General features: G+C 46.5%; 1 protein-coding gene across 1 annotated transcript; it reads right to left on the bottom strand.

Moving 5' to 3' along the window:
- Positions 1-35181: 35181 nt before the first annotated feature.
- LOC149523250 (maestro heat-like repeat-containing protein family member 2B) lies at positions 35182-46549 on the bottom strand. Its single transcript, XM_089770407.1, has 5 exons — positions 46534-46549; positions 39884-39997; positions 38566-38639; positions 37725-37847; positions 35182-35361 (listed from the first exon to the last, which is right to left on the bottom strand). Exons 1-5 carry the CDS (start codon positions 46547-46549, stop codon positions 35182-35184), a joined length of 507 nt encoding a protein of 168 aa, XP_089626533.1.
- Between the last annotated feature and the right edge of the window lie 25540 nt (positions 46550-72089).

Here is a 72089-nt window from a genome sequence, read left to right as displayed (position 1 = left end):
AAGCAGTGGCAGAGCATTGCCACTGCACTCTAAAAGGAAAGAGAAGCAGTCCTCACAAAAGTTGATAGCTCTGCAAATACAGCATTATTCAGGGCAGGGCAGACAGTACTGGGAACGGGGAGGGTACCAAGAATGGGGATAAGGTCGGAGAAGGGGTTGTGGCACCGGGTTTTTGGGATTTAGAGGTTTCAGCTCCGGTCATATCCACCCTGTGGGAACAAGGCATTATTGTCCCCTATTCCAGCCCCTGTAACACCCCTATCCTCCTCCCAGTTCGAAAAGCTGATGGTAAATCATGGTGGTTTGTTCAGGATCTTCAAGCTATTAACTGCATTGTTGTACCCACCTTTCCTGTAATCCCTAACCCAGCAACTAATCTGGCTTCTATCCTGCCAGATGCAACTCATTTTACTGATGTTGATCTGTGTTCTGCTTTCTTTTCTGTCCCGGTTCACCCTAAGTCCCAGTATCTTTTTGCCTTTTCTTACAAGGAGCAGCAGTATGCTTCCCAAGGGGTACACAGAAAGCCCGTCTTACTTTTCCCAAGCATTAGCCAAAGACCTTGTTGACCTGGTCTTCCCCTCTGGGTCCACATTGGTCCAATGTGTAAATGATCTACTCCTCTGTTCCCCTTCATTATCTGCCTCAGAAACTGACTCTTTAGTGCTTCTCACTGCCCCCCCCAGCCACCTTAGGGTTACCTGACTACTGTAAGCCTTTACCCTTTTCTGCCACGAGCAATCTGGTTGTGCACTTGGGGTTCTTACTCAGGAGCATGGTGGCAAAAATCGTCCAGTAGCTTATTTCTCTGCCACCTTGGATCCTGTTGCCCAAGGTCTACCCCCCTGTCTGCGTGCTGTGGCTGCCGCGGCACGCCTAATTGAAATGTCTGAGTCCCTTGTCCTCCGCTCTCCTGTTTCTCTCATGGTCCCTCACTCTATAGATACTCTCCTGCTACAATGTAATACAGCTCACCTTTCCTCCGCCCGCCTCACTTTTACTGCTTTCGGCTTCGCATATCACCATAAAGTGCTGTTCTCAGTTGAACCCTGCCACTCTCCTTCCTCTGGCTAATGACGGTGAACCCCACGACTGCCTTGCAAGTGTCTCTGCTGTCACCGTCTCATGCCCCGACCTTTCTGATGTCCCTCTCTCTAACTCCGACCTTGTGTTATTCACTGACGGTTCCTGCTTTAGAGATAGCCAAGGTCGTCTCCTCGCAGGATACGCTGTGGTATCACTCTCTGAAACCCTAGAAGCTGCGCCTTTACCTTCTGTGACCTCAGCACAAGTCGCTGAACTAGTTGCCCTAACCCGCGCTTGCTTTCTGGCTGAGGGACGCTCCGCCACCATTTATACTGATTCTCCATATGCTTTTGGGGTTGTACATGACTTTGGCACCCTCTGGCAAGCTCGGGGTTTCCTTACCTCTGCTGGTACCCCTATCAAGAATGGCCCCTACATTGCTGCTCTCCTGTATGCACTCCCATCTGCATTAGCTATTGTTAAGTGCCCTGGTCACTCCACAGCAGATACTGATGTTGCTAAGGGTAATGCTGCCATAGAACCTTCCCCAGGTGCGTTTCTCGGTTCCCTTTCTGTTTCTGTACCACCGCAGTCCCTTTCTAAAGTCACCCTGCTCCAAGACTCTGCCTCAGAAACAGAAAAAGACTCCTGGGTCGCCCAGGGTTGCTCTCTACACCCTGATTCCCTTTGGCGCCCCCTTATTGGTGCCTTTGTGGCCCCCTTTTCGCTCTACCCAGCTCTGGCCGCCCTGCTACACGGCGTTTCGCATGTCGGAAAGGAGGGTATGATCTCTGCTGTAACTAAGGCAGAATGGTGGGCCCCCCATTTCAGCTCTTTTGCAGCTCACCACTGTGCCGCCTGTACCACTTGCCAAAGCTACAATGTTGGCAAACCTGTAAAGGTAGCTCAAGGGTTCTGGGGCCTGCCCCAAGCACTGTTCTTGCATTGGCAGCTTGATTTTGTACAAATGCCTGTGTGTCAACTATATGAATTTATTTGGGTTATGGTATGCTTATTTTCGGGTTGGATTGAAGTCTTTCCTTGTCGCAAAGCTGATTCGCTGTCTGTTGCCAAATGTTTGTTAAATCATATTATGCCTGCCAAAGAAACTCCTGCCACTCTGTCCAGTGACCGGGGTACACGTTTTACTGAACAACTTGTTCAGCACCTGGATCGTGTGTTACATGTCACACACCTGCTGCACTGTCCCTACCATCCCAAAGACATAAATTAAGTCCTTTTGAAAATGTTTATGTGAACAATGGCTACCATTACTCCAGTCTCAGACTTGAACTTGACTCACAGTACACTCCTTCAGTACTGCAAGGGACTAATGCAAGCTGTAAGTCACTTCCATTCACAGGTTCGAGCCGCCTGGCCGACGGAACCCACCTCGGATGCCTGCCACACTCTCGAGACAGGTGATTGGGTCTACGTACGACACCACCAACCAAAACACGCCATGGAACCCCGGTGGAAGGGCCTGCATCAGGTGCTGCTCACTGCCCAGACGGCTGTTAAGTTATCCGGCATTGCAGCATGGATACAGGCTTCGCAGTGTAAGAAGGCACCATCCCCAGCGGACCAATCATCACCTCAGGACCATGCAGAGTCAATTTTGACTGCAGAAGAAGACGTAGAGGAACAGCCTGCAATACCTTACAACCTACGTTCGCGTAAGGATTGCCTGAAGCAGATGAGGACCAAAAGCAAGGCCCAAGAAGAAGCAGTAGTGAGCCTAGCGCCTGCTGCCTGGTGGACATAAAACCGTAACTGCGGGTCCCTCAGTGGAGGTTGTCAGAACCAAAAGGGTCTTGCCTCCAACATGTGCCTCTGGTGGGGCCTGTTCCTCGGCCACTGGTGTCTTAAGATCTGGGGAATCCACAATGACAATGACAATTCTTTTATCCACCAGCAAGTATGGATCGCTCAGACCCTTAATATCTCTAATTGCTGGGTCTGCAGCCACATTCCATCCCACTCACAGGCTGGTTCCTGTCTTGGCAATCCCACTTAATTCCCCAGGCCTCACCCGTTTAACAAGACATGGAACAGTAATGACACTTGGGAAGCAGTGGGAATAATTGTGGGAATAAATGTATCTAAACGGATAAGTGTGGAGGAGAAAAAAGGTCACTGGTGTTTGGTGTGTAATGGGACGGGGCTGAATCTGGGGAGGAGCAGTTGTCTCCAGCATATTGTAACATCAGTACAATCTTTAATGCCATGCAAATAACACCACTCCCCGTAAGGAGAATCACCGTGTGCCCTTCGGGGGATATTACTCCTCCTTTGTAGACACCTATATGGCAAAGGGGTGCAACCGACCCTTCCCGGCTTTGATAGGGCATCATTGGGTCTGTGGAACAAAGGCCTATACCACATTACCAGTTAACTGGTCAGGTATCTGTTATCCCGCCCAACTCTTCCCACAATTCCGAGTGTTAGAGTCCTTCCCATGAGAACGCCTCCGTAATTTTAGGCGAAAAAGAAGGGACTTGTCGGATGCCTAATGGTATGTGAATCACATAAGCCCTTTAACTTGGGAAGAGGCTATTGGTGGTTCCTTTGACCCACTTGGGGGAGTAATACATCATGCAAAAAGGCTTCTGAGGTTACAAACAGTAGTTAAAATCATGGAAAATGAAACTGGAAAAAGTTTAAGGGCCCTGGCCAAAGAAACAGGAGCGATCAGACAAGTGGTCCTCCAAAACCGTCAGGCATTGGATATAGTGCTGGCAGCAAAAGGAGGGACCTGTGCTCTCATTGGCAAAGAATGTTGTGTATATATACCAGACAACACCAATGATAGAATAGATCGCGCTAGCTACTTAAAAAAGATTGCATACCTTTCCAACGAAGAGCCAAGTTCCCTGTGAAAATGGCTAAGTAACTTGTCCAATTTCTCTGGCATAGGAAACTGGTTGTTTCAGGAAGCCCTGACTATCCTATTTGGAATCTTAATAATTTTTGTATGTTTTCAGTTAATCTCCTGTTGTATCCAAAACTGTGCAAGACATGTCACAGACATGTCCCCTCACCAGAGTGCTAATCTGATGCTTTTAAATATCACTAATGAACAAAAAGACAAAGAACGGTTAATGCAAGGAACCCAGTAATTGTTGGTCATAGGCGAGGCTTGACCAAAAGGAGGGATTGTGAAAGTAGAAAGAATTATACTGTAGGAGAAAGATGAATTGTACTGTAATAATTGAATAAGTTGAAGGAATTCTGTTTGTCTTTTAAGAGGAAGAAGAAAAGTATGTTAATGTTGATTGTAGGTATGCAGATCAAGGTGCTAGCCAATTTGGGCCTGAGTTTAACAGGAAGAGAAACATTAGGTGTTAGACAGAAAGCAATTCTAGATAATCAGGGAGATATAGCCAGGAGATTGCTGTGTGCTTGATATTGAAATGAAGATACTTAACCACACTAATAATGTGAAGTTTTGCCACACCCTTTGATCTTGTTAACTTGGCCTTTTGACTGTATAAAATCAAGGGGTTTGAACCTTGTATGGTACTCACATTTTCTGAATGCATTTTAGCAAAGCTTTGCTGAAATAAACAGAGCAGTCTGCCAAATCTGTGAGTCCTGTCTGACTTTGACACTTCCCAGGGTGCCCTGGTGGCCACTCCAGCCTCAACCAAGATCACTCCTCTCCTTCCTCCCTCCCCGGAGCCTTTAGGGGTTGACTCTGGCCACAGTGTCTGTGCCAGTTCCAAGCCTGCCAGGCCAGAGCCAGCAGTCACAACCCCTGATCCAGTGGCCCCCAAACATGAGCCAGCAAAGACTGGCAGCCAGCCCTCCACCACTCGCCAGGAGCAGTCTGCCAGCTCCCAGGAGCCTGACAGGGGCTGGAGAAGGCGGGCGCCTTCCTGGTCCAGGGTGGAGATCATGGACCTTATTCAGGTTTGGGGGGATTGCCCCCAATGTCCATGATCTCTGCACTAGAGAGAGGAATGCGGCCGTCAATGGCAGGATAGCTGCCAGCGTGGCACTAAAGGCCACATGTGAACCCAGGAGCAAGTTTGCATGAAAATCAAGTTGGTCTGGAGAGCCCCCCAACCCTGAGCCTTGACCTTCCCCTCCCCTTTCTTCCCCTTGCTTCCTCCCCCCAAGTTTTCCCCCTTCCCTCTCCCCCCCCTCTCTTCTCCTCTCTCCCGCCTCCTTTCCCCAGTCTCACCAGAGTTTCATTCTCCCCCCTCTCCCCCGGGGTTTTGTTAAATAAAGATAGTTTGTGTTCATGAAAATACGTGTATTTTATTTGACATCAGGAAGGGGGCTTAGGGAGAGGTAAGTGGAAGGATGTGAGGGAGGAATGAGGCACAAGCCCCCAGTGGGGCAGACCAGAGAGGCTCTGAGGGCTCCTCAGGATGGAAGCTCTCCCGCAGGGCCTCCTGGATACTGACAGCCCCCTGATGGACCTCTCAGATGGCAGCCTGCAGAAAGTTCAGACAGGTCCGCAGCAACGCGTCCACGAAAAGCACCAGAGTGCCCAGGGGCAGCTCTGGCTTCACGTTGCAGAGTGCTGTGATGTCCCGAGTGAAGGCAACCAGAGCACACAGAGACAAAATGGTTTCCTGTCCCTCATGGAGGTAGGCAAGCAAGCAGGGAAACCTGAGAACTGGCTGTCCAGGGGGGTGCCTTTAAGCACAGGCCTCAGACAGCCTCAGGCAGCAGCCACACAAAGTAACTCCTGACCTGATGCCCTGCCGGACCTGATTCTGTCCGGCCTTAAATGCGATTCACCGTCCACTCAGTGTGGACGCGCTATTTCGAAATAGCAAAACGCTATTTCAAAATGCATTTTGTGTGTAGACGCGCTATTTCGAAATAAGATATTTTGAAATAATGCTGTAGTGTAGACATACTCTGAAAGAAGAAATCAGGCCCCTGAGTAATTGAAACAGATACTTCAAAGAGTTTAATTGGAAACATGTGCACAGTAAATACAAACACTATATTATTTACAGGGGAGGGTTATTTACAGGTGACTGTTTGTGAGACACAGCATGGCCAGCACCTGAGAAATAAACTTAAAGAGTCATCAGCATTTGTACAATGCCCCTTAATAAATATAATAATATGGGTTAGGATTAAGCTGCTGGATATGGAATGGAAAACAATCTCCAAAACAGGAAACACCACAAGATTAGGGGAACTCCTATTACCTAATATAGTGAATTATCAGAAAGTGTCAATTCAACAGGGGAAAACACTGATCCCCTTCCCATATTCAGCCATCACAGGAAGATTCTCTCCCCATTGAGAACCACAGACAATGATATCCCAGACCCCCTCAGCCTTTTACCCTCCTTTGCTAACTGTTGTCTGGTGACTCCTCATAGGCCCAGAACCCAGGAGGGCAAGAGTAAAGTGCTGAGAGAGACTAGAAACCTAACTATTCAGGAAACTTTTTCTATGAGGTGGAGGATCATAGCCTCTAAATTTGGAGGACGAATGATATCTGCTGAGTACCTTCTTTGAAGGGCAGAGTGTTCTGAACTCCCAATATCATCAGAGGGAGTTTGAGGACACTCAGCAACTTATGAGACTGGACAATACAAGCACAGTTAAAGGCCCTGGATATCTAAAGGAAATCACCAAAATCCACAGTTAGATGCTTAAATGCCAATTAAAGCCACCCTTAGTGAATTCCCCCGGCATGTGGAATCCCCTAAGTAGTATAAGGGCCCTACCATCAATCAAACGTTAGCCCTGCCCCCTGATCCCGGAAGTCCCGCCCCCTGACCGCCAGAATTCCCTTCTCCCCTGTCACCAGAAGTCCGGCCACTGGATGGTAGTACATCCGGGTCAAGAGGGACAGCTGACCGGGTGTCATGTGACCCCCGTTAGGCCCGTCCCCTGTCACCGGAAGTCCTGCCTTTGGGGGTAATACATCCGGGGTCAAGAGGGGCAGGTGACCGGAAGTAAGGAGTGTCATGTGACCCCTCTAAGGACTCGCCCCGCCTCCCTCAACCAATCAGGAAGGGTTTTTCCCCTGTAGGACCGCCCCGCGAACCGCTTTAACCAAGCGGGGGGGCAGTTCTGGGACCGGATGACCCGCCCCGCAGTGGGTTGTGTGACCCCTCTAAGAACTTGCCCCGCCTCCCTCCACCAATCAGGAGGGGGTTTTTCCCTGTAGGACCGCCCCGCGAACCCCTTTGACCAATCGGGGGGCAGTTTTGGGACCGGATGACCCACCCAGCAGTGGGTTGTGTGACCCCTCTAAGAACTCGCCCTGCCTCCCTCTACCAATCAGGAGGGGTTTTTTTCCCTGTAGGACCACCCCACAAATCGCTTTGACCAATCCGGGGAGTGCAGTTCCGGGACCCGTTGACCAGACCGAAGACGGGTCGTGTGACCCCTCTAAGAGCTTCCCGTGACACCCTTTGCCAATCAGAGCATAGCACTTCCCCGTAAGTTCTAGCGCCACACAAAAGAGGCCATCTTGTTCCAAGAGCGCGTGTTTCAGAGAGCGTGCAAACGCTGAGCGGAAACATGGCTTCTTTCACCAACTTTGTTTTGGTGCCGAGAAGAAAGCGCTACATCAGCGACAGTTCCGAGGAGGAAGGAGAAGTTGAAGGGAGCCCTTTGACCCACCCGCTGATGGATACACCAATATCTGACACCGAAACCCAACCGCTCACGATGCAGCCAGACAAGCTAGATAGCCTGGAGGAAGAAGGTGCCCATGGCTCCCAGGAGTCGGACAAGATGCATGGAAAAGAAGCCATATAGGTAAATGAAAGATCGAAGTTGGGGCATCATGGGGTTAGGAATCCGGGATTTTGTAAACTTTAAAAAAAAAATGACCAGAGCGTCTTACATTATTTCTTTCTGGCAATCTTTTGACAGCTTGACGATGCCTTTCTAGCTGACCGTCAGACCCAGGACAGCATTGCATCGGACGAGGAAGACGAACCGGGCCCACCTTGTTTTTGCTCAACACCGATACAAAGCATTGAAGAGAACGCCTAGGATGACGGCCATGAAGAATTCAGGAGGTGGCTGTGCATTGACCTAGTTGAGCCAGTGCCACATCATAAGCGTAAAAAAGTTATGCGCTCTATTGTACGCATTAGTGTTTATACCGTCCTTAGTCACTGTCTTAGGGAAAAGCTTTTTGAGGACTGTGAGGGTTGTGTCATAAATGCGCCAGCCCAGCGGTACCATGACTGTTTGACTTGGACTCCAGAGGGTATAAACTGCAAGCTCCAGGGCCTATGTGCTGAACTGTGTTTGGAAATCTTATTAAATACTGTTATTGCCGTAGGTCCGTGGTCCCCAACACGGTGCCCACGGGTGCTATGGCGCCCGCAGGGGCATTTGCATGCACCCGCCAGGTGCTCGGGGCTGACCTGGCCCTGGGCACATAGCGCGTGGCGCTTGCACGGGGGGGCGCGCCGGCCCCGGGCGCGCGGCGCTTGGCAGGGGGAGTGCCGGCCTCGGGCGCGCGGCGCTTGGCGGGGGGAGCGCCGGCCCCGGCCCCGGGCGCGTGGCGCTTGCGGGGGGAGCGCCGGCCCCGGGCGCGCGGCGCTTGGCGGAGATGAGCATTACTATGGGGTTCTGGATGTGAAAAAGTTGTTCGGAGCGAAAAATTATTGTGAGTTTTGCCACACAGTATACAGTCATGACCACTCTTGCAGGTATTGTTGCCGCCTCTGCTTGAGCGGAACGTGCTCAGACAGCGTGGGCGTGCCGCTGCGGTGTCCTAGCTGTATCTTGGAACAAGATGGCCTCTTTTGTGTGGCGCTAGAACTTATGGGGAAGTGCTATGCTCTGATTGACAGAGGGTGTCACGGGAAGCTCTTAGAGGGGTCACACGACCAGCTTCCGGTCTGGTCAACGGGTCCCAGAACTGCACCCCCCGAATGGTCAAAGCGATTTGTGGGGCGGTCCTACAGGGAAAAAAACCCTCCTGATTGGTAGAGGGAGGCAGGGTGAGTTCTTAGAGGGGTCACACGACCCACTTCTGGGCGGGTCATCCGTTCCCGGAACTGCCCCCCGATTGGTCAAAGCAGTTCACGAGGCGGTCCTACAGGGAAAAAACTCCTCCTGATTGGTGGAGGGAGGCGGGTTGAGTTCTTAGAGGGGTCACACGACCCACTTCTGGGCGGGTCATCCGTTCCCGGAACTGCCCCCCGATTGGTCAAAGCGGTTCGCGGGGCGTTCCTACGGGGAAAGCCCTTCCTGATTGGTAGAGGGAGGAGGGGCAAGTCCTTAGAGGGGTCACATGACACCCCTTACTTCCGGTCACCTGCCCCTCTTTACCCCGGATGTATTACCCCCAAGGGCGGGACTTCCGGTGACAGGGGACGGGCCTAACCGGGGTCACATGACATCCTTTTTTACTTCCGGTCACCTGTCCCTCTCGACCCGGATGTACTACCCTCCAGGGGCGGGACTGCCAGTGACAAGGGAGAAGGGACTTCCGGGGAGTCGGGGGGGGGGGACTTCCAGGGTCAGGGGGCAGGGCTAATGTTTGATTGATGGTAGGGCCCTTATACTACTCCCCTACCCCATAGACAGCTAGCAGATATAGCGTTCAGTCTAGCTTCCCACCCAAGTATATGATGTGCAAGCTGGAAACAGAAGCAGGAGCTCTTTCTTCTATTTGTCTGTGCTTCATTCTCCGAGCACTCATCCAGGTCAGATGTCTCTTAGGACCTGAGTTGCCACCAGCTGGACAATGGGACTTGGGTCATTCTGTAGGACCTGGAGAGCTGGAATTACAGAGAATATGACTCACTTTTCATATAGTCACCTATGCCTGCAGTAGCTGGAGATTTAGTACCAGTGAGTACCAAGCTCCAGAAGCTCTCTGTACAAACAAAGCTTTAGGTTCCTCCATTGGGATCCTTCCAAGCTCCAAACTGAGATGGAGGAGGGGGGAGAGGGGAGACCCTGACCCTACCAGAAACTCATCCAATTGGAAGGTGCTCCATTGACTCAATAGCTTCTGCTTTTAAGTTATTTTACATCTCCTGACAGAAATAAATCTGATGGTGTGGAGTTTGGGGTAGCAAAAAGTGGCTCCCAGGGAGCCGATGGAGCCCAAAGAGTGGATCACACAGGTTGGGAAGAGGCATTGCCAGGGTAGCCAGGAGATGCACTGACTTATATCACACTGGCTGCAGTTTCCTCCAGGTACGTCTACACCGCAAAGTTAATTCAAAATAACAGCTGTTCTTTTGAATTCACTTTAATAGCATCTATACATGCAAACCGCTATTTCGAAATTAATTCGAAATAGCAGAGCGCTTAATTCAAATTTGGTAAACCTCATTCTATGAGGAGTAACACCAAATTTGAAATAGCTATTTCAAATTAAGTGCTGTGTAGACAATTAATTCAAAATAGGGGGCCTCCAGCCCTTCCCAGGGAGCCCTGGTGGCCACTCTGGGCACAACCAGGAAAACTTCCTCTCCTCTCCCCCTGGCCCCAGAGCCATTAAAGGGATAGACCCTGGCCCGTGCCAGATCCAAGCCTACCAGCCAAGAGCCAGCAGTGGCCACCAGGGCCCCTGAGCCAGTAGCCACAAAACGTGAGCCAGCAAGGCACTGGCAGCCAACCCTCCACTGCTCCTCAGGAGCAGTCTGCCAGCACCCAGGAGCCTGACAGGGGCTGGAGAAGGCGGGTGCCTTCCTGGTCCAGGGTGGAGATCATGGACCTTATTCAGGTTTGGGAGGGATGCCCCAGCATCCATGATCTCCGCACTAGACAGAGGAACACGGCCGTCAATGGCAGGATAGCTGCCAGCCTGGCCACCAAAGGCCACATGCGAACCCAGGAGCAGGTTTGCATGACAATCAAGTTGGTGCGGTGAGACCCCCAACCTTGGGCCCTGATCTTCCCTTCCCCCTTCTTCCCTTTGCTTCTCCCTTCCAACTTCCTCCTCCCAGGTTTCACCCTCCCCTCTCCCACCCACTCTATTCCTCTCTCCCACCTCCTTTTCCCAGTCTCCCCAGAGGTTCACCCTGTTGTTCAATAAACCCAGTTTCTATTTTTGAACATACATGTCTTTTATTTGACATCAGGAAGGGAGGCTAGGGAGGAGTAAGTAGATGGACGTGAGGGAGGAATGGGGCACGAGCCCCCGGTGGGGAGGACCGGGGTGGCTCTGAGGGCTCCTCGGGGTGGACACTCTCCTGCAGGGCCTCCTGGATCCTGACAGCCCCCCGATGGACTCCCCGGACGGTAGCCTGCAGCAAGTGCAGCTGGGCTGATGGCAACAACCCTACGAGACGCACCGGTGTGCCCAGGGGCAGCTCTGGCTCCATGTGGCCGAGTGCTGTGGTGTCCCGAGTGCAGGCACTCAGGGCACTCCAAGACAGGACTGCTTTGCTCTCCCTCATCGGGGTAGACAAGCGAGCGGGGAACCCTGAGAACTGTCTGTTCGGGGTGGGGGTAGGGTCCCGTGAAGCACGGAGCTCAGTTAGCCTGAGGCAGCAGCCCCACACACTATGTCCTAACCTGATGCCCTGCCAGCACTGGTTCCGGCCAGCCTGAACTTCGGTTCAGGGTCCACTCAGTGTGGACGCGCTATTTCAAAATAACAAAATGCTATTTTGAAATAGGTTTTGTGTATAGATGCATAATTCGAATTAGCTTAATTCAAATTAACTATTTCGAATTAAGTTAACTTGAATTAACGCTGTAGTGTAGACGTACCTCTTTCAGAGCAGACTAAAGCTGAATCTGTCCTTTGATGTGTGGCTGATGCACTTCACACCTGTGGTATCAGTTACTGCTTGCTTGTCAGCTAAATTTCTTTATAACTCACTAATGAATAGGATTTCACCTGTATTTGTTACTTACAGGTCAACAGATGTTCCATGTCCAGCCATTTCATATTCTTGGTGTCCGTATGTTCCAGGATGATGCCTAAATAAGCAGTGTAAAATAAACATCAATAAAAAACCTTCTCTTGTTAAGTGCAAGGTGATAACATTGGCCCTTTGGCTTCTATTGTGGGTCTAAGGTGAGCTGTAGGCAAGAAAATACTAGAAAAGTTTAGCGTCCACACTGAAGAGAAAAAAATTAAGAATGTTTACATAAAACCTCATTTGCTTTAAACAATCTATGTTCCTCTTGCCACTGCTGTCAGTTAGTGGAGATATACTAGGATAGTGTATTAATCTAGTGGTGTGAACAAAGGGCTGGGGCCAGGAATAAGTGCGTACTAAGCAAGGATCTCACATGGATAAATTAATTAGGCCACAATGCTTGCCTGGCTTGCATGGGTGTGCTAAGGAAAGGATGGCACAGGGCCAAAGGGGAGGAATCTAGTGCTTCCTGGGCAAGGCAATCAGGAACCTGCAACAGCAGGCACTGTGTGGCGGTGGCCTGCCTACCTCCCAGTGATGAAGCACCAGTAAGGAACAGTGAACAACACTGAGCTTAGGTCTATAGTTTGAGTCCACACTAACTCGGACTACTAAAAATAGAGTGCAGGTCAGATGACAGAAGCAGTCGGAGGAGCTAGCCACCTTGAGAACAGACTTTTGGGTTTGGATGGGATCATCCTTGGAATAGTTAACCCCTCCTGCTACTCCTGCCACAGCTACTCTATTTTTAGCACACTAGTTTGATCGGAGAATAAACATACGTGACAGTGTGCCAGCCTCTGCTACTAAATGACTGCGCCATCTCAAAGCATTCTATTGCAAATTACAAATTCCTCCTAACACCACACTGGAGAAGTAGGAGAACATTAACATCTCCATTTATGCATGAGAAGTCACAGCACGGAGAGATTAATAGTAGCTCAGTGCTGCACATAGGGACTTTTTCTGTCTACCTCAAAGGGAATACCAAAAGGGACACGGCACACTTTCTCTCACCAGCTAACTTGGCTGCAACTGCCCGGATCTCTTCCCAGCTGCTGCAGAAGTATGTGATGGTGCTTTTGTAAAAGTTCTCCAGTAGCTCAGCCTTCTCTTTGGCCTAGAGAAAATCAGGGACACATGAGCTCTCTCTGGCTAGAAATGCCCTTTGACTGCCAACACATGCCTTTACAAACCACAAGTAAACAGTCTGTGTTCCTCTTGCCACTGCTGTCAGTTATTGGACTCACTCAGACTTTTTTTTTAATTTAAACAAGTAAATAAAAGAAAGGACAGGAGGCTGTGTAGAAGTGGGGAAAGTGGGAATCTATGGCAGATTTACATTCCTCTCACCCTCAGTCCTGTATCCCACTCTAATAGGGTACGTCTACACTACAACGTTAATTCGAACTAACTTAGTTCGAATTACTTAATTCGAACTAAGCTAATTAAAACTAACGGATCTAGACTAAAAAACTAGTTCGAATTAGCGTTTTACTAATTCGAACTAGCATGTCCACATTAAGTGGACCCTGAACAGGGCTTAAGGATGGCCGGAAGCAGTGCCGGCAGGACATCAGAGGAGGACTAAGAGCGTGGAGATGCTGTCTCAGGCTAGCCGAGGGCTGTGCTTAAAGGGTCCCAACCCCCACGCCGGACAGACAGTTCTCAGGGGTGCCCCGCTTGCAAAGCAGTCTTGGCTTGGAGTGCCCGGAGTGCCCACACTGGGCACATCACAGCACTTGGCCATCAGACCGGCTGCACTTGCCGCAGCCTGCCATCTGGGGAGATGGGGCAATTGGGGGGCTGCAGGAGAGCTTCCACCACAAAAGCCCGCAGAGCCAGCCCAGTCCTCCCCATCGGGGGCGCGTACCCCATTCCGCCCTCAACTCCTTCCACTTACCCTTCCCTAGCCCCTCTTCTTGATGTACAAAATAAAGGACAATTGTGTTCAAAAATGGAATCTGTCTTTATTGAACAAAACTGGGGGAGACTGGGAAAAGGGGGTGGGAGAGGGGAAGAGAGAGGGTGGCAGAGGGGAGGGCAACTAAAATGATCAGGGGTTGGGAACAGGTCTCATATGAAGAGAGGCTAAAGAGACTGGGACTTTTCAGCTTAGAAAGAGGAGACGGAGGGGGGACAGGATAGAGGTCTCTAAAACCAGGAGTTGGGTGGAGAGGGTGCATACAGAAAAGTTCTTCATTAGTTCCCATAAAGAAGGACTAGAGGACACCAAAGGAAAGGAATGGGTAACAGGCTTCAAACTAGTAACAGAAAGTTGTTCTTCACAAAGCACAGAGTCAACCTGTGGAACTCCTTGCTGCAGGAGGCTGTGAAGGCTACAACTAGAACAGAGTTTAAAGGGAAGTGAGATCAAGCCATGGAGGTTGGGTCCATGGAGTGGTATTAGCCAGGGGGTAGGAGTGGTGTCCCTGCCCAAAGTTTGTGGAAGGCTGGAGAGGGATGGCACGAGACAAATGGCTTGGTCACTGGCTTCGGTCCATCCCCTCCAGGGTCCCTAGGGTTGGCCGCTGTCGGCAGACAGGCTACTGGGATAGATGAACCTTTGTTCTGACCCAGGATGGCCATTGTAAGCTCAGGGCTCAGGGTCGGGGGTCTCAGTGGACCACCTTGATTTTCATGCACTCCTGCTCCTGGGTGGCCAGGCTGGCAGCTCTCCTGCCCTAGCCGGCCACCTTCCTGTGCCTAGTGCGGAGATCGTGGACGAGGTCCACGATGTCCGCACTCGCCCAGGAGGGAGCCCGCCTTTTGCGGTCCCGGGCAAGCTCCCAGGACCCGCCAGCCTGGTCCCGGGAAGAGGGGGAGGGCTGGGGGGCATCGGGTGGGTGGCTCGATCCGCACCAGGTGCAGGGTCTGCCTGCTGGGTGCTGGCAGGCTTGCACCTGGCATGGGCACCGTAGCCATCCCGTGCCCCTTTAAGGGGTCCGGGGCCGGGAGGGGGGCATACGAGTTTCCCTGGTGTTGGCCGGAGTGGCCACCAGGGAAACCTGGGGGGGGCTAGCCTCCCACTAGTTCGCATTAAGGGGCTACACAGCCCTTAATTCGAACTAGTAAGTTTGAACTAGGCTTAATCCTCGTGGAATGAGGATTACCTAGTTCGAACTAAGCGCTCCGTTAGTTCGAATTAAATTCAAACTAACGGAGCGCTAGTGTAGCGCCTATGAAAGTTAGTTCGAACTAACGTCCGTTAGTTCAAACTAACTTTGTAGCGTAGACATACCCATAGATACTTCCATTGCCCATCACACATTCCCCCTGCTTCTACACCACAAGCCTATGCTGTCAATAATCTCATATAATTCTATAGGTCACTCACAAGGTGTCTGCAGATATCCATCTGGAGCTCCTCAGGGTTCAGCTCGGTTCTCCAACTAAGATGCTCATTAAGTATAGTTTGGAGCCTCTTCAGTCCCAAAAATGGGGCACAGAGATGAAATGTAGCTCTGCACTCCTGAAAAAGAGGGTTGCACCATTGAATTGTTCCATAACACGTATTGTGCTCATTCAAATGGAACTCATGTCCTTGACTGCTCATCTACCCGAAGAATAAAAGGGATTCCCCTGAAGTAATAGACAGAAAATATGCCAGCATGACTTTAATAGGGGGAAAGGGATTCTACTTCTGGAGTATTGCATCCAATTCTGGGCACCCCATTACTTAAAAAATGTTGATACATTGGAGAAAGTCCAACGGAGGGCAACAAAAATGATTAGGAGGCTGGAACACATGATTTACAAGGAGAGGCTGAGGGATTTGGGATTATTTAGTCTTCAGAAGAGAAGAGTGAGGGGAGCTTTGATAGAAGGCTTTAACTACCTGAAGGGGGATTTCAAAGAGGATGGAGAGAGGCTGTTCTCAGTGGTACTAGATGACTGAATGAGGAGCAATGGTCTCAAGTTACAGTGGGGGAGGTCTAGGTTGGATAGTCGGAAAAACTATTTTACTAGGAAGGTGGTGAAGCACTGGAATGGGTTACCTAGGGAGGCAACGGAACCTCTAAATCTAGAGTTTTCAAGTCCTAGCTTGACAAAGCCCTGGCTGGGATTGTTTAGTTGAAGCTGGTCCTGTTTTGGGCAGGAGGTTGGACTCAGTGACCTCCTGAGGTCTCCTCCAAACCTATGGTTCTATGATTTTATAATACTGAAAACTGGAGATAGCAGCAATGTTTTTTCAGAACGGATGTAGCTATGAAAGCTGCTTCACTAGGCATAGCTGTGGTCTTTCCTCTGTTGTGGGGAGGCAGGAACGTGGGGTGCAGAGATAGGCAGGAATGAACTCTTGGGATCAGACCCATGACCTATCCTGAACTCCAGTGAGACAACCCTAGCTGCTAAGGACCAGCCTGTCTGGGATTAACTCAAAAGGAGGGCAATGAACTGAGGGAAGAATTTAGGTCTCCACTGCGGGAAGGAATAGCAGAGCTCCCCTGGCATCAGGAGGAAGATTCTTTTTGCTTAGTAATTAAGTCACTGTCATTCTTACCATTGAAACCTCAGGGCTTGGATCTTGCAGGTGCATAAGAAGCGTGACCCAGCTCTGTCTAACCTGCTTGGCAAAATAGTCCTTCCATTTTCTCTTTGCAGAGCCGGCCAGGATACCAAACAGGACAAAGGCCAATGCACGAAGAGTGTTGTCCTCCTATAGCCAAGAAAGCCACACAGGTTGGTAACGAAGAAATAACCACATCATGTATCTAGCACAGCTGTCTCTTCTACATTAGGGTAGAGTGATTCCAACGACAGAAGTTTAGAAGAACTGGAATTAATCAAGTTTGGGCCAAATGTGTTGATTCATCAAAATACTTTGAAGACAGTTCAATTTTGACAAAATTCTTCCAGAAGCCAAGTAGGGGTACTTGGTCAGCTTCTTGGTGACCCATCTAGCAGGCTGACTGGGATCTTGGGCTTCCTGGCCCTCACCTTCAGAACAGCCTGTCTGGCAGGCTGACAAGGAGCCAGGAAATGTGCACCCTGGCACCTCTAATTCCCAGTGTTTCCAGGTTCCCTGTCTCCAGCATAGTCTGCCAGTAGACTGCCCTCAGGCAAGGCTCCCAGTAGAGCTGGGTTGAGAATAGTATTACTGTTTCACAAAGAGTTTTGAAATTTGGGCTGGGGGGTGTGTCCCCCAAATAGGAACAAAACCAAAATTTGAAATCTCAAACTTCTCTGCAAAATGGAATAATTTCAACCATCTGACATAAAAATCGTATGGAGCAGGCCCAAAACAGTCTATTACACCCTGTATGCCCATTTTCCTTGTTATGCAGCTACCTAATCTAGTATTCATACTTCCTTTGCCATTCTCATTGGAAATAAAGATGAACAGAAGGGTGAGACTGAAGGAGCAGGGATGGCATCCTCATTTTCTTAATTCTCTGCTCCTCCATAAAACACATCTCTTCCCTAAGGCCTAAAATCACTTCATTCTGACATGAACAATGCCCAGTGAGGACACATCATGCATTGTAAATGGAGCCTCATCAATGTCAGCTGAACTGGGGTTGAAGGCTTCTGTTCACGTACATTATCGAAGTACTTCCGGATCTGTGTGGTGAGGTCTCTGAAGGAAGAACCTATGTCCTTCCCTTTCAGCTCCTTAAGGACTTTGGCCAGTGCCTTCATGCTTTCGACGACTTCAGAACTGAAAGTGTCTTCTAAAGTCCTGATCAGTGCCTCCAGAAGAAACTTCTTGTACTTTTTCACCTGTTCAGACGTATGACATTAAAAAACACTTTCCACTAACCACATTTCTAATATGTTTTTTTTAGCAATTATGAAGCAGTGGGAATTTCATCTGCCCCCCTAGTGACCTATAGCTATATTTTACATCAGGTACTAGCTACAATAAGCCAAACTCTGTGCCATATTACACCTATGTAATCCTATTAGATTTCTAATTACTTAGATTTGAAGGCCAAAAGGGACCATTGTGATCATTCAGTCTGACCTCCTTCACAACACAGAACCTCCCCAAAATAATGTCTGTTTGACTAGAGCACCTCTTTTAGAAAAACAGCCCATCTTGTTTTTAAAGTTGCTACTGATAGAGACCCCACCACAACCCTTGGTAAATGGTTCCAATGATTAAAATTACCATTAAAATGTATGCCTTACTAGCAGTCTGAATTAGTTTAGCTTCATTCCCCGCCCCCCCCCCCCCATTGAATCTAAAGGCACATTTTCTAGCCCTTTGAAAATTCTTGTGACTCTTCTCCAATTTATCAGCATCCTTCTTGAATTGCAGGCATGATCCTGACATAGTATTCTAGCAGTTCTCACACCAGTGCCATAAGCAGAGGTAAAATAACTTCTTTATTCTTATTCAGAATCCCTCTGTCTATGCCTCCGAGGATCACCTCAGCTCTTTTGGTCACAGCTTTGTACTGGGCGCTTACGTTCAGCTGATTATCTATCATGATTTGAGTTTTTTAGTGTCTCTGTTTCCTGGAATAGAATCTCTCATCTTGGAAATAAAGCCTACACTCTTCATTCCTGGGAGTATACATTTACATATGATCATATTAAGTCCATATTGTTTCCTTATGCCCAGCTTACCAAGGGAACAAACCTGCTGTGTATTGACTGCAAAGAGGTTACAGGGGTATGAGAGAGCAGAAGTTGGCCTAGTGCATTGTGCATGGCCTCTGTAAATCCTGAGCAATTGTTTCCTTTAGTTTCTCTAGTTATGCTGCATTGTATTCAGTATTCTATCTTACCTTCTCAGGTGCCCCATAGACTAAATTGCCTAGGCCTCTTACAGCCATTTGACGGACAATGCTGTTATTGTCCCGTGACCTTTCTTCTAATATATGTAAGGCAGACTTAAGGGTCTTCTTCTCCCTGAGTATGGGATCAGTCATTAGCTGAAATAAAATCAACATGTCCATTAGCTCTAATCTGTTCATTAAGATAGCGAATATAATTTGAGGAGACACGTAATACACTGTAATTTATTATTCTATATGAATGAGTACTGTGTTAAAAACATGGATTTTTTCCTTTTAGGCACTATAATGGGGGATTGCTCATCCCTTGAAAGCCTCTCAGTGACTGCATTTGATACCACAGTCCTTTTCTCGCCCAGGTGCATCCTGCCAGTCGATCTTAGTGAGTCTTCCATGGCTCAGCCCTCTGGCCAAGTCCCAAAGTCCAAACAAATGCCTTTTAGGTCCTGTTGCCCTCACTAGGGTCTTCAGCCCCAACTCTGGACCCTTTATAGTCTGTTCTTTGTTCAACCTCTCCATAAGCCTTGTCCCCTTCATCGGGTTTATGCCACTGGGGAACCTGGGCCTGCCCACTACTCTTGGTTCCAACCTAGAAATAGCAGCGAGTCATTGCTTCATTTCAGTTTATTGCTACTTTTTCCTTGGGTTCTTCCTATGGGGCCACTTTCAGTTTCTCCCTCGAATTATATGTTGAAGGCTCGTAAGGACTCTCTCTCTGCAAATTCAGCTTCAGAAAATGCTGCCTGAAATAAACCCCTGTGAATTGGTTTGGCCAGAGAATAGCATCCTTTCTTGGCCCTCCACTTCCTGAAAGGAACTGACCTAATAAAGCCCTGTAGCTCCATAGATCTGAGCCAGCTGGGCTCTGATTGGCAGCTTTAATGAGGCCTCTCTAGGCAGACCTTGAAAACCCACGTTTGTGACTCCTTTCCTAGGTGGGGTGTAGAAAGATTTGGGGGCACAAACAGATTCCTAGAACCACCAGATGAGCCTCTAAAATAGCGACTTAGCGTAAATGTGAAATATGACACAGACGTTATAGCAAGTCTGTGGAGAGGGAGGATGCTCCAGTGGTCAGCAGCCTAGGACTTAGGAGGTTCCAGTTCAATTTCCTGCACCCTCAAAGACTTCCTAGATGATGTTGGGCAAGTCACTTAGGCCTTCTGTGCATCAGTTTCCTGTTTGCAAAATGGGACTAATAGTGTTTCCCTGCCTCACAGGGGTGTTGTAGGGATACATACTTTTAAAGAGTTTTGAGGCACTCAGATACTACATTCTCATTTTGAAGTACTCAGATAATACAAGTTTCTAAAAGGATGTTTTAAGGAAGATGGAGAAAAATTGTTCTCCTTGGCCTCTAAGGATAGGATAAGAAGCCATGAGCTTAAATTACATCAGGGGAAGTTTAGGTTGGACAGCAGGAAAAACGTCCTGCCTGTCAGGGTGGTTAAACCCTGCAATAAATTGCCTCAGGAGGTTGTGGAATTTGCATCACTAGAAATATTTAAGAGCAGGTTAGACAAACACCTGTCAGGGATGATCTAGACTGTGCTTGGTCCTGCCGTGATGGCTGGGGATTGGACTCGAAGACCTCTCAAGATCCCTTCCAGTTCTAATGATCTATGAATCTATTATTCTACATTCATGAGAATCTAAGATAGATGTTAATGTATTTGTATGTTGCTTATTTTATAGTATTAGGACACTAGATTCATTTAGAAGATTTGCTGAGCTAGACCAAAATCAGGAGCTGTTGGTCAGTATTAGCCCTAGGAATTGTCAGAAAAGGTCTAGTAATTCAAATTCTATGGCTACATCTACATTGGCATGATTTTGCGCAAAAGCAGCTGCCTGTCTACACTGGTGGGGAGTTCTTGCACAAGAACACTGACATTCTAATGTCTAAAATCAGTGCTTCTTGCGCAAAACCTATGATGCTCCCGCTCAGGAAAAAGCCCTCCTGTGCAACTGTTCTTGCGCAAGAGGCCAGTGTAGACAGGCCACATTAATTTCTTGTGCAAGAAAGCCCAATGGCTAAAATGGCCATCGGAGCTTTCTTTCGCAAGAGAGCGTCTATTCTGGCACGGATGATTTTGCAGAAAAGCGCCTCTTAGCGCAACAGCACATGCCAGTGTAGACGCTCTCTTGCGCAAATATTCTAACGCAAAAACTCTTGCGTTAAAAGTATGGGTATGTCTACAGTACAAAGTTAATTCAAACTAACAGCCGTTAGTTCGAATGAACTTTAATAGCGGCTATACATACAAACTGCTAGTTCGAATTTAAATCGAACTAGCGGAGCGCTTAATTTGAACTAGGTAAACCTCATTCTACGAGGAGTAACGCCTCGTTCGAATTGTGTAGTTCAAATTAAGGGCTGTGTAGCCACTTAATTCGAACTAGTTGGAGGCTAACCCTAATCAGGTTGCCCTGATGGCCACTCTGGGCCAAACCAGGGAAACTTTTCTGCCCCTCTCCCAGCCCCAGAGCCCTTAAAGGGGCATGGTCTGGCTACAGTGCCTGTGCCAGTGGCAAGCCTGCCAGCACCCAGCCAGCAGACCCTGCACCTGGCATGGCATGAGCCAGCCACCTGCTGCCACCCAGCCCTCCGCCTCTTCCCAGGACCAGGCTGGCGGCTCCTAGGAGCCTGCCCAGGGCCACAAGAGGCAGGCGCCTGCCTGGTCTAGTGCAGAGATCGTGGACATTATCGAGGTTTGGGGGGAGGCCTCCAGCGTCCACGACCTCCACACTAGGCACAGGAATGCAGCCGTCTAGGGCAGGATAGCTGCCAGCCTGGCCACCAAAGGCCACATCCAAACCCAGGAGCAGGTTTGCATGAAAATCAAGTTGTTCCAGTGAGACCCCCCGACCCTGAGCCCTGCGCTTAGTACATAAGAACATAAGAATGGCCGTACTGGGTCAGACCAAAGGTCCATCTAGTCCAGTAGCCTGTCTGCCGACAGCGGCCAACACCAGGTACCCCAGAGGGGATGGACCGAAGACAATGACCAAGCCATTTGTCTCGTGCCATCCATCTTCAGCCTTCCACAAACAGAGGCCAGGGACACCATTCCTACCCCCTGGCTAATAGCACTCCACGGACCCAACCTCCATGAATTTATCTAACTTCTCTTTAAACTCTGTTATAGTTCTAGGCTTCAAAGCCTCCTGTGGCAAGGAGTTCCACAGGTTGACTATAAGAAGAACTTTGTGTGAAGAAGAACTTTCTTTTATTAGTTTTAAACCTGATGTCCATTCATTTCATTTGGTGTCCTCTAGTCCTTCTATTATGGGAACTAATGAAGAACTTTTCTTTATGCACCCTCTCCACACCACTCATGATTTTATAGACCTCTATCATATCCCCCCTCAGTCTCCTCTTTTCTAAGCTGAAAAGTCGCAATCTCTTTAGCCTCTCTTCATATGGGACCTGTTCCAAACCCCTAATCATTGTACTTGCCCTTTTCTGAACCCTTTCCAAGGCCATATCGTTTTTGAGGTGAGAAGACCACATCTGTACACAGTTCTGAAGATATGGCGTACCATAGTTTGATACTTCCCCTCCTCCTTCTTCCCCTGGCTTCCCCCTTCCAGTTCCCTCCTCCCAGGTTTCCACCTCCCCTCTCCCACCCTCTTTCTTCCCCTCTCCCACCTCCTTTTCCCAGTCCCCCAGAGGTTAATCCCCTCCGCCCCCAGTTTTGTTAAATAAAGAGAGTTTCTATTTTTGAACACATGTCCTTTATTTTTTACATCAGGAAGAGGGGGCTCGGGAAGGGTAAGTGGAAGGAGGTGAGGGAGGAATGGGGCACGAGCCCCCGATGGGGAGGACTGGGGTGGCTCTGCGGGCTCCTCGGGGTGGAAGCTTTCCTGTAGGGCCTCCTGGATCCTGATAGCCCCCTGATTGACCTCCCCCAGATGGCAGCCTGCGGCAAGTGCAGCCGGGCTGATGGTCGAGTGCTGAAATGTGCCGAGTGTGGGCATTCAGGGCACTCCAAGACAGGACTGCTTTGATGTTCCCATCGAGTTAGACATGCAAGCGGGGAATCCTGAGAACTGTCTGTCCGGGGTGGGGGTCAGGTCTTTTTAAGCACAGCCCTCGGCTAGCCTGAGGAAGCAGCTCCACACCTTAAGTCCTAACCTGATGCCCTGACGGCACTGGTTCTGGCCAGCCTTAACTTCGGTTCAGGGTCCACTCAATGTGGACATGCTATTTCGAATTAGCAAAATGCTCATTCGAATTAGTTTTTAGGTCTAAATGCACTCATTCGAATTAGCTTATTTCAAATTAACTAATTTGAATTAAGTTAATTCGAATTAGTGCTGTAGTGTAGACATACCCTATTTGCGCAAAATCTTGCCAATGTAGACGTAGCCTATCTATATCTTGCTCACTCTCTCTTAACCAGCAACTAGAATAGGCAGCTAGGCTAGGCTAGTATAGGCCCCAAAAATAACAAAGAGAAAATGATTAAGAAAGGTGTCATGAAGTTCCTTATGAGATTTCCTTATAAAGGACACATTCTACTATCTAAAATGAATTCCTATGAACTGAACTGTACAATTCCTCAGAGAAAGGTAAACAACAGATAACAGCCTAATGGTGGAACTGCTCATACCTGAGCAAAGAAAGCTGTGCTGGTGACTCGCTGGTTTTCTGATGGGGAATTTACCCAGGGAAGGAGGCTCTGTATGATCTCCACTGTTATTAGTCCAGATCTTTGCAGAACCCTGGAAGACAAAAGGAACCACTTATGGGGCAGACTGTGCACTTCAAAAGCTTAGCTGCTATGACCATACAACTCTAAAAGCTACGCATGGAAGCTCTGTGTTTCTCACCCAGGGCACCCCGCACAAAGCTATACCTGAAAGTTCCCTGTCAGTCACTCTATTTGTTGCCGATCCCTGAGGATGAAGTGCTGTCTCCTAGATCTCTTACCTCACCAGCAAACACACCCCCTCGTGGTGAGTCTGCGGATTTTCAAGAAGCATCCAAGTTTTCTGCTTCCAGAGAGTTCGTATCAGCTTCTCATTCATAGCCTTGAGAAGCACAGCCTCTAATGCTTCAATAGAAAGCCTGGGGGAAAAGAGGCACAGAACTGTAGTAACCAATAGAAAGGCACAGCCTAAGCAGTCAGGAAACCCCAGTTACTTGTCAGGTCTGTTGTTCATTGACAGTTCATCCATTGACAGTATCCTGGGGACCACTGTTTTTGGAAGGACTTAATTCCCAGGAGGTATTTCAGTCTCATACATCTCATATTACTAGTGTTGCTATGGACAACATTTTGCAGTCACTTTCTCCTATCTGCAAGGTGTATGGGCACTAGCACAGTACAGTAATATGGAAAAAATTCACAATCAGACCCCAAAAGCTGGGACACAGAGAGATTAGTGATCACTAATGGATATTTTGGGGCCCTATGTCCAGCGAGATGTGACAGGGTGCTGAGAGCTTGTACTTGGGGTCAGCACTCTGGTAACTACTAGTACTAATTAGCTTCCCCAGAGAAAGCCTAATTGGATAGAAATGTACCTGATTGCCTGGCTAGAGTGGGGCTATAGAATCAACAAACCTATTCTCCCATGAATAAGGAATCTGCCTAAAGGGACATCCACAGCAGTGTTTGAGGGAAACAGAGAGCAAAAGAGACAAAATGCTAGAGGCATCTAGATAGACTTATGTGTAGTGCTGGGGAGGAGCCGGTGGTCGTGGTACATGTAGGTCTCAATGACATAGGGAAGGGTAGGAGAGATGTCCTGGAGGCCAAATTTAGGTTGCTAGGAAAGAGACTGAAATCCAGGACCTCTATGGTGGCATTCTTGGAAATGCTTCCAGTTCCATGCGCAGGACCAGGTAGGCAGGCAAAGCTTCAGAGTCTCAATGCGTGGATGAGACGATGGTGTAGGGAAGAGGGGTTTGGATTTATCAAGAACTGGGGACACTTTTGGGAGAGGGGGAGCCTATACAGGAAGGATGGGCTCCACCTAAACCAGGGTGGAACCAGACTACTGGCACTAAACATTTAAAAGGCTGTAGAGCAGTTTTTAAACTAAGAGATGGGGGAAAGCCGATTGGTGGGGAGATGCACGTAAATCGCAGGGAGACTTCTCTTAGAGGAGAATCTGTTGATAGAGATTCTCTAAGCTGTAGTCAGAAAGAGAGGACAAAGAGACTGAGGCCTGAGGAGGCCTAGATAGTAGTGTTTGTGTTGCCAGAGCTTGGTGGTTTCAGGGAACTGACCTATAGCAAGCACAAACAAGACTTTCTCATATTAAAAGCAGGTGATGGTAAGGTGCCTCATAACCCTGAGAACTCCTGGGGAGTGTCACACAAATGGACTGGGATTCTCTTTGTTTTGCTCCCTTTCTTCTAATTACCTGCAAGGGTTGCCCTCACATAGTTGTTGTCCTTTTCTAAATAACCTCCTTCGGCGTCTCATCCTGGGCAAAGGCATCTTTTGTCCTAGGGTTTGGCTGATCTGCTGCAGAAGAACAGTGAACAACTCCGGGAACAGCTCCTGCACAGTTTTGCTCAACTGCAATGCTGACACCACTTCAAAGATGGCACATGTTGCCTGAAAGGAGAGCATGGTAAAAGAAGAGGTCTCTTCCTAACACTATCACACGCTCTCCCCTTCTGATACCTGCTGGACTAAATTCTCACTCCTGTCACTAACTTGATGAATGACCGAGAGCAATTCACTCCATGTGTGCCTTAGCGTCCCATAGCTGTAAAAATGTGTAGGACCTATCAAGGCATGTTATGAGTTGCACAAAACATTTGCAAAGCACTGTAAGAAATCTGATTCAAAGACTTTCTAATTGCCAGATATTATTAAGTGAATCAGCCACATACTCTAAATCTGCCACAGAAAGCACAGCTGGAATCCAGGAAACAGTACTTCAGAAAAGAAGTGCCCAGATGACAATATTATACCACTCATCTAGCTTTCCATCAGCATGTTTGTCACAAAGCAGAGAAATACATGTCTGTCGTCTAACTTACTGTGAGAGGTGCAGCAGCTGCTAAATGCAGGTCAGTTTCTGTCTCTGAGGTCATGCTTCCTTCTTGGCTTGTTGGAGTCTTTATTCTTTCTATTAGGACCTTCAGGACTTGAGGGGCGAGCAAGGGATCTGTCCCCAGAGATCTCCACAGCTCAGTGGTGTTACTGCAATTTAACATAGGTTATATGTGACCCCTGGAGACTTTTGTGACTATATGCATCATATTCAAGTAAAGAACACATTTTCTCCTTGACTATGATCAGGGCTCACCAGCCGCGCTGTCCGGCGATCTGCGCATGCACAGATCGCCCGAACCCGGCTCTTCCAGGTTACAATCTACACGCCATGGATGCGTAGATTGTATTATTTGTCAAGCCCTGCCTATGATGAGCAAGTTCAGAGTGCTGTCCTCCTTATATGGTCCTCATGTTTTACATATTGAGTTTCTAGTTACAGAACTAAGTTAAGTTACATTTCAGGTTACATTTCTACAGTGCATGACTATTTTGGGATCCTGGAGGTATCCCGAAATACCTACCCCACATTTACAGAAGCAGCCCGTTATTTTGAAATATTTTTCAAAATAATGGGCACACTATTTTGCCATCCCAATAAACTTTGTTGCATGAGGGATAAGGGATGGCTTGAAATAGCACATTATTTCGACATTTGGTGCTGTGTAGAAGCGCCACATTTCAAAATAGGCTATGCAAAATATGATACGCAATTTGCGGAGTGCAAATTGTGCATCTTATTTCAAGTTTAGGGTGCTGTATAGACACAACCCTAGCCTTACTGCACCATAACCATTAATGCTAGACTTCAGAAGGAAAGGACACAGAGCTCTAATCACAGTTCCTGTTTTCCTACTTCTCAGTAGATATGGAATCATGAGCATATGATGCCCAAAGATCTAGGGCCTGGGAGACAAGTTGAAGAAAGAAAAATGATCTTCCTACTAACTGGATGTACAACTATGAGAACAAATATTTGTGGCTAGCCCATGACCTCTTTACAAATGGCATTCCCTGGCCTCTATTTGCCAGAATGGGCATGTTCTGTTCACTCCCTATGGGGCACCTGGCATTGGCCACTGTCTGAAGACAGGATCCTGGGCTAGATGGACATTTGGTCTGACCCTCTACAGCCGTTCTTATGTTCTTAGATTCCAGCACAGATGACTGATAATTCAGCTAGGGATGTTGGAATGAAATGATAGATATGCTTACCGCCCTGTCTTTAAGTACCAAGAATGACAACTCCATTCCAGCAGCCATACCCTTCCTGATACCAAAAGCCTGGTGCCCTATCCTTGCTAATCAGCCAGGAATTTGGATTTGAAGCTTTCATGCTACCAGAAAACGAACAGTCACTGGCAATTTCCAGGGTGATGTTAGTTCAGGGGTCTGGAGAGGCAAAAGTCCACTCCAGTGATGCCAGTAAAGGGAAGTCTTTAGGATGCCAAAGCAACTATTAATTAATGGAAACAGAATGAAACTTAATTTCTCCCTGCACCCACCTTGACATGGTCTTGGACCTTTCTGCAGAAAGACCCAAGCTATTAACCTTTAGGAATTATCTCAACCTGTCTGTGGCTTAAATGAAGCCTTACATCTTCCAGTGAAGCTGTGGGATCCATGGTTACCAAAATGAACACTGTAAGGAGCACTATATACCTGTCCATCGGCAGACGTTTGGTGAGGAGGCTGAAGATCACTGCCTCTAGGTGATGGTGGGCTAGAATGGACACTGCCTCCACCAGGAACTGCCTCAAGCTACCCTGCTTGATGGTAGGCATATGAATGTATATTCTCCTCAGGATAGCTGGCACCTGGACAGAATAAAACCAGAAAAAATGTCCCTTTTCCATTCTCTGCATTCATTCTGCAGAGCCAAAACCTTTATTTAGTCGTTTAGCAATTTGCTGTTCTTGTAGAAATTCCTCCCTTCAAAAAACAAGTATTTAGACATGGCTGCATAGATTTAATCCACAAAAATTATGCATATCTCTGCCCATACCTGGCTGCAACACCGGGTTAAGACATGCTGAGGCCCTAAGCTATGTCAAGTTAAAGAGGCCTCATTGCATTTCCAAAAAAACATGTATTATTCTAACAGAAAGGACAATGAAAAGAGAAATAATAAAGTTATCTATCTATCTATCTATCTATCTATCTATCTATCTATCTATCTATCTATCTATCTATCTATCTATCTATAGGCAAAGAGGCAAGTAAAAACTAGTAATTTGGGGGTATTTTTAGAGACCCCTCATTATCTGAGGCCCGAAGATGTAGTTCACTTAGCTTGTCTCTTGGGGCCGGATATTCTCTTTTTGCATTTTACTCGGAGTCTAATTTTTCCAAGCCTTTCATGGCTGGAAACTGTGACAACAAGATAGACAACTAATCAAGCATCTTCCTTTTCCCTTGGGGTACGGCTACACTAGCTCGTTAGTTCGAGCTAGGTAGGGTAATGAGGGCAAGCAGAGTTGCAAATGAAGCCCAGGATTTAAATATCCCAGGCTTCATTTGCATGTTCCCGGGTGCTGCCATTTTAAAATCCTCCTTAATCTGAACTCCGTGCCCGCGGCTACACGCGGCACGGAGTAGGTAGTTCTAATTAAAGATCCTAATTCCATGAGGAGTAACGGTAGTTCGAATTAGGATCTTTAATTTGAACTACCTAGTCCATGCCGCATGTAGCCGCGGGCACGGAGTTTGGAGTAAGGGGGATTTAAAAATGGTGGCGCCAGGGAACATGCAAATGAAGCCCGGGATATTTAAATCTCGGGCTTCATTTGCAACTCCGCTTGCCCTCATTACCCTACCGAGCTCGAACTAACGAGCTAGTGCAGATGTACCGTTAGATTATCTCTGTCTTCTGCTGTTGATTCCCCCATTGCCTGACTCAGGATAGGAACACAGATGGAATTAACTTCCAATCCCAGGGGGAGAAACAGCAAGACTTGTGTTCACTGCAAATGATGGCAAAGACCTGAAAGCCTGCAGGTTAGCCAGAAAAACCTCTCCAGCTTCTATTTTACCTCATCCAGCATGGCACCTCCATACTCCTTCAGGATGATCTTCATCCACAGACCGGCTGCTGTGGCACAGGAGGGGCTAGCAGACCGCATACCATCCAGTATGGCCTCAATAAAATCTGTGGCTTGTTCAGAGGGAAAGTACTTACTAACCACCTGTGGACAGATCAAAAACAGGAAAGATTGCAATGATAGTCGGCTCCAGTACTTTTAAGAAAGGAGGCCTAAGAGCTGTATTGGAAAATAATGTATTCATCAGCAAATTGCTAATTGGGCTCATATCTGGCAAGGCAGTTGCAATTAAAATTTTCTCTGTAATCTTTCTAGCTACCACATCTCTATTCTACACTAATAATATCAGGTTAGATATTAGGTTGTACAGTTAGCACAACATTGTATGGGACAAACAGGATGTAAATTTCCAGTTTATATACTATTATGTACATGACATCTTTTCACAAAATATAAAAATATGCAAAGAGATGCATGCACACAAATATAGGTTCAGGTAAACACACAAGGTGCCAAGACTGGTTTCTCAGCTTGATGTCCCGCTCACATATTTTCCCCCGGATGGATGGATGGATGGATGGATGGATGGATGGATGGATGTGCGCGCGCACATGCATGGGCATGTTCATGCAACTGTCTGGAATCTGTTTGTTTTTTACATGGCATTCATAGCATATACCTATGAAAAGCATGTTACTGATTACCCATGAATGCCTCACTCCCATAGCTCGCTCCAAGTGTGGAAAGACATCACAAAAGCATAAAACAATCATAGAATCATAGAATACTAGGACTGGAAGGGACCTTGAGAGTTCATCGAGTCCAATCCCCTGCCCTCATGGCAGGATCAAATACTGTCTAGACCATCCCTGATAGACATTTATCTAACCTACTCTTAAATATCTCCAGAAATGGAGATTCCACAACCTCCCTGGGCAATTTATTCCAGTGTTTGACTACCCTGACAATTAGGAACTTTTTCCTAATGTCCAACCTAAATCTCCCTTGCTGCAGTTTAAGCCCATTGCTTCTTGTTCTATCCCCATAGGCCAAGATGAACAAGTTTTCTCCCTCCTCCTTATGGCACCCTTTTAGATATCTGAAAACTGCTATCATGTTCCCCCTCGATCTTCTCTTTTCTAAACTAAACAAACCTAATTCCTTCAGCCTTCCCTCATAGGTCATGTTCTCTAGACCTTTCATCATTCTCGTTGCTCTTCTCTGGACCCTCTCCAATTTCTCCACATCTTTCTTGAAATGCGGTGCTCAGAACTGAACACAATACTCCAATTGAGGCCTAACCAGCGCAGAGTAGAGCGGAAGAATGACTTCTCGTGTCTTGCTCACAACACCCGTTAATGCATCTCATAATTATGTTTGCTTTCTTTGCAACGGCATCACACTGCTGACTCATATTCAACTTGTGGTCCACTATAACCCCTAAATCCCTTTCTGCCGTACTCCTTCCCAGACAGTCGCTTCCCATTCTGTATGTATGAAACTGATTGTTCCTTCCTAAGTGGAGAACTTGGCATTTGTCTTAAACTTCATCCTATTTACCTCAGACCATTTCTCCAATTTGTCCAAGTCATTTTGAATTAGTGACCCTATCCTGCAGATTAGTCGCAACCCCTCCCAGCTTGGTATCATCTGCAAACTTAATAAGCGTACTTTCTATATCAATATCTAAATCGTTGATGAAGATATTGAACAAAGCCGGTTCCAAAACAGACCCCTGTGGAACCCCACTTGTTATGCCTTTCCAGCAGGATTGTGAACCATTAATAACTACTCTCTGAGTATGGTTATCCAGCCAGTTATGCACCCACCTTATAGTAGCCCCATCTAAGTTGTATTTACCTGGTTTATTGATAAGAATATCATGCGAGACTGTATCAAATGCCTTACTAAAGTCTAGGTATACCACATCCACCCCTTCTCCCTTATCCACAAGACTCGTTAGCCTATCAAAGAAAACTATCAGATTGGTTTGACATGATTTGTTCTTTACAAATCCAGGCTGGCTGTTCCCTATCACCTTGCCACTTTCCAAGTGTTTACAGACGATTTCCTTAATTACTTGCTCCATTATCTTCCCAGGCACAGAAGTTAAACTAACTGGTCTGTAGTTTCCTGGGTTGTTCTTATTTCCCTTTTTATAGATGGGCACTAGATTTGCCCTTTTCCAGTCCTCTGGACAAGGGAAAATGAATGGTGCACAGCCACTAGGACAGTCACCTAGTGTTTGTTACCTTAGCCATTTTGGAAGATGCTTGAAACAGAGCCTCAGGGTCTGGAGTTGTTAGTGCCTCACGGAGACAACTCAGCTCCTCCTCTGCTGACCCCAGGTTAGTGCACTGACCTAGGATAGAGAAAAGGAGAAAAAGTATGGCAACATTTAATAAAACTGAACCTCTGATCCATAGATAATCATACAGGAGGATCTATGGGGTATGTTATTACCAGCTGTGTGTGAAATTTTGGCCCCACTAAAGCCAATGACGAAATTCTTCTTGACTTTAACGGAGTCAGAATTTTACCGTCAGGCTATGTCTAGACTACATCCCTTTTTCGGAAAAGGGATGTAAATTAGACGTATCGCAATTGCTAATGAAGCGGGGATTTAAATCTCCCCTGCTTCATTAGCATAAAAATGGCTGCAGCTTTTTTCGGCACGGAGCTTTGCCGGAGAAAAGCGCCAGTCTAGATGCTGATCTTGCGGAAAATTAAGCCTTTTCCGAAAGATCCCTTATCCCTCCGAAAAAGGGATGTAGTCTAGACGTAGCCCCTATGTCTGAAAGTTAACGGTAATGGCATGTGATTCATTGTGATTCATACAGGATTAAACAGGCACTGTATTCTGTGTGGAGCATCTTTCTCTGTATATCTGGTTTCAGTAGCCACTCTGCTCTCAGTATTTAAATCTAATCTCATAGTCAAGCACAACTCATGTAGATTGATCTGAGGTTCTGATTTGGAGGAGAATCCCTCCACTGAACTCTCATTGTAAAAGAGATGGGGCTGACCAAAAGCTTAGGTAGGAAACCCAGGCTCTTCGCTCACTTCTAAATCATGAACTGTCTCTTTAAGGGAAAGCTGTCCTGCTCTGTCATCTCCCTCTCCCCACCCCACTCTGCAGAGCGGGGGCATATGGGCATATGGCGGGGGAGAGAGTGTGTGTGAGACAATGTGTGTGTGTGTGTGTGTGTGTGAGAGAGAGAGAGAGAGAGAGAGTGAGAGGGACATGCTGGCTGCCAGAGAAATCTTAGAAACAGTGCCTCTTTAGATAGGCACTCCGTTACTCACCATACTTCAGACTGGAGCAGCACTATTGTATGTGTCCCTCTCCCCAAACTCTGCTCTGCAGAGATGATGACAGGGGCAAAAGGGTCACCCTGATTTCTGCATGTCTCCCTGCTCCCCTCCCCTCCACACACCACTAGCAGCAGATAGGATGGAGCAAGGTCGGAGAGGGGCAGCTGAACACATGCTGCTGGCATGCTTGCTAATCAGCTGAGCGCTCCAGACAGAAATTCTGGGGAGAAGGGCAGATCTGGCCTGTGTGCTATATTTTGTCCACCCTCTAATATTTGCAGATTATTTATTATTTGTGCAGTTCTCTTCCAGCAATGTACTTACAAGGCCCCAATCGTTCTGTTATATAAGTGTCGCTAACAAGACAGAAAGAATTACAGATGGAAAAAATGGTCATTACAACAATGAAAGAAAGTGAAGAGTTACTTACACCTGCTCATGGTCTCCTCACCTTGTATATTGAGAAGACAGTTGATACAGTCAACCACCCACTGACGCGATGTCGTAAGTGAAGCACAGGTATATGGTGCTAACAGCCCAATCAGCGATCCAAACTGATCAAAAGTTTCCTGAGGCTAATTTTAAAAGAATGAAGAATGAAAGTTCTCCGGCTATACTGGACATTATTTGCCTTCCTTATTGTGAACTCCATTACTGTACCTGGGTACGGCACATTGGAAAACATAATCCTTGTTGTACATGCAAATTGATGGGGTCTAAATTAGCTGTAGCACTCAAGAAAAATCTCAGAGTCATTGTGGATAGTCCTCTAAAAACATCTGTTCAACATGCAGCTGCAGTTAAAAATGCTAATGGTATGTTAGGAACCACTAGGAAAAGGGATGAATAATAATATGATAAATATCATCATGCCACTGTTTCAAATCCATGGTACACCCACACCTTGAATATTGCAAGCAATTGTAGTGCTCCAACTTAAATAAAGTTAGGTTATAATTGGAAAAAGTTCAGAGAAAAGCAACAAAAATGATATGGGATATGGGACAAGTCATACAAGGAGAAGTTAAAAGGACTGGGACCATTCATCTTAGAAAAGAGATGCTTACAGGGGGGTTTGATAGAGCCATATAAGATGATCAGAGATGCATGATATGGGTGTCCCTATATCTCTGACTGCCTGGGGCTGGGACTGGACAACAGGGGAGAGATCACTCAACAATTGCCTTGTTCTGTTTGTTCCCTCTGATGCATATAACACCCACCACTGTCAGAAGACAGGCTACATGAACCATTTGTCTGGGGGATCCAGAATGGCCATTCATGTTTTATGTTCTTATCCGATTAAATAGAAATAGAAATTCAACTTTAACAGCGATAGAAATGTAGCTGTGTTAGTCTGGAGTAGCTGAAGCAAATGCAGGACAATGTAGCACTTTAAAGACTAACAAGATTTATTTATTTATTGATTTATTTTTTAAGATGGTTTAGTAGATGATGAGCTTTCGTGGGCCAGACCCACGTCCTCAGATCAGGAAGTGGGTCTGGCCCACGAAAGCTCATCATCTAATAAACCATCTTGTTAGTCTTTAAAGTGCTACATTGTCCTGCATTTTGCTTCAACTTTAACAGCCTGAGAGTATAGGAATGCATCTATGACACTGACACAGCCAACCTATGTGTGACCACAATAACTTAACAAGCGGCACTGCAATTGTATCAAGACAAGTCACTTCTATGTTATTTCAAAGGGTGTGTCTAGACTACTGAGTTTTGTCGACAAAAGTGGACTTTTGTCGACAAAACTATACCTGCGTCTACACTACCGCTGAGTTCTGTCGACATAACGTCGACAGAACTCAGCAGTTTTGTCGATGCTGGTAAACCTCATTTTACGAGGCATAACACCTTCTGTCGACAGAGTTCTGTCGACAGAAGGTGTTATTGCATGTAGGGTTGTGTCTAGACTACAGGGTTTTGTCGACAAAGCAGCTTGTTTAGTCGACAGAACTGAATGTGTCTAGACGCTCTTTGTCGACAGAAGTTTTGTCGACAGATACTGTCGACAAAACTTCTGTCGACAAAACCCTGTAGTCTAGACGTACCCAAAGAAAAGTCCTAGACTAGCGATCACCAACATTATGCATTTTGGTAATAGATATGAAAGGTAGATGTTATGTATTATTGTCTGTATTTATATCTTGCTAGAAGTTTAACATAACCAAATTAGCTTGTAGATTCCAATTCCTTTTCATGTCTTAATTGCCTTAATTATATGCAACTGTCTTCAGTTAACCTTAAGATCAAAGATAGAAGATAGTACAAGAAAATAGTTTGTACATTGCCTTCAGCTTAACTATCTGTGTTGTAATGGAAGACTACGATCGGCTAATTACTTTATGTGAATGACTATCACCCATTTACCAGTGTATGCGTAGGAAATAGAAAATTAACTTCAAAACAAAGTACGACAGGAGATCTGCATGACCTATTCTTTCTCAGGGAGAGATCCTGCTTTGACAATTTCTGTGAGGAGGCTTGCCAACCGGCTAGAATAGCTATAAAAGACAAGTTATGGGACTGATCTTCTCTCTCCAGTCTGCTTAAACTTTGAACAGGGGACGTGTAAGCCATAGGACATAGATCTTCCAAATAATTATTTGGAATAGTCTGGGAAATGCATGGAAAAACTAACAGCCTTTGCATCTAAACTGGCTTTGGATGTTGACCGGTTAGCATGATTCCAGAGAGACTTTTACAAGCCAGCTGTTTATTCCACCATGGTTGTGATCCTGAACTATGAAAAGTGAAAGTCATTTTAACAACTATCTATCACTTAACCATTTGTAACTCTCTTCTTTTTCCTTTTAACAACAAATCTGATATTCCGTTATTAAGGATTGGCTGATATTTAGGGAAGACCTGTGATTCATATTAACCTAAGGATAAGTGTCTAGTCCTTTGTGATTGGTGATTATATTAGACTTAGTTGTCTAGATGGGAACCAAGGTCTGGAATGCCTAAAGGGTACTATTGTTTGGTATTTTGTTAACCAGAGTAGAAGCTCTTTTCTTACTGGTTTGGTGAATCTAATTATAAAATCACTAGTCTGGGGAACTGCCTGCCCTGTTTCTTACAGTCTGGCCTGAGTGCTGTCACAGCACTATTATGGAAACCTTTCTCTTATGGAAGCAGAGGGATCTTACTCACTTTGAGGCCCCAGCTGCAGGCCTAGTAGAATTTCTCATGCATTCACGTTGAATGTCAGATTTGATAGAAGTTGGGAAGTCAGCTCAAGGAAGAGTAGAACTATACTCACTGTGCTATTAACTATCTCCTGATAGGCAGTTAGCAGCCAGACACTGGCCTGCAAGGCCCTTTCTCTCTCCCACTCCTGCCCTGAACTGAGCCAGGTCTCTAGTAGCTGTTGGCAAAGCAGGAGAATGGACAAAGTTAGTACCAGAAAATCCCTCCCAAACGTTTCTTTTAAATAGGTTTGATTGTCACTAAAATCCCTCTCCAAAGCATTTAACTTCCATATAGCAAAAGATTTATATGTCTCCAAAAAGAGACCCTTGTCTATACAAGTCCCAGGGACCAGATTCACCTCTGGTGTACGTAACTCCATCAAAGCCAAAGGAGTTACATGAGAGATGAGTCTGGCTCTGTGTATGTGAGAGCTTCTGTAGACTGTCTGATGGCAGCTGTCTAGCACATTGCATGCAGTTTGGGGTCCGGTGCTGTGTTCTCTTTCCTGGACAGCTTCTCCCATGCTGAGTGGCAAATGACAGAGAGGAGCATTTCTTTTTATTTAGAGCAGAGAAGTCTCCCCAGCCCAGCTCCTTTTATAACTTTATTTTCATACCAACGTTGCACCTAACTCCCCTCCCCTCAGCTCTTCAAACTATTCTGTTTATGTCTGAAGAGCAGGAAGTCTTTGGTGAATGAGTTTCCATACACAGAGCTTAACTCAATACTAATTCATTCCTTTTACGAGAGGTGATCAGTTCTCACTGGTCCTCTTGAATTTGGTTACTGCGCTGATGATTTTCTTTCCTGTCCATGTAGTGTTAACTATACTGGAAAAACTAGATCTCAGTCCACCACTGGCATAAAATGTCCCCTGCTATGAGATAGATACATAGCATTTACTAGATAGTGGGAAAACACTGGCTGTAGAATCGGTGTCTATTTCTTACAAAGCCTTTCTGAATATTGACCTAGGAGAGCTTTTCCATTGCATTAGGAGTGCACAAATCATAAAATCATGGATTAAGGATGGAAGGGACCTCAGGAGGTCATATAGTCCAACCCCCTGCTCAAAGCAGGGCCAGCCCCAACTAAATTATTCCAGCCATGGCTTTGCCAAGCCTGGCATTAAAAACCTCGAATGATGGAGATTCTTAAGGGAAGAGAATAACAGAAACACCTAACTGGTGGGTCAGAACCCAGGCTTAGGAAAACCCCAGCACAAGGGGACACAAAGAAGATGGAGAGAGGCTGTTCTCAGTAGTGACAGATGACAGAACAAGAAGCAGTGGTCTCAAGTTGTGTGTGGGGGGGTGGATCTTAGGAAAAACGATTTCACGAGGAGGGTGGTGAAGCACTGGAATGGGTTACTGAGGGAGGTGGTGAGATCTCCATCCCTAGAGGTTTTTCAGTCCCAGCTTGACAAAGCCCTGGCTGAGATGATTTAGTTGGAATTGGTTCTGCTTTTAGCAGGGGGTTGGACTCGATGACTTCCTGAATTCTCTTCAAGCCCTATCGTTCTATGATTCTATAAAAGAGTTCCCTGAACTCTTTTCAAAAAAATTTTCAAAAAAGAACATTTCTTCTTTTTATCTCTGAGGAGAGCCACTCAGACTCTGCCCAGTGGAAATAAATATGCAGAACCTAGAGGGAGCCATTCTGTTTGTTCTGATGCCCCAAGCAGCTTGATCATTCTGTGCATAGTGAATGTGAGTCTATCTATAGGCTAAATTCTGTTCTTCCTTACACCAAACTAAATATTGATCAGCTCTACTGATTTCAGTTTAAATAAGAGCAAATGTGGCCTGATGAGAAAGAGTTGCCTCCTACTTTCTTTGAGATGGGTAGGATGAAAAAGAGGCAGTTGGTGAGTACTGCCATAAGCTCCCACTTGGTAGCTAAAGGGCCAGGCAGAGCTAAGATCCTCAACAACTTACTGTAAAGTTAATGTATATCATGGATCCCATCATGGAACTCTGTGTCTGGAGTCCATGACTCTGCCCATAGCTGGAAATACCCATTGAAAAGATTTTGAACTAGTACACATAGAACAGAGAATGACGTGTGCAGCAAACTTTTCCAGGTTCTAGACATCTTGATGTAGGCTGCATAACTTCAGTGTTTTGCTAATAGTTTATGTATGCTTCAGCAGCCACAGGATTGGGCACCATTGTGTTCTTTGGAGAGTCTATTTATAAAAAAGATGTGCTTCCTTATACAAGAGCATTTCACTGAAAGATTGTGTTGTCAGAATTTTCACTGACTTGCCCGAGGTCTAAGTAATGTAGGTCGCACTGTCAGATATAAATATTCAGAATCAGATTCTGGTCTCTGTTACACTTGTGTAAATCCAAACTAATGCCACTGAAGTCAGGGGCATTACCCTGGTTTTACACGAATATCACTGATCAGATTCTAGCTCTAATCCTTCAGTCCAGCTGCATCCTTGAGCATCCAAAGCTCCCACTGAAGTCAAGGGGAACAATCAGCATGCCAGAATGGCAGAACGGAGTCCTAAGTGTTAAGAACTCTCCTTACCAGATTTCTGGTGGACACATCGAACTCTCCGAATACATAGGCGACCATATCCCCTGCTGCACAATTCTCCACACTTCCTGAACTGAGCAGCTTCAGGACAAAATGGAGAGCTGCCATCCTCACCTGCAAGGGTAGAGATTATGCACGAGTTATTATTATCTCTTCTGCATGCAATATGAGACAGGATATGAGAGTCCTTTTGCTTTTTCTTTTATCTCTTTGGAATAGTGGCTGAAGTACAAATGATTAACACATCTGTTATGTAAATTCCTTGCAACACTGGCTACAGAAGTACCATGCAAATGCCAGTTTTCACTTTCAGGTGACACTGTAATTAGGAAAAAGGCAGCATTTTCTCCTATAAATGGAAACAAACTTGTTTGTCTTAGTGTCTGGCTGAACAAGAAGTAGGTCTGAATGGACTTGTAGACTCTAAAGTTTTACATTCTTTCATTACAGTTAACAAAAAATATCTACATTTGTAAGTTGCATTTTCACGCTAAAGAGATTGCTCTACATCACTTCTATGAGATGAATTGAAAAATATTATTTCTTTTGTCATTTTTACAATGCAAATGTTTGTTATAAAAATAATATAAAGTGCATAGTACACACTTGTCATTGTGTTGTAATTGAAATCAATATATTTGAAAATGTAAAAAACCACAAAAATATGTAATAAATTTCAATTTTTAATCGCATTAATTTTTAGTTAACTGTGATTAATTGAAACCCTATTAATAATCTCAGCCTAAAAATGTGTCTCGTTGCCAGACTCTCCACTGAGTGAAATACTTCCCAGATATTAACAGCAATACCACTATTCCACACACAATCTTACCTTAGCACTCTGATCACTGAGAGCAGATTTCACTGCCTTCACAATCAGAAACTTTCTAACTCTTGTCTCAGGCACTGAAAGATAAGGAGAAGTGTGCAATATAGTATATCTTTGTTCCAAACACTCATGCTCCACATTAGAATGTGTCCTGTGCCCTATTTAAGAGTACTACCAAGCTTCACTCATATACAGAATCAGCGGGGAAAATATAGGACCAGACTCTGATCTCAGTTACACCAGTCTAAGTCTGAAGTATTTCCACTTCTGTAAATAGCACCATCATACTATCCTGATGGAAATATTGTGAGAGAGTTAGACAAATGGAGGTCAGTGAAGTTAGTCTGTGTTTACCACCAGTATAGCAGAATTCGGGATCTATTCTAGAGTGTCTAATACTTATTCAGTCAGGAGTACTATTTTGTTTTTATCTCATTATTATTAACATGCATCCGCCACAAGATTACATTTGTATTTGTACCTTGAAAATATTTTAGGCTACATTCAGCACTTAATTAACCCTGTTGATTTCTGTGTGACCACATGGGAGTAACTTAGAGCAGCACTGGGTCCCTTTAGTGAATTTCCAACCCTCTGGTGAGCATGCATCTAAAAGGGTGTCGCAAGGAGAAGGGAGAAAAATTGTTCTCTTTGGCCTCTGATGATAGGACAAGAAACAATGGGCTTAAATTGCAGCAAGGGAGGTTTAGGTTGGACATTAGGAAAAACGTCCCAACTGTTAGGTTGGTTAAACACTGTGAAAAATTGCCCAGGGAAGTTGTGGAATCTCCACCACTGGAGATATTTAAGAGCAGATTGGATAGACACCTATCAGGGATGATCTAGACAGTGCTTGGTCCTGCCATGAGGGCAGGGGACTGGACTTGATGACCTCTCAAGGTCCCTTCCAGTTCTAATAATCTATGACTATATGACTCTATGTGTTGCAGCAGGGGCAGATGACCGTTTTGCGGGGCCCCGGGCAGCATAATTCCGCGGGGCCCCCCTTTGCCACGGCGCATGCACAGTGACGCCATGCTCATGCGCGGTGGCACCACGGCGCGTGCGCGGGGCTTTTTGAAGCGCGGGACCCGGGGCGGCCACCCCGCTCGCCCTGCCCTATATCCGCCCCTGTGTTACAGATCCTCTGTGCCCCATTTGCAGAGATGATGAGTATGTTATAGCCCTACCATGCCTGCAAAGCCTTGGTTCTTTAGATCAACCTATAGCAGCTCATGCTTTTAGCTCTGGATGTCCCCAACTCAACCCCCAGCACGATGGCGATGATCGCAGCAGTCACAGTTACTCCTGTGTTACTTACAGTCAGCACCAATAATAGCTGTGAGCAGATTCAGGGTTGCCACACGAACAGTCTCATTCTCAATCTTCAGCTGCGAGTGCAGAAATGCTATGAGGTCATCAGGAGAAGAACGGGCTGCAAAGGAAGAAATCACATCCTCACTAACAACTGAAAGCTCATTCTTACCACACCTACAAAAGAAGGAAGTTACAAGGACACTACTGTGTAATTTGGAGTCTCTTCCCCTACCTAGCAGTAGGATACAATAGCACAGCTCCATTTGATTTTCCATGATGAGCTGCTGAGTTGGAGAACAGATCTGTGGGAAGAAGAGAAGTGATCAAAGGAAAACTAATCAGAACAAGCAACTGAAAAGAAGAGGCTCAATTAATTTCTAAGCACTCACTTCCTACCTTTCCAAATAGAGCTCTGAACCCAAAAGAAATGGTACTGACTGCACAACAAGAATCAGAAACAATGACCGAGACACTGGATAACAGAAGTTCATGCTTTCAAAGTGTTTTTAGCAGCAGAGCTAATTGAATCAAGACTTGACCCTTGGTAACTGGTTCAAATGGTTAATTATTCCACCATAAAAATGTCGGCCTTATTTGCAGTCTGAATTTGTCCAGCTTCATTTTCTAGTTATTGGCTCACGTTATGCCTTTCTCTGCTAGATTATTACATATGTTTCCCCACATAGATATTATAGACTGCAATTAAGTCACCCTGTCACAGGATAGGTCCTCCCCATTTGGATGGGATCAGTTTTTACTATCTAACTCTAACTCCCTCTAATAACTGGCTTATGCTAAAATTGCTTTACAAACTGAGCTGGATTTTAGCTAATAAAATGAGACCACTATCTGCTTATTCTTAAGCCAGCAGAAACCAATAAGGCATGAGAAGGTCTCCAGGCTCTTCACTAGCATTCAAAAGATGTTTATTCTTAATATGCTTCAGATCTGCTGTGCTTAAGCTCAAGTGATACAAGAACAAGTTCCCCTCACCCGGTCGTGCAGAGCACTGCAGATGGCTTGAAATTTCCCTTCAGGTAGAAGGATCTTATATTCACCAGAGACTTCCAAGAGCTGCCTCAGACTCTACAAGAGAGGGTGAAAGTTAGAAGGTGGGCATACAAAGGAGCAATATGCAATGACTGAAGCAGGTTCATGGAATTCATAGATTCCAAGGCCAAAAGGGATGATTGTCATCAACTAGTCAGGCCTTCTGTATGACACAGGCCTTAGAAATTGCCAAAATAATTCCTAAAGCAGAACTTTCAGAAAAAAATCCAATCTTGATTTTAAAATGATCCCCTTGACTCTTGGTAAATGGTTTGAATGGCTAATATCCCACCACTGAAAAGGTAGACCTTATTTCCCATCTGAATGTCTCCTGTTTCAGTTTGTAGCCACTGGATCATGTCATGCCTTTCTCTGCTAGGTCATTACATATATTTCCCCATGCAGATATTATAGACTGTAAGTAAGTCACCTGTCACAGGGTAGGTCCACCCTGTTTGGATGGTATCAGGTTGTGGAGGAGTTAAAGAACTAAGGCAGCCCAAGTGACCTAGTCTCCCCAACCACCATAGCAGGCCTGGTTCTTAGAGCAGCATTGCCTAATAGTCAGGGTCAGTGCAGCAGCCCTTTAATGAGGCTCTTCAGCTCAACGACCCAAGCCCTTCTAGGTACGACCGTGCAACCTAGTGCTCAACCACCCTTTGGGGCAAACCAGTGTTGCCTAGTGGCCAGCCCTTCTCCACCAGGCTCTACCTACTCCACAGGGTCCCAGCCCAGGGCCTTGTCTTGCAGCTCAATGGGGTTTCTTCCAAAACATGCAGAGTCAAAGACTAATACCTCAACTCAATAATGCTTAGTTCACATAGATTGCTTCCCACCATTCTTCTGCAGCAGGTCATCTCAGTAACTCCGTGGTCTCTCCTCCATCTGTGGCATTGGATGGTTGTGGGGGGGTCAACTGGAACCACAGGCTGGCTGGTTTCTGCATCCTAGGGCACTGGCAGTCCCTCCACAAAAGCCTGCAAAGCACCTCTGCTCCCTTCAGCTGTCAGCCTAGACAGAACTGAGCTGCTCCCTTTTATATCCTGGTTCCAGTTGGAGCATTCCCAGCAAGTATGAAGGGGCATAGCCCACAGATCATGATTAGCCCCCGCTGAACCATGCATGGGGGGTATCCTCTGTCACAAACACTCCCCCTTAAGAGGGTGTCCATTGGTGGACCTTCCTCTTCATCGTCTCCTTCCACTTGGGAGAAGTCTGTGTTTGCATGAGCCTTCCCTGGCCCAGCGTAACATACAGAAGTCATAGGGTTGGAGCGGGAAGTACTACCTCATGATTCAGGCACTGGTGTCCTTCATGTTATTAATCCATCTGAGGGGTGCATGGTTGGTGACCAGTTGAAAGGGCTTCCCCAGTACAGAATATCCCAGGGTATGTCTACACTACAGCGCTAATTCGAACTAACTTAGTTCGAATTAGTTAATTCGAACTAAGCTAATTCGAACTAATGCATCCAGACTAAAAAAACTAGTTCGAATTAGCGTTTTGCTAATTCGAACTAGCATGTCCACATTAAGTGGACCCTGAACCGGGCTTAAGGATAGCCGGAAGCAGTGCCGGCAGGGCATCAGATGAGGACTTAGAGCGTGGAGCTGCTGCCTCAGGCTAGCCGAGGGCTGTGCTTAAAGGGACCCGACCCCCACCCCGGACAGACAGTTCTCAGGGGTGCCCCTCTTGCAAAGCAGTCCTGGCTTGGAGTGCTCTGAGTGCCCACACTGGGCACATCACAGCACTCGGCCATCAGCCTGGCTGTACTTGCCGCAGGCTGCCATCTGGGGAGAAGGAGCAATTGGGGGGCTGCAGGAGAGCTTCCACCCCCAGAAGCACGCAGAGCCAGCCCAGTCCTCCCCATCGGGGGCTCGTACCCCATTCCTCCGTCACCTCCTTCCACTTACCCTTCCCTAGCCCCCCTTCCTGATGTACAAAATAAAGAAAACGTGTGGTCAAAAATAGAATCTCTCTTTATTGAACAAAACTCGGGGAGACTGGGAAAAGGAGGTGGGAGAGGGGAAGAGAGAGGGTGGGAGAGGGGAGGGCAACTACAATGATCAGAGGTTTGGAACAGGTCCCATATAAAGAGAGGCTAAAGAGACTGGGACTTCTCAGCTTAGAAAAGAGGAGACTGAGGGGGGATAGGATAGAAGTCCATAAAAGCATGAGTGGGGTGGAGAGGGTGCATTAAGAAAAGTTCTCCATTAGTCCCCATAATAGAAGGACTAGAGGACACCAAAGGAAAAGGATGGGTAGCAGGCTTCAAACTACTAACAGAAAGGTGCTCTTCACAAAGCAAAGATTCAACCTGTGGAACTCCTTGCTGCAGGAGGTTGTGACGGCTAGAACTAGAACAGAGTTTAAAGAGAAGTGAGATAAAGTGATGGAGGTTGGGTCCATGGAGTGGTATTAGCCAGGGGGTAGGAGTGGTGTCCTTGCCCAAAGTTTGTGGAAGACTGGAGAGGGATGGCACGAGACAAATGGCTTGATCACTGTCTTCGGTCCACCCCCTCCAGGGTCCCTAGGGTTGGCCACTGTCGGCAGACAGGCTACTGGGCTAGATGGACCTTTGGTATGACCCAATACGCCCATTGTAAGCTCAGGGCTCAGGGTTGGGGGTCTCAGTGGACCACCTTCATTTTCATGCACACCTGCTACTAGGTGGCCAGGCTGGCAGCTCTCCTGCCTTAGACGGCCACTTTCCTGTGCCTAGTGCGGAGGTCGTGGATGAGGTCCATGATGTCCGCACTAAACCAGGCGGGTGCGGTCCTGGGCAGGCTCCCGAGAGCCGCCAGCCTGGTCCCGGGAAGAGGGGGATGGCTGGGTGGCAGCGGGTGGCTGGCTCGAGCCGTGCCAGGTGCAGGGTCTGTTAGCTGGGTGCTGGCCAGCCTGTGCCCCTTTAAGAGGTCCGGGGCCGGAAGGGGGGCAGACGAGTTTCCCTGGTGTTGGCCAGAGTGGCCACCAGGGAAAGCTGGGGAGGGCTAGCCTCCCACTAGTTTGAATTAAGGGGCTACACACCCCTTAATTCGAACTAGTAAGTTCGAACTAGGCTTAGTCCTCGTTCAATGAGGTTTACCTAGTTCGAACTAAGCACACCGCTAGTTCGAATTAAGTTCGAACTAGCGGAGCGCTAGTGTAGCACCGATCAAAGTTAATTCGAACTAACATCCGTTAGTTCGAATTAACTTTGTAGTGTAGACATACCCCCAGGGTGTAGATCACCCACTTGATGGCCAGGGCCTCCCTTGCTATAGTAGGGCGGCAGGTCTCTCAGGAGAACAGCTTGCAGCTGAGATAAAGGATCTGGTGCTCCTTCCCACCTATTTCTTGAGATAGTACCACTCCTGGTCCTACCTCCGAGACCTCCATTTGAAGGATAGAAGGCTTTGTGAAGTTGGATGGGATAGGACCAGCTCTTGGTTCAGCTGTTTTCACAGGGCCTGGAAGGCTTCCTCACAGTCTTCTGATTACTGGACTTTCTGTGATTGGGTGTTCTTCATCAGGTCCAATAATAGGGTGCCCAGTGTGATGAAGTTGAGTACTAAGCAGCCACTGTGTCTGAAGTATTGTGGCACCTGTTTCTTTGTCAGGGAGGTGGGGCAGTCACACAAGCCTTAGACCTTATTTATCAAGGAGCTATAGTTTTCCCCTTCCTACTGTGTTCACTAAGATGGCACTTGGCTGGATTCACAGTGAGTCCTGCATCTATTGGGGCTTACAATACCTTGCTAAGATGTCAGAGGTGTTTCCCCCAGCTGGTGCTGTGGATGACAATATTCTTAATGCACACGGCTGTATATTGCATATATGTTTGCAATATTTGGTTCATGAGCTGCTGAAAAGTGGCTGAGGCTCTGTGCAGCCCAATGGCATCCTGCTGAATTGCTATAAGCCAAGCAGGGTGTGAAAGGCACTCTTCTCACAGGAAGCCGGTATCAGGGGTATCTACCAATATCTGTTGGTCAGTTCTAGTGTGGAAATGAACTTTGCATTTCCCACTGTATTCCTCCTTGAGATTTCCCCATGTATGCATCCCAGTATCACTTCAGCTTTTTTGGCCACAGCATCGCATTTGTAGGTCATGTTCAGCTGAGTATTCACCAAGTTTCCCAAAATATTTTTCAGAGTTACTGTTTCTCAGGAAGCATCCCTCAACATGTATGTATCACCTACATTGTTTTGTTCCTAGATGCATCTATTTACATTCAGCCATATTTAAATGCACATTTATTGTTAGCACCCAGTTTACCAAATGATCTATATCACTCTGAATCAGTGAGTTGTCCTTTCCATTATTTACCACTCCCCAATGTTTATTTCATCTGCCAATTTTATCAATGATGATTTTATGTTCTCTTCCAGGCTATTGATAATGAGATGACAGTCTAACTCCTTCCTGTACCTACACACTTTTCTTCTTTGCTGCTTGAAGCTTCCAGGATATCTCTGATGAAATCTACATATTTTACTACATTTAGGCTCTTGTGTAGTCCTTTGATACTTTTAGTCAAGTCCATGAGACATTGATTCCCTCAAAGTCACGGGCATTCCAATCCCAAAAGCAACCACATATTCTGGACCAGAAAGCCAACATAGATTGGGAGTAAACCATGGAGGAAGTGGGGAGGGGGGAAGGGCAGCAGGGTTGTGGCCCTGGATTTGCTGCTTGGCTTGTACTGAGCCAGCTCACAGAGACTGAGCATGCTCAATCATACTACTGAAGCCAACTGCCCTCACTCCATCCTCTCACTATCAGCAGACAAGAGTTACCTTGGTCATGTGATACTGAGGGTAGATGAAATAAGAGAGACAAGGTGGGTGAAATAATATCTTTAATTATATTATCTCACCCACCTTGTCTCTCTAATGTCCTTGAACCAACACAGCTACAACAGCCCTGTACAGAACGGTAGATGAAATAGACAGTGATTTTATATCTATCTAGTTATAGAATCTAAAGCAATGCAATTCAGGCCTTCTTAGTATTAATTTTCAGCTACTGGCAGTTTACTTAATACTGCCCAGAGACAACACACAGCAGCCCCTGCTCTGAGGAGTTTATTTATAATCTAAAAGAGAGACACAGAGTTGATAGGATGTTCCAGTAAATCACAAGGAGGGAGTATCTTATGGGGGAGGGGGAAGGGAACAGGTGTTTTGTTTCTTACCTCCTTATCAACTCCAGAAACAGAAGATACTTTTCATGAGAGGCTTTTACCTACAAAACTTGTCACCTGGGTCACCATGTCTATAAAATCAAGACTTGTGTGTTTATCTATTATCTAACAAGTCACTATGTAGACCAGGAAACGCCACTGGTAGCAGCTAGTGCAGTTCACCTATGCGCACACATTGATAGTTATTTTAATAAGTATCTCACCTTGGTGACATGAAAAACATTAACATCCTCTTTATATTGCTCAAGGAGCCATGGGATCTGTTCGAACACCTTATCTTGATGCTCTTCTTTATGCAGGAGGAGGCTCATCATAGTACCAAGGGCTTTGATAATGGCCTGCATGAGCTACATAGAGACACAGAATTTAAGTTCCTACAAATTCATTCAATATCATGCAATGGGCCCATCTTTTCTACTTCTGATGAGTGCCATTTCCCTTTTCCACTGTTGAAAAAGCCCTATCTCAATATTTCCTGGTAAAGAGTTAAGACTCATGCATGGCTTCGTCTACACTGGCATGATTTTCCGAAAATGCTTTTAACAGAAAAGTTTTCCGTTAAAAGCATTTTCGGAAAAGCACGTCTAGATTGGCAGGATGCTTTTCCGCAAAAGCACTTTTTGCGGAAAAGCGTCCGTGGCCAATCTAGACACGCTTTTCCGCAAAAAAGCCCCAATTGCCATTTTCGCGATCGGGGCTTTTTTGCAGAAAACACTACTGTGCTGTCTACACTGGCCCTTTTGCGCAAAAGTCTTTCGGAAAAGGACTTTTGCCTGAACGGGAGCAGCATAGTATTTCCGGAAAAGCATTGACGATCTTACATGAGATCGTCAGTGCTTTTCCGGAAATTCAAGCAGCCAGTGTAGACAGCTGGCAAGTTTTTCCAGTCTAGACACAGCTATGGTGTTGGTTTCAGAATTATATTCTACTGCACCTCACAACTTTCCCAAGTGGGATATTTCCCCAGATTAGTATGCACACTAAACCAACTCATTCCTGCTGTAACTCTACTGGAACTGAATAGACATCTGCCAGGAATGAATTTAGCCCATTCTCCTATATTCATCTGCATGTCAGGTGACAAAACTGGAATCTATGTACACTATGTACAGACAGAATTTCCATGAGATTGTGACATTATAATCTTTTTTAAATGTTTTACATCATACTCCGTTCTATCCCAAAGAACCTGCCATTGAACTCCATCATCACAAAGAGTGCCATACACAGAGAATTTAACAATACAATTTCTCATAAAGGTTTAGAAAGCCTACAATTCTCACCTCCAAATCTTCACATGTGGTCCATTTGCTTGTCACATGACGATAGAGGGGAAGAATTTCATCACAGAATTGAGATTTACCCATTTTGGGAAATGGCCACCTTTCCCAGTTACTAAAATATACATTTACTGCCCTTGACCATTTTTCCAGAACTGCATGGAAGGAAAAAGGACAGGCAATATGAAAAGGATGCACTAGTAATAAGGATACGTTGTTTTATCAGTGAAGACACCCAGGCTTGTAGTTTATTACAATTCCATGCCCAATTCAGGAACAGCTGATGAAATCCAATAACAGTTTTGAATGATTTCTCTTCCCTCCTTTCCGTTTCTTGTTTCTCAAAAGGCTTTCTTCTCTTTTGTCTCTCTCCATCTCTTTTTAATTCCCATCATTTGAAAACATATTTTTTTCTCCCTTGTTACCTCTTAATTAGAGATGATTGTAAAGGTAGTTGAAATTAAATTAAAAGTGTTTACTCTTGTTTTTTTTCAAAATTTCAAATTACAAAGATCATTCACATGTTTCAAAAATCAACAAATTTCAGCCACCTTTTTAGCTGCACAAAAACACTGAACACATCCTGATTAAAACTGTCATTGACATTTTTTCAGTTTAATATTCCATCAACTTGGAAAAAAATATGAAAAATGTAATAAAAAAACAAAATATTTTGACCAGCTGTTTTCTGAATGATTCATGTCCTCTGCAGTTATTGCTTATTTAGCCCTAAAACTGTATGATTTCCTGTTGGGTTACAGTTTGTCTGAAAGATGTTCAGTGCCCCTAACTCCTATTAGCTATACTGAGATTTGACAGCATTTTGCCCTAAAATTAGATGCACCCGCTGCCCTTGAAAGGAAAATTAAGGCTCAATCCTATGTTCTATGAAGCTGATGGCAAAATTCCCATTGATCTCAAAGGTGCAGGATTAATCCTTTAGGCCTGATCTACACTAAAGGGGAAAGTTGACTTAAGGTACGCAACTCCAGCTATGTTAATTATGTAGCTGGAGTTGACGTATCTTAAATCGTGTTTTCAGACTGTCCACACAGTGGAAGGTTGACAGGAGTGTTATTCCTCATGAGAAGCAGGACTACCGGTGCCAACGGGAGCACCCACTCAGTTCGAATTAGTGGGTCTTCACTAGACCTGCTAATTTGGACCCTGGTGATCAACTACAGCAGCATTGATCTTCTGCATAGTGTAGACGTGGCCTTACTTGAGCATCAACTAAAAAGCAAAGGAAGAGAGAAGTGGAGAAGACCAGAGGACAGAGAAAGAGGGTGAAAGGAGATGATAATTAAGCAACTAAAGAGGAGGAATGGGTGGAGGGGTGGAAAACGGGAAATTTTTAAATGTAATTCAGTCTGTTGCCTGCACATTCTCCCCCAGGAGTTTCCTGGCACATGGGCAGCATCAGCTTTTGTTTATTTTTAAAATAGCCACAAGTCATAAAGGGCCTGAACTTACAAATGCTCAGCACCTCCAGCAAAGTAAGGAGCACTCTCAACTCCACTGAGTGCCACAGGAGCATGAGGACTCAGCCCCTGGTACAATCCAGTTCAGAGCCTGTTTGTAACGATCAGTCACTTAACTCTGTACCAAGGCCCCTAAATATCCATTTTGGACATCTGCAATAAGTGCTGGCACTTACCACCACAAAATGCTTGCCTCAGCCTGCTCTCGTCGTCTAACATCCGCATGGAGCTCATGCCGTACAGGGTCATTCCCACAAAAGGAATGCACTTGAGTGCTGAAAAGAAGGACCAGAAGAAAAGGAAGAGAGACAATTGACTGTTATCTGCCTTCTTACTATCGCATTTAGAAACACCGCTGGGTCGGATGCTATGGGCTCCTAGGTCATTTTGTGCTGCGTACACAAATGATAAGGCAGAAGTAAAAAATCAGTGGGGGATTTACCCTGAGGAGGAGCATTCTCCACCAATGTGCAGCTGTGCCAGATGCCCAATCCTCTCCCAGAGTAGGAGAGAGAGCACTGGGGAGGGATGAGAAATGGAATGGAGAAGAGCTCCACTAGACCTGATTTTCCTCAATCCTGTCCTTTAAGAACTTCAAATGGGGCATAAGAGCTTGCACCTTGGTGTGGATAGCTCATGGTCTAGCAACTGGAACCAGCCACAGCAGTTCATCTCATGCCCCCCAAATAGCACTCTGTGTAGCTGTACAGAGTGTGAACCTCTGTCCTTAAATGGAAGACAATAACTTTGAAACAAAAGATGGAAGTTGACATACGATAAGCTGATGATAGGTTGCCCAGCGTAATCAAAGTGAACACGTCAGACAGCTTCAGTGGATTCAGATGACATTGAAGCTCATACATCACCTCACTGAAATAGCAGCGTGCCAGAGCCACTAATGTGTTGCTCGCTGCCACTTTTAGTTCATTTGTTGCGTCCTTAAAAAATACAAAAAGAGAGAGACTGAAGTGATTAAAGCCAACTACACCAGCCAATGCTGCTCAAATGAATCAAGTTCTTATTTCTGTTTTCCACCCAACTTTCTGAGAACAGAATCATGAGTCATAAATAATCATTGAATCGTTTGCCTAAACACTTGTCAGCCTTTCAGTTGTTTGCAAGCTGCTTAGACTATTCGCTATTAGCTATTTGTGGTGGATGATTGGCTATCATAGTGACATGATATTTTTCCCTCAGAGGAGGTGGGCAGCTTCAAGATATTCAGAGAATTTTCCTGAATAAACTATACCCTAAATCCAAATACTGCTTCTTTTGGAAACAGCTCCGATTCTGTTTAAAGGTTTCATCCTGCTGCTTAACACCATAGTATCAGAGCACCTTCCACACAAAATCAGTATCAATAATGAAATCCCTAGGAGACTTCACAAAATACTTGCTTGTTAAGAAGCGGTAGGCCTCTCTGCATCTGATATATGTCACAATATCCTGACCTTACAAAGCACTTAAGCACACGTGTAACTTGAACAAGATGAAACTAGTCACATGCTGCTTAGGACCTGGGATTTCTGGAGGACGGTGTGGGGATCTGTGGGCCCCTAGCAGTCATTAATCCTGGAGTTTCAGTATATAGTTTACAAACAATGTTTTAATTAGTTTAAGCTTTCATTCCTGTCATTAGCATATAGGGAAAACTAACTTACCTGAGTATCAGAGGGGTAGCCGTGTTAGTCTGAATCTGCAAAAGCAGTGAAGTGGGTCTTTGACCACAAAAGCTTATGCTCCAACACTTCCGTTAATCTAACTTACCTGAGTCTCTCTCATGTGCTTTGAGGCAAGTGTTATTATTTTGCTCAGTAGCCTTCTCTCTAGGACCTGGGCATCCTGCTGTAATACTTTCTCCAGGATACAGTAAATGTCTACTCTGTTTTTCTGGGGACAAAACATAAAAGAACAATTGGGGAAAATGTTTCCTTGATGACAATATAGTAATGCTATAAGCTAATATAGTAACGCAATATAGTAACACTTACGCTAATAAGCTTCTGCCCAAAAGAGTTTACAATCTAAACATGAAACAACTAGCCCAGGCTAAAAGAGCAGATCAATAGCCAGGAAAATAATTCAGGTCTTCTGATTCACTATCTGGAGTCCTCTCCACTAGACCACACTGATTCCACAGCCTGCATACTCACTCAAGTAACCCCTAGTCTTCATTTGTATAAAACTTGCTATGCCCTCCACAATCACCCCAGCTAGCAGTATTTCAGAAGAAGCTGAGCAATTTACAAATTTTTAATCAGAATAAGGGCCCTGCACTGCCCCCTTATCTAATTTCGTTTATTATTATTATTGTTGTTATTATTATTATTATTATTGTTATTGTTGTTATTGTTATTATTAGCATCATGCCTTTTTTTATCCACTCCAGACAGAATTTGTAAATACAATGATAAAATACCCAACTCCTGCAGTAAATCTTCTGCAGCTTTTAGGGAAAATTAGCTCAGGAGTTACCTCTACATTGACAGTAGCACACTTGAAGGTCTCTTTTATGGGGTCCATCAAAGTTCAAATTCACAGATGATACTAAATATGGAGGAGTTGAAGGTATGAGTTGTGACAGAGAAATAATAAAGAGGGGCACAGAGAAATTAGAAACCTGAGCAGAACAAGACTGATTTCAGAGAACTGCAAACTAGCGCACCTAGAGAGGGGGTCAATATAACTGACATAATGAGAGGGAGAAAAGTGGGAAACAACAAGTGACCTGGAGTGACAGTGAAAAAAAAAGTCAGCCATCTGGGTTGGGTTTGTTACATACAGGAATCTTGTCATAAAGCAGGAAGACAACAGTTTCTCATTGTTCATCTGAGGTGTGACTGCTTCTGGCTTATTTCACTTTTTTGGCACCACATTCCCCAGAAAAGATCAACAGCTTGGAAGTAATTCAGGAGAAAATTTTAAAAAGTGCAGGGAGGCCAGCAGAACTGACTTTTAAATAGAGACCTGCAACCTCTATGGGATCTGACCTCATGCATCAGGGTGAGGTTGGGTGGGTGTAGGGGAGCCTGCCTTGACAATAAATGGCCACGTCTCCCTTTAACACGTGCGGATCTCTAACAAGCAAAACCCAGGCCTGTCTCAAGTCTGGTGCACATAAGCATGCAGGCAAGGTCATGGGAGAAGCTGTGAGAGGAAGGAATGTTTTGCATAACAATGCAGATGAAGCATGGTACGTGAGACTATGTCAAGAACACATGGCAAGCAATCTTGTACAGGTACTTCTGTTTCTGATAACCACAAATTACAGATGCAGCCATACAACTGTCAACTATGCACATAGCAGCAACATCCTGAGTGACAGGATGTACTCCAGATAGGGTATTGGGCATGTTCCATATCCTACACAATACGTAATCAATTGGTAAATATTATTAGAACAACCAAGTCTCGCTTTGCTATAAAATGGGCTTAGTAAGAACAATCCGTGGGAGGGAATGAGCAGGATTGACCCACAGGTACTGCTCGATGTAACTAGAAGTAAATAGGCCCTTCACACCGGTGATCCAGTGCATGGTGTTCCAATGCATGGGAAGAAAAGGAACCCTGACCTCCTGCCTGCTACTGTAGGTAGCATACGGGTGAAGTGTAAGTGAACTAGTCTTTATTATTGTATTATAGTAGCTCTTTTATTAATTGCTTTTGCATTGCTTTGCACTATATTCTTGCTTTAGAATGTATGGCATTTAAGGTTTAAATTGTGTAGTAATTGTTTTTAAGGCTTGTAAAACTTAAACAACTGTCATAACTGCTTAAAGCTTGCAATAAATAAGAAAGTGGTTAAGTATCCCTGGAGTGTCCTGGTTTCTCTTGGATCTAAAATGAATCGTATCACATCACAGTGGGAAAACAACTGGACTCCCCTGGGCTCAGATCAGGTCAGCTCTCCTCCACAGAGTCAGCACAACCGTGACTGCCTACTCCAGCCAGCCACCACCTCCTTGCTGCATAGCATGCACTGTGGAGTGAGGATGCTTAGGAGTCAGTGTTTCTTACCCTGCAGCACGTACATTGCACAGCAGAGGGCAGTATCAGAGACCTAAAATTTAGACTTTAACATCAGGAAAAATGCCCCAGCTATAAGACATCTATCAGGTTATTACATCGTCTTCATTGAAAAGTGGTGGAAACCCAGTCACTAGGAGCTTTTAAAATTGGTTTGGCCCCAAAAAATGAAAAAGGCACTGCTGGGAAATTGGATGATCCAACAAGCCTTTCACATCTGTCTCCTGTGAGTCTATAACTCTGAATTCAGGCAGCTGAAGGTGTGAACTGCCTGCTAAGGTCATAAAGCACTTTGGAATGTTCAAAGCCAATGGTTGGCTACACATTCCAGTGGTTGTGCTTTTAAAGGATGCTGCTGCAAACTGCTATTATTACTGCTCTAGTGGGGAGAGGCTCTGCCTCTTTCCATTCATTTTTAAATGTAAGGAGGATTTTTAATTGAAAATCATAATTGATAACTTATGAATACAAGCGCCCCACACTATTCAAGCGAGCCAGAAATGAACTGCTTGTCTTGGCTTCCTGGTACTTGAAACTAAAATGCCTTCTGTGTTGACCCTTAATAGAGAAATGGACTTTGCTGGATGCGAGTATTAATAAAAGAAAAAGGGGTTTGGATTATTTAAGAACCCTTCAGAGCTATATCCCAATCATATGTCATTATAATTAAGAAGTGTTGTCTTGGGTTTAGAGCAGAGAGTCAGTTCACATGGGTTTTATTCACCATTCTTCTACTAACTCACTATGTGGTGTTGAGCAAGTTATTTAATTCCCCATGACACAGCCCATCAGTAAATGGGGATGTTTATCACTCTCCCAAAGGTGCTGTAAAACCTGATTCATGCGTAAGTAGGTAAGTGCTTTGAGGTTTTTGGATGAAGATGCTAAAGGAGGACAAACTACTGCTATAAGAGATTATAGATACCCCTACAGTGCACTTTTATAATCTACAGCCCATGTACTCCAGTGTGTACAAAAGGACAGTGCTCCTCTGAGTGTCTCTTTATTATATCATCCTGATCTGTAACAGAATTTTGCATGATGAGTTTTGCATGAAGACAGAAGGGTAAATACTGCTTACACTGAAGGTGGGCTGAGCCAAGTTCTGTATTGAATTACTTCCATGAAGTCAAACAGAATTTGGAGTGGAAACATGGAAAACAGATGTGATTTGATGAAACTGCCCTACCTCATCCTGCTGAAGTTTTTCTAGCAGAACAGTCACAACGACAGCCAGTTTGGTCTCAGCTATCTTGACAATCTGAAGGGCAATAGAGGCCTTATCTTGATCGTCCATATGGTCCAGGAGGAAAACAACCTCGCTGTAAACAGCTGAAATTAAAGGAAAGGATTCTGCTGGTTATCATTGATGTTGGGATTCAGGGCTTGTGTCTTTAATTCACTATCTAGTAAAGACTCTGTAGGAGACCAGACATGGTGATAAGTGGACCTGGGAATCATGCAAATCCTTTTCTTCCCTCATGGTGACCATGTCTGTTTGCAGAGCTATTGTGGGGGGACGGATTATAATAAGGAAAAGCTGCTCCTTTTAAATAAGATCCCCACATAAAATAATCTTTTCCACCTTTACTATTAATTTAGGCATTTTGATAGCACACAGAATAATTTAGAGCCAAGATTTTTAAAACTGGGTGCCTAAACTAAAACTCCTCAATCCATATTAACACGCCTACATCCTGATTCAACAAATTAATCACATGCCTAACTCAATGCCAACAAATAAATCTAAAGTTAAACACATGCTGAAGTGTTTTGCTTAGTCAGGGTGTCATTTCCAAAAGTGCTGAGCACCCAGAATTACCTATGGATGGTGCAAAGAACTTCTAGGGGTTCAGTATCTCTTGAAAATCAAGCCACTTTTTAAAGACCCCACTGTATGAATTTAGAAGTCAAACTTTATGCACTCTGTTTTGAAAAAAGGCTTCAGTTTTATTTTATGGTAATTTAAATACTTGCAGAGAAGACACATGGAATAGGTATTTGTCCAGTTGCCTCTAGAGACCCTAAAAGATTTTCCCCCAATGCACAACATAAGAACATAAGAACGGCCGTACTGGGTCAGACCAAAGGTCCATCTAGCCCAGTATTCTGTCTGCCGACAGTGGCCAGCACCAGGTGCCCCAGAGAGGGTGGACAGAAGACAATTATCAAGCGATTTATCTCCTGCCATCCCTCTCCAGCCTCTGACAAACACAGGCCAAGGACACCATTTTATCCCCTGGCTAATAGCCTTTTATGGACCTAACCTCCATGAAATTATCTAGCTAGGTGTTTTCCATGGGTAGGGTGATTGCCCCATACCTTTATGTGAAGCCTCAGAGATTAAGTCTTGGTAAGTCTTGCTCACATAGTCAGGATCAGTGTTACCCGTAAACTGAGCACTTGGGTGGCAGACATGTGTTTCTAATGGTTGTACACATCCGTACATGCCTCAATGCACATAAAATGTATTCTACATGTAGAATTGGAGAGAACATTGGTCAGGATGCAATTGATCTCCAGATTTGAGGGTGGGGAGGAATTTTCTCTGGGTCAGACTAGCAGGGATTATTGTTTGGGAGGTTGGGAATTTGTCTTCTTCGGGAGTATGGGGCACTGATCAACCACCAGGATCATCAGGGCATTTCTGACCTAATCATTTCTCTACCATTGCAAAGGCCTCAGGCATTGGTAGCATTTCAGTTTCTCCTATCCTCTGTCTGCAGCACACAGCATCTTGGTCTCCTAGGCCTTGGGCACATCTACACAGCAGGGCTAAAGCAGAAATAAGCTACACAACTTGAGCTCTCAATTGTGCAGCTTAAGTTGAAATAGTTTATTTCGGCTTTTGGCGCTGTCTACACAGCAGGAAGTCGGGGAAAGAGCACTCTTCCTCCTACTTCCCTTACTCCCCATAAAATGCGGGTTATAGGAGTCGGAGAAAGAAGTCCTCCAGCTTGACATTATTTGACATTACGTTGAAATAATGGCTTGCTGTGTAGATGCGGACTATGTTATTTTGCAATAACATCAGTTATTCCAAATTAACACTGCTGTGTTGACATACCCTTCAAGAGTGACAATTTTTAGTCCAAGACAAGTTTTGGTTTCAGCATAGGGTTGCTAGGTGAAACGTAATGGTTTGTGACATACAGAAGATTAAAGTACATGATCGAATGACCTACCAGCCTTAAACTCTATGAAACTGTGAAATAGTTGATGTATTAATAAAATCAGGATTTTATCTCCCATGTGTCTCTCAGCAGAAATTCTCCTAGAGACTTAATATTTAACAAGAAATCTGAAATGCCATATTTATCTGTCTCCATTGTAACAGCATTCCAAGGCATGGAGGAGGAATTGATCAGAATTTATCCTTCCCATGAAAGATTGCTCAAGATTAGGCGATTACCCATCCTTACCCTTCGATTCCAACACCCAGATGCAGATGGAATCAGAACTGTAACTTACATTGCCCATACAGTTGCAATAGTAATGGTGAAGGATTAAGAGCACTAGTGTTGCTAAGAAACGCTTTGTTATCCTCCATTTAATATGCTAGCTATCCACTTAATATCTTAAGTAGACAGCAGGTACATCTAGACTGCAGAGTTTTTCCAGGATACCAGAGATATCCCAGAAAAGCTCTGCCACGTCCAAGGAATGCGTCTGCTTTTCCAAAAAAATATTGGAAAAGCAGACATGTTTTTTCAGCATCTCAGTAAACCTCGTTCTACGAGGAAGAAGGGATGTTCTGAAAGAGGCTTTTTTTCTGACATTTGGCCCAGTGTAGACGGGCCAACTGTCAGAAAAAAAGCCTCTTTCAAAAGAAAAGTGGTAGAACTTTGTAGTCTAGACACAGTCAGCTAGAAGAAAAGTCCTTCTGTGTTTTCTCTTCTAATTTCTCCCATCTCTGATGCTTTGCACCACTAGATTTTGGCTCCAAGGATGCAGAAGTCATAAAATAAGGACCCATATTAACAACATAAAACAACTGGAGAAAGGAAAGAAGACCTTCCCCATAAGATCCAATAGTGACACAGGTTGTCAGGAAAGTTTCCAGGTTCAGAGGCTGTAGGCCAGTCCTTCAACTCAAGTCAATTAAAAGGGAAGTCAGTAGAGGCTCACTGGATTTACAGCAGCTAATGATCTGGTCATAGAAATGGAGAATATTACACGTTTCTATGCACCCATGCTCTTGAATGTGTATGTGTGGATACAGGTTGGATATAAAAAATACAATAGTGACCCTTACCTCTATCAATTACCTCCTGTTCACTCACAAATGTATTCATGGTTTAGTCTTTCCTCAACACCTTCTCTCAATCCTTTCTCCAACTAGCTCCAGTACTGAGAGATAGATGGCCTCTCAGTCTGTCAACCAGAACTTCCAGTTAAACTTACACAAGCACTATTGTGACATCCTTGTGACCTAAGCAAATTCCATAAACTGTTGATGACCAGGTAGGCACACAGGGACTCTGTCACTTTGCTGGAGAGAACTATGGTTAAGATGACCTGTCACCTGTCTATGACTTTTACTAAAAATTGCCCTAAATAAATTTTAGGTGCTGGGGAAAGGCAGCACTCCAGCAGACTCCACTGCTCTGAGAGCAGGCTAGGGTGCCACTACTACTTCCACTCCAGGTGGGTGAACTGCCCAGGGTACCCTGACTGCTCTCCAACCAATGCTCCAGCACAGCATCTGGCCCCAGGGATGCCCTGAGATGTACCACGCCAACTACTGTGGAAGTCACAAAGGTCCCAGAAAGTCACAGAATCCATGATTTCTGTGATAGAAATGTAGCCGTGTTAGTCTCGTGTAGCTGAAAAAAAAACAGGACTATGTAGAACTTTAAAGACTAACAAGATGGTTTATTAGGTGATGAGCTTTCGTGGGCCAGACCCACTTCCTCAGATCAAATAGTGGAAGAAAATTGGCACAACCGTATATACCAAAGGATACAATCAAAAAAATGAACACATGAAATTTGATTTGTCCTTTTCATATGTGTTCATTTTTTTGATGGTATCCTTTGGTATATATGGTTGTGTCAATTTTCTTCCACTATTTGATCTGAGGAAGTGGGTCTGGCCCACGGAAGCTCATCACCTAATAAACCATCTTGTTAGTCTTTAAAGTGCTACATAGTCCTGTTTTTTGTTTCATGATTTCTGTGACCTCCATGAATGATTCACAGCCTTATTCATAATCACTTTCTCCCAAATAGGCCTCTACCTACAGGTTCACAACCATCTCCTCCCTGTTGGTCAGAATCAATTCTTAAATGCCTATGCCCTGGGTTACTTCCTTCAGTTTCTGAAACAAAGCATTGTCCCCATGACATTCCAAGAACTTAGTGGATATTTTGTGTTTTATCATATTACTTTTCCCACTGATGTCTAGGTAGGTAAAGTCCCTCATTACTATAAGGGTCTGGATATTTGTTTTATTTGTTCTAGAAATGCCTCATCTCCCTCCTCCTCCTGGTTTGGATGTGTTTTCCCCACTTCGTCTTTACCCAGAGACTTTCAGCTGGTCTGCCTCGTGCCTCTTTCTGGAACTCAGAACAAGTGTACAATACAACACCACCTCCCTTTTATTCCTACATGCTCTTCCTGAACAAGATGTACCCCTCTATGCCAATACTGCAGTTATGAGATTTATCCCATCAAGTATCTGAGATACCACTTAAGCTCAGTTATGACTTGTCTATTAGTACTCCCAATTCTGACTGCTTATTCCTGTTATTCCTTGAATTTGTGAGTAGACGTCTAAAGCAGTGACACTCAAAATGGTCCATGAAACCACTTTGAGAAAACTGCTAACTGGCTACACTGGTGTGTTTATTTACTGGTGCCGCAGCCACAAAGCCTCGTGGCTCCCATTGGATCCGATTTGCTGTTTGCAGCCAAAGGGAGCCATGGGAAGCAGCAGCCACAGCTCCTTTTGCTGTGACTGGCTAACCAGAGCCAAAGGGACCTGCAAGGCTCCGTGACCTCAGTGCTGGTAAATTGTAGGGTAAACTGAGGCAGCCCTAAATGTGCTAGTAGGCCTCTAAACAGCATAACTCCATTCTAGGATTAAGGCCTGGGAACACCACAGTCAGGATAAGAACTGCAGACAGTAAAAGACCCTGGGCACCATAGCAACCACGTTCTAAAACACTCGAACTGGGTCTCAGTTGGTAACGTAACACATTTTGCTTGAGATAACATTCATAAAATTTGCTTAAACTGTCTTGCTTCACTCCTAGATAATAAGCCTGAGAACCAAGTGCTGCACCAACTCAAGGCCATACCCGCCTCCTATAGCAACATCATCATCTATGGAGACTAAAATGTTATTACTGTTTTGCTGACATGTTTTGGCATTTGAACAATAACCACCTGTATATTAATTAACGAGCTGTTACTTTGCAATGGGCGGAGATATTATGTAATCTTGAGTAGTTCTATTGGCTTATGTGCTCATTTCGTCTTGCTGCTAGACCTATCAAATCATTTTTCCTCCGTCCTCCTGCTGACTATATAATCTATTGTATTGTGTTAATTAACCAGTGTTCACCAGGGTAACCCCTGCGTGTCACTCCATCAGCTGATGTATAATAAATCCTCTGCTTGTTTTCACCTGCATCCAGAGTGTCCTGGCTTATTTCCAACATAAATAAACACACCGGCGCGGCCAGTTAGCAACTTTCTCAAAGTGGTTTCACGGATCACTTTGAAAAACACTGATCTAAGGGATTGATCAAATTCCCCCCAGGGATTTCCCTCTTGTTGCTCCTGTAATTCTACTCTAATTTTCCATATCTGATTCTCCCCAAAGAACTAGTCCTCTATTAAAGATACCTTTTGAACCTAGTTGCCTTTTGTCACCTGCCCCTACTCAACTTAGTTTAAAGCCCTTCTAATAAGATTGGTGAGTCACTGCATTAAGATGTCCTTCCCTTTTGTGGTCAGATCGACCCCATCTCTTCCCAGCAAACCTCCTTCCTGCAACAGTACGCCATGACTAAGGAAGTCAAAACCTCCCATCCATCCATCTTCATCACACTATTATGTGGACATGCTTACCATTTAGTGTAAAAAGCAGAAAAAACACTCAGTGCAGGAAACAAGGGGACTGAAACTGAAGCTGTCAAGTTCACATGCTTCCATTTTCACTAACTGATACATCTGGATCTCTCAAGCTAGTGGGGATGTCCAAGGCAGAAAAATATTTCTGTAGATCAGCATGTGATTATTTGTATTGCGGTACTGCCTCATAGTCCCAGTCATAGGCCAGAATCTCATTGCCTTACGACCTGTACAAACTCAGAATAAGATGGTCCTTAACTGTCATTAAGTAATATTTATTCACAGCACAACAGAGAAGATAATTAAGCAAGAAGATAAGCCTACTTTGACCAGGTACCAACATGAAACTAGTGTAATAATACTACATATTTAGGAAACTTTCTCCCTGATTCAGGGTCTGTTGTGGCTAAGCCCCAGTTCCATACCATTGTGCAAACTGGGGTCTTATACAACTGCGCTAGATAGAAAGTGTACAGCAGTACAGTTCAAGAGTACTCCATATTTAATACATGCACAGGAGGTCACTTCCACAAGAAGCTAAGGGCATGGTCATCACAGAGAGACTTCCTGTCTCTGCTAGTTTTATGCATCCCTCACTGTCTACGCCTGCTCCATAAGTTCAGGCCTTTCAAAAACACAGCATCATGTACAGGTAACTGTAACAATGCTTGTTCGTTGTATCTGTTCACATGAGAGCAAGGCATCCAATATCAGTCCACTATGGGTGGATCAGCAATAGGAATAATGTTTGTGCATGTGACAAATAACCCCAGGACCACAGAACAGATTAAGGACACCAATGTGTGTAGCAAAGTCATCACAAACACCGTGCAGACGTCAGGGAACTCATAAGTTAGCATATAACCTTCATTCCGATCTTGGTGCAATAGTATATCCTCAAAAGGAAACTTTACTTATTACTTGGTTGTATTTTACTTATCAGTTGGTTGTATTTTACAAGATAAAAAGCTGAATCGTTGGTTGAATGTTAGTTTATTTGCCCCAGGGCCAGATTTTTACAAAAACAAGTCATGTGCACATACACAACTAAGAGTTCTGCAGCAACGCACACTGTCCTGCAGCAATTAGTAGTGGGATCCTGCCCTTAGCAAGTCCTGGGCTTACAATTCACATGCTTATCTCACTAATAGGTATCAATTGATCAGCCTGTACTGAATATGGCTTGACAATTTGCCATCACTCAAAACACATTACAGTCAGAGAGGATGATAAATATACCATTTATTCACCATTATGTACAAAGTCCAACATGTCCAAGGAGGCAAGAAAACAAAACTGGTGAATAAAGAAAAAACATTACAGCCTCTTTCCGACTTACAGACCAAACACTTGGCTGTAACTCGATCAGTTTGTAACTTGGACCCCATTGAGTTACACGTGACCACGCTGTTTGTAAGCGCGGGTCACATTCGTAACACGGGGACCGCCTTTACGACTGCTCCATGGGAGCTTTGGTCGTAAGTGCGAACGGTCGTAACTCGACCATTTGCAACTCGGGGAGCAGCTGTACTGCAAAAAATAGACTGATAGCAAGAAGCTTTTGTACAATGTGCAGTAAGATGCACACCTTAATCCCGCTCAGTGTTTGACTGACTCTAATTCAACCTAAGTTTTGTCAGAGTAGGGTATGAGGCCCAGATCTTCAAAGGTATTTAGACTAATTTCCATTGAAACCAATGGGAGCCAGGAATCTCAATACCTGGGAGGATCTGAGCAAGGATGGCAGAATTTGATGCAACAACAATATGCATTTCTAGAGAGATTTTCCTTTTTAAATAATTTTACTAACTCTCTGATTCAAATATAAGCCAGTATTAGCCAATAATTATATTTTTTCTATCCCTATTAGAGCACAGACAAATAGGAGAGTGGAAATAACATGATTTATTTAAAAGATTTTAACCAGGTTCTTTCATGGAAAAAAATTAAAGATCCAGCATTGTACAGATCACTCTGCTGAGATGTGAGCCAAATGACTTAAAGCAGAATTCCAATATTACTTCTCTTTTTTGAAAGTTTTCTCACAAACTCCTCAAAATATCTGCCTCCACCTAGTGGTGTGGGTTTGTTATTTATATTCCCTGTTGTAGAAATACATCAAATTATACTCCGCATGATTCTATGATTCTATCTGTAGGGACAGGGACAGGGATAATCCTGGGAAGAGGCTCTTTTTTCCTTCACTACTCTATAGAGGTTCTTATACTGCTTGTTGTCAGCAAGACATGAGAAGTCATTCTTCCACTCTACTCTGCGCTGGTTAGGCCTCAGTTGGAGTATTGTGTCCAGTTCTGGGCACCACATTTCAAGAAAGATGTGGAGAAACTGGAGAGGGTCCAGAGAAGAGCAACAAGAATGATTAAAGGTCTAGAGAACATGACCTATGAAGGAAAGCTGAAAGAATTGGGTTTGTTTAGTTTAGAAAAGAGAAGATCGAGGGGGAACATGATAGCTGTTTTCAGGTATCTAAAAGGGTGTCATAAGGAGGAGGGAGAAAACTTGTTCATCTTGGCCTCTGAGGATAGAACAAGAAGCAATGGGCTTAAACTGCAGCAAGGGAGATTTAGGTTGGACATTAGGAAAAAGTTCCTAATTGTCAGGGTAGTCAAACACTAGGGCTGTGTCTAGAATGCATCCTTTTTCCGTAAAAGGGATGCAAATTAGACACATCGCAATTGCAAATGAGGTGGGGATTTAAATCCCCCCTGCTTCATTTGCATAAACATGGCTGCTGCTTTTTTCCGGCTCGGAGCTTTGCCGGAAAAAAGCGCCAGTCTAGACGGGGATCTTTCGGAAAATAAAGCCTTTTCCAAAAGATCCCTTATACCTCTTAAAAAAAGGAATAAGGGATCTTTCGGAAAAGGCTTTATTTTCCGAAAGATCCCTGTCTAGACTGGCGCTTTTTCCGGCAAAGCTCCGAGCCAGAAAAAAGCGGCAGCCATGTTTATGCAAATGAAGCGGGGGTATTTAAATCCTCACTTCATTTGCAATTGCGATGTGTCTAATTTGCATCCCTTTTACAGAAAAAGGATGCAGTCTAGACACAGCCTGGAAGAAATTGCCCAGGGAGGTTGTGGAATCCCCATCTCTGGAGATATTTAAGAGTAGGTTAAATTAATGTCTATCAGGGATGGTCTAGACAGTATTTGGTCTTTCCATGAGGGTAGGGGCCTGGATTCGATGACCTCTCGCGGTCCCTTCCAGTCCTAGTATTCTACGATTCTATGATTCTTTTCATCCATAAACATTTTTACAGACAAAGGGAATGTGATGCAATTGACCTGGCCTTGGGATCCCCTCCTGGAGGCCCTATGGTCTGACCATACCCTAGAGACACAATAGAAAAGTCCTCCAGACAGACTGGAGTGGCTGTGGGAGAAGCAACCAATCAGGGCCAGGAAAGTCCTATAAAAGCAGCGGAAAGACCAGTATCAGTCAGTGTCTCTGGAGGCCACAAGGTATGCAGAACCAGGAGACAGGCTGCCTGAGAGAGTGGCAGCACTGCAGACAGCTCCTTGGCTATGTCTAGACTGCAGGCTTCTTTCGAAAGAGCCTCTTTCGAAAGAGCGCGTCTAGACTACAATACGCGGATCGAAAACTCGATCCGCTTTTTCGAAAAAGAGCATCCAGACTGCTGGACGCTCTTTCGAAATTGAAAGCCACCCGGAACTGCTTCTGCCAGGGCATGGGGGCAGCATTTCCTTCCGGGTGCTGCCTGCCTGCCCTGTGCAGAGACGCGTGGTGAGAGGGACACTCCTGAACACCCGTTGCTCTGCTCCTGCAGCTGCCTTTGCTGTCCCTCGAGGAAGTAAGCAAGGCATTGCAGTGCTGCTTTGGAGTGCTCAGCTTCCTGGGACACCCCAGCAGCTTTTTTCTTTTGAGGTTTTTCGCTTTGAGACCCTTTTTTTTGGCATGGAGCCAGAGCTGCCCCTGGGCAGGCGATAGCCCCACACCACCATACTGCAGCTGTTGCTGCATCTGCATGACACTGTCATGAGGCTACTTCCCGAGCTGGACCCAGACCAGAGGTACGAGGGGCTCCTCTGTCAAGCAGCCGCACTGCCCTTGCCTCCAAACTTTTTCGTGGACAGGCGTGTTTGGAGGTTTGACACCAGCTCTGACTGGTGGGACCGGCTCGTGATGGAGATCTGGGATGACCAAGACTGGCTACGCAACTTCCGGATGCGAAAGACCACTTTCCAGGAGCTGTGTACCTGGCTCGCCCCTGCTCTGCAACGGCAAGACACCCACCTGCGGCCCGCCATCCCCCTGGAAAAGAGGATCGCCATTGCCCTCTGGAAGCTGGCAACCCCCGACAGCTACCGCTCCGTGGGACACCAATTTGGCGTGGGCAGGTCTACCGTAGGATCCATCCTGATGGAGGTAAGTCATTGTCTGGGGACAGTCACAGTTTGGGGTGGGGGGAAGGGAGACTGTCAGGAAGGGCCAAGTGGAGTGGGAGTGGGAGGGAGCTCCTCCACTCACCCTGAATTGTTGGGGGGGGGGGTTCTGAGGAGGGGATTCCCGGGGTGTTTGAGAGGGAAGGTGGGCGGTGGGTTCTCCTCCTAAGAGATAAGGCACCCCTTCTAACATTTTGTTGTCTGTCTCGTTCTGCAGGTGGTGAGAGCCATCAATTCAGAGCTGCTTAACAGGCTCATCTGTCTACCAGATCTGGACAGCGTCATGGCCGGCTTTGCTGCCCTCGGCTTCCCGAATTGCGGAGGAGCGCTCGATGGGACACACATTGCAATCCGTGCACCGCCCCATCGAGCAGCCCAATTCATCAACAGAAAGGGCTACTTTTCTATGGTCCTCCAGGCCCTGGTCGACCATCGTGGCCAGTTTTCGGACATTTGTGTTGGGTGGTCAAGCGGGCACACGATGCCCGCATCTTCAGGAACTCGGACCTCTACCGGAGGCTTCAGGAAGGAACATTTTTCCCACATCGTGAGTTTGCGGTTGGGGATGTGCACATGCCGGTGTGCATAGTGGCTGATGCCGCCTATCCCCTGATGCCGTGGCTGATGAAGCCCTACACCGGCCACCTGGATGCGAGCAAGGAGCAGTTTAATGCTCACCTTAACCGGGTTCGCAACCAGGTGGAATGTGCGTTCGGACATTTAAAAGGCAGATTCCGGTGCTTGCTCACACGCCTCGACATGGGGGAGAGCAACATCCCTGAGGTGGTGTCCGCGTGTTGCGTTTTCCATAACCTGGTGGAGAGGAAAGGGGATGCCTTCCTACCAGGGTGGGGTAGAGGTGCTGATGGCCAGGAGAGGCACTTTGCCCAGCCCCGGACAGCTGCCATCCGCCAGGCTCACCGGTCTGCTGTTGGCATCCGGGAGGCCCTCCGGGAGCAATTCTCCAGTGGAGGCCACTGACTCTACTTAGGGGCTTGTGCCTGGGGACTGGGCCCTGGCCCAATAGAAGCTTCCCTCCACAACCCATCTCCTGACCCTGTTTGGACACATCAGTAACACCAGGGTGTGTTGCAAAATAAAATGTTATGTTTAATGTTTGTACATATTCTCAAACAATAGTATAAATGTAGCAAACATAACACATTTTTTTTTCATTTTTGTTGTTGAAAACACTATTTACAATAAAGAAACATTTTGTTGAACCCTTTGTGCTTTAACTGGGGTGATGGGGGTGCTTGAAACCTGGAGGGGGGAAGGGGACTGGAAACCTGGAGGGGGGAAGGGGACTGGAAACCTGGAGGGGGGAAGGGGATCAGGTTGCACGGTGCTTGCCAGATTTCCCTCTCCTGCCTGGGCCTCGTGTTTGGGGTGCTCCACGGCTACGGGATCGGGTGGTGCACCTGTCGGTTGGCTGGCTGGGGTGCTCTTAGGACGTGGAAGCCTGGGGGAGAGGAGGGCCAGGGGGAGAGAGGGGCTGGGGAACTGGGGGGGCTGGGGGAGAGGGAGGTCCAAGGAGGGAAAGGGATGCTGTTGTGGAAGGGGGGTTTGGTGGGGTGGGGTCATGGGGTGCTGGAGGAGCAGGACCAGGCACAGCAGCAGGCAAGCCGCAGACCTCCCTGAGAGTGGCACACAGGGAAGTGCGCTGCAGGACCAGCTCGTCCATGAGCCGGTCACGCCAGCGATCCTCTGCCTCCGCCCTCTCTCTGAGGATGGAGTTCAGCTCCTGCACGGCCTCCACGTGCTGCCTGAGGATGTTCGCATAGACACGCCTGTGTCTGCGGCTCCCATGTCCCCGAGATGGAGATGGAGGTGGGGCTGGGGTGCTGCGGCCCTCTTCCACGGCTGGTCTGGCTGTGGAGGAAAAGAAGAACACACAATCAGTCCTAAAAACTGGACTCTGTAGCACTTAAAATACTAACAGGATGGTTTATTAGGGGATGAGCTTTCCTGGGCCAGACCCACTTCCTCAGATCAGAGTAACACGGCTACATTTCTATCACAATCAGTCATGTGTGCAACAGCTGTCCAAAAGGGCATGCCCTCTCCCTTGAGACAGGGGAATCAGACATTCTGAAGGTTACACTGTGTGTGTGTGTGTGACCTGGGCATCAGCCTGAGCATGACAGGTTTCCCTTGTGCATCACCCACTGTGCACCCACCTACCTCCCCCCCCCCCCCCCGGGTGTTACACAACCTCACTGCACTCACCTGCTGCTTCCTCTCCTGCGCCAGATGACGCCTGGGAGGCCTCTGGGGTCTGGGTGACTGGCTCCAGGGTGAGGGTCGCCGTCTCCTCACTGTCCTCCTCCTCTGGGACCATGTCCCCATCTCCAGACTGCTCTGGGTCCTGCTCGGGAGCGTCCACCATGGGGTCTGCCAATCCAGACTGTACGAACCGCCATGGTGTGCGTGCTTCTCCACTGCCACCCAGGATCTGGTTCAGCTCGGAGTAGTAGGGGCAGTAGTGGGGGGCTGCCCCAGAACGGGAGCTCTCCTCCCTGGCTTTGACGTACCCCTGGCGCAGCTCTTTTACTTTGGACCGCACCTGGTCCTGGGTGCGGGGGTAGTGGCCCTTCTAGGCCAGGGCTTCAGCCATGCGGCCATAAATATCTGTGTTTCGCCGCCGGCTTTTGAGGGCCTGTAAGGCCTCCTCCTCTCCCCAGAGCTCCAGCAGGCTCTTGATCTCTGCGCCAGACCAGGATGGTGCCCGGCGCTTGGAGCCCTTGGCTGGGTCCCCAGAAGGCTCTCTGGAAGGGCCAGGACGCTCTTGGGGCTGGGACATGCTGCAGCAAAGTAGCCGTGTGCTCTGGCTCCTTCTCTGCAACAAGTGGCTGTGAGGTGCCTGTCCTTTAAGGAATGGCTGCAGCCAGGAACCACAGACATGCAACCCATGGCCCAGATTGTCCACCAGGGCTTCTTCCTGGAGGCCAATACTTTCGAAAAAAAGGGTTCCCCCCGTCCACACTCACTTACTTTCAACGGATCTCCCTCGAAAAAGGCGTTCTTCCTCGTAGAATTAGGTGTACCGCCGTCGAAAGAAAAGCCGCATTCTTTCGATTTACTTTCGAAAGTACGCGGCTTGAGTCTGGACGCAGGGGAAGTTCTTTCGAAAAAAGGCTACTTTTTTCGAAAAAACCCCTGAGTCTGGACACAGCTCTTGTGAAGAGCTATTGGCGAGTGCTGGACTGTGATGGGACTTTGAAATAAAGCCCTGAGGTAAGGGCAAAAATGCTGTATTTTGGTGGGGTAGCTCTGGGGACACCACTCTCTTTGAGTGGGGAACAAACTTAAAAGGACATAAGAGAGCTAACCAAGATAGGCTCCGATTAGATGTGTACCCTGGAAGGGGTTTTGATGAGCACACACAATGAGTGAGACTCGGCCAGAGACTGTGTCACCGAAGTCAGACAAGAGAGTGCAGGCACATGTGCTTAGCCAGAAGGGGTACTCAAGAGAGGTGAATGCTGCTCTGTTACAGAGAGCAGTCCAATATTGTCATTAATTCCTGTTCATGGCTTGTTCCTTCATTAAAACCAGTTGTGTCTCTGCATATGATGTCCTTTGTGGACCCCGGGTGAGGTGAAGGGACATGGCTTCGCGCATAAGGGGTGTGGCACTTCCTCCCTCCGAGCTACCCAAAGTGTGTGGTGCTCCAGCAGCAATTGATAGGGTCTTGGGCTCTGGCTGCTGCTGCATTAGCAGCAGCCCTGATTGGAAAACTTGAGAGCCCCAAGCCCTCTCTATCCCTTCCCCCAAATCCCACTCCTGCTTCACCCCACTGGGTACTGAGACTAGGGCCAGGACACTCTGCTTCCCGGCCACCACCATAGTGAAGTAGAGCAACCCAGCTGGGAGATGGTGGAGCACAGTAGGCTGTTGGTTGTTCCAGGTCCCACCACTGTGGTGTGTGCTTGGGGGCATGACCCCCTCTGACTGCCCTGTGCTAGATTTTCCCAGATAATTACCTGGGCACCATGGGTCCCATCCATCTGATGGTTGAGGCATCCACTGTGGGGCCTGGACAGCTCGGAGAGGCCTATATAACCGTGTCTCTCATGGGCCAATACAAACTGCCTCCTGTGTTGCATCATTTAATGAAGCATCTCTTGTACACAGGCAAGACTAGGAAGAGCTGACAATTAGGCTTACCATTTTTCCCAACTGGATGGACTGGACGCCATTTACAGCAATGGTGTCCCATCCCTCTGGTCAGGAAAGATGATAACCCTAAGCTGACTCAATGCAATGGTAGCCACGTCAGGTGACAGAACAGTAGCACAAAAGAGTGGCAGGGGAAACTCAAAACAATATTTTTTTTAAAAAAAGAGAAAATTGAAAGTTTCAGCAACAAGACAAAAAACAGGAGAAAATGACTCAAGTGGAGAATTAGGTGGGAGTGAGGGAGTGTCATGTCTTTCTTAGTATACCTGCGGGGCAGGAAACCCTATTCAGACCTAAAGGGCAGACACCAAGTCTAAGGGCCTTATGCCCAGAACCTCAGAGGTATTTCGGCTCTTAGGGTATGTCTACACTGCAGTGTTTTTCCATTATAACTGCCGTTAGTCCAGAAAAAAATACTTGCGTCCATACTGCTATTGCATTCTTTTGACAAAAAGTTGAAAGAACCAAGGGGTTCTTTCACGAGGAAGACGTCTTTGTCTGAAAGAGCAGAAGAGGGAGTTCTTTTGAAAGAAGAGGCCTCCAGGAAATAGCACAGGTGCCCTGGTGGCCACTCCGTCCAAACTAATCAGAACTCTATAGTCCCTGTCTCCGGCCAGCTCTTAAAGCTGCAGGCACCTGGGACAACACTTGTGGCAGGGGGCTGGCCCAGAGAGCTGCACCTCACTGCGTGGCTGTGACTGCCACACTAATTGGGACCCATGGCCCAGCCACAAGCCTCCTGAGACCTCTCTGGCCCTCACAGGGAGCATGACCAGGGCTCCCAGGACTCAGCCAGAGGCCCGAAGAGGTTTGTGCCATAGTGGTCCGGGGCAGAGATCCTGGCCTTCCTGTAGGTGTGGGGTGAGCAGGAGACCCTGCAGGATCTCGGCTCCCAGTGGCACAACGCCGACATATACGGTCGGATGGCCGAGGCTCGGGCCACAAGAGGCCACCACTTCCAGAACCTCATACAAGTATGGAGCAAAGTGAAGGAGCTCTGCCAGGGCTATGCGAGGGCAAGGGAGCACAGCTCTCTCTCTGGGGCAGGACCCCACTCCTAGCCCTACTACGCTGAGCTCCACCACATCCTGGGGGGTGGTTCAGCCCCTTCCTCCCCCCTGGTGGTGGACTTGGGGCTGGAGATGCTCATCTTTGCCAACCCAGGGCTCCCAGGCCAGGAGGAGGAAGAATCCGACGACGAGCTGGAGGAGGAGGAGGAGACAGCCAGCACAGTCACCCTCACCCTCAAGCCCGTACCCCAGGGCCTGGATGTCTTACACGCATTCTCTGAGGACGGGGAGGAATCATCAGGTGAGTGCTCTGTTTTTCACACACACAGGGCAGGGAAGGCGGGCGCAGAGGGGATGGGATGCAATCGTCGCTTGGTCATCTTGGCCTGGATATTGTGCTACACTCCGTGCACGTGGAACTACATGCAGTGCCAGTCTGCAACATGCAGCCCCAGGAGGCAGCCCCAAAGCACCTCCAGGCAGGGCCAGCCCGAGCCCTTTGGCACCCTGGGCCCAGGCATGCGGCGCCACCCCCAGGCGCAGGGTGCATGCGTTGGCCTGCCCCCCAGGGCGCTCGGCGCATGCGCGAGCTGGTCACGGCCACTGGCGCGCAGCCCGGGGCCACCCCCAGGGTGCACAGCACATGCGCTGCCCAGCCTGGTCCGGCCAGCGCTGCTGGCACGCACGCTGGGCCGTGCAGGGCCCCGCAGCCATGGGTGGGAGGGTGCTGTTGGCCAGCGCCGCGGGGCCGGCGCTGCGGGATCCGGGCACGTGGCTCCTGATGGCAGCTGTAAGGGACGCCATGCACCCCTTACAGCTGCCATTAGGCGCCCCTCATCGGCTGGCGCCTTGGGCAGCTGCCCGGCTCACCCATGCCTCCATCTGGCCCTGTCCCCAGGGTCCTGTTCACGGGCTTTGGGGAGGCCACACACACATCTGACCCCTGTGGGAGATGCCCTCCCACCACTAACCACTGCTGGAAGCAGGCTGGGGACAAGGGCACACACATGGCTGCACACAGACTTAGGAGTGCCGCACACGACACACGGGAATGCCTGCACACTTGAGGCACCACCCACTTCCACGGACAGCGCTGGCAGGTGTGCGTGCCGCCCCCAAGGAAGAGCAGACTGCTCCAGGCCCCTCTCCTGCCCATGGCATCCCACTGTGGCCGACCACTTCCCTTGCCCTGCCTGTCTGTGGGATGAGGATGGGGGGGAGCAAGAAGCATGGTCCCCTGGGCACCTCAGGGCCTCTGTGAGGCAGGGCCGATGTCCAGGCCACACATAGCCTTGCTCCTGGAACATCCCTGCCCTCTAGCCTGAGGACTCTTGTTCTCAACTCACAGAGGAGGGCACGGACTCAGGGACAGTGTCTGCATGGATGACTGACCGCCTCTTCCTCTTTATTCTTCACAGCCGGACTAGCATCACTAATGGGCGATCACCGCCAGCTGAGGCAGCCGCCTGACCCTGGGGGAGCAACAAGTGCAGGAGGGTCCAGGGGGACCTGATGAGACAGCACGTGGTCATCCTCCAAGGCATGCAACGGATCCTGGCCCAGAAGGACCAGGAGGACCCTCAGGGGCCGTGTCTACATTTGCGAGATTTTGCGCAAAAACTTGCCGCCTGTCTACACTGGCCGCGAGTTCTTGCGCAAGAACTATGATGCGCCCGCTCAGGAATAAGCCCTCTTGAAGAAGTGTTCTTGCGCAAGAGGCCAGTGTAGACAGGCAACATGAATTTCCTGTGCAAGAAATCTCGATGGCTAAAATGGCCATCGGATCTTTCTTGCGCAAGAGAGCGTCTACACCGGCACGGATGCTTTTGCGCAAAAGCACATCTCTTGCACAAAAGTACATGCCAGTGTAGACGCTCTCTTGCACAAATACTTTAATGCAAAAACTCTTGCGTTAAAAGTATTTGTGCAAAATCTTGCCAATGTAGATGTAGCCAGGGTGTGTCTAGACTACAGGGTTTTTTCCAAAAAAGTGGCCTTTTTTTGAAAAAACTTCCCCTGCATCTAAACTGCTGCCATGTTCTTTTGAAAGTAAATCGAAAAACCATGGCTGGTTTTTTAACTATGGAAAACCTCATTTTACGAGGAATAACGCCTTTTTTCAAAAGTGCTCTTTCAAAAAAAGGCACTATGTATTGCAAACTGTGCTTTTTCGAAAGGGAGCATCCAGACGGTCTCGGTGCTCTCTTTTGAAAAAGTGGCTTGCTTTTTCAAAAGTACCGGTTGTAGTCTAGATGCTCTTTCGAAAGAGGCTTGCAGTCTAGATGGGACCCAAATATGGGCTCAGATGGTGCAGCAGAGCCAAAACATGTGTGCTACCATATATGAAATGATGGCACACCCAGCTCCTGTCCCTGTCCCTGTCCCCGCTGCTCCCACTGCCCTCCCTGCTCCTGCTTCTCCTGTTGTCCCAGGCCCCACCCACCTCCCGAGGTTGCCGAGGTCCTGAGACCTGAGGTGGCACTTCCAGCTGCAC

The sequence above is a fragment of the Pelodiscus sinensis genome, chromosome 18 (assembly GCF_052426305.1).
Source record: "Pelodiscus sinensis isolate ZL-2025 chromosome 18, ASM5242630v1, whole genome shotgun sequence".
Taxonomy (NCBI): domain Eukaryota; kingdom Metazoa; phylum Chordata; order Testudines; family Trionychidae; genus Pelodiscus; species Pelodiscus sinensis.
The sequence above is the reverse complement of the archived record's forward strand: the minus strand, read 5'-3'. Positions and strand labels throughout refer to the sequence as shown.

Excerpts from the sequence above, each read along its gene's own strand:
- LOC149523250 (XM_089770407.1), bottom strand. Across the intron at positions 38,640-39,883 it reads AGCTATTATTGGTGCTGACT|TGCCTGAGACAAGAGTTAGA; the intron begins GTAAGTAACACA and ends CTTATCTTTCAG. Across the intron at positions 37,848-38,565 it reads TCAGTGATCAGAGTGCTAAG|GTGAGGATGGCAGCTCTCCA; the intron begins GTAAGATTGTGT and ends CTACCCTTGCAG.